Source organism: Theobroma cacao, chromosome 4 (genome assembly GCF_000208745.1).
Source record: "Theobroma cacao cultivar B97-61/B2 chromosome 4, Criollo_cocoa_genome_V2, whole genome shotgun sequence".
NCBI lineage: Eukaryota > Viridiplantae > Streptophyta > Magnoliopsida > Malvales > Malvaceae > Theobroma > Theobroma cacao.
In genome coordinates, this window is record NC_030853.1 from 18,547,397 (window position 1) to 18,610,663 (window position 63,267).

The window sequence follows — 63,267 nt, forward strand, 5'->3', positions numbered from 1 at the left end:
GTTTGTTACTGTTCTTTCTTGTGAATGCCTTGTGCTTTTTGCCTTGCAATCATTCAGAAAGGACTTCTTGATTCAACCATGCAGGAATCTCTTTTCCCACTTGCGTAATGTCCTTAAAGATGGTTTTTTTATAGGAATCCTTATCTTGAGATAGTGGTCATTTAACTTAAAATCTCGCTTGTCCTCTCTGTTTTCTGCACTCTGCTTTTCCAACTAAAGTCCATTTTGGGCAGAGTTTATGAAACTCAATGTGAAAAATTGGACTTGGCCGAGAGTTTGAGACCAAAAGTGATCTGTCATTTATGTTTTTTTTTTTTAACTTATTGTACTCAATTGGCAGGGTTTAGACGGTGAAGCCACTGAGCCTATGATAAAAGAATTAGAGGAAGACAGAGAGGAATCACAAGATCCAGAGGTCGAGTTTGCAATAGCTGGTGCAGTACGTGAGTATGATGGGTTGGAAATCTTGTTGCACATGATTCAGGTGTGTGGGTTATTTCTTTAATATCTGAAAAAGGACCTTAGACTTTTAATCTAGGTTATGATCCAACTACAGTTCTTGTTTATTTGTCATGCATAAAATTTTGAAATAGGTTCATAATGGGACAAATGGTTTTAAAATGAATTAATGTTTATCCTTACTTCGAATGTACAGCGTTTGCGTGATGACTTCAAGTCCAACCAGGAGCAGTTGGTTGCTGTTCTCAATCTCCTCATGCATTGCTGCAAGATAAGAGAGAACAGAAGGGCCTTATTAAGGCTAGGAGCTTTAGGTCTACTTCTTGAAACAGCAAGGCGTGCCTTCTCTGTGGATGCCATGGAACCGGCTGAAGGCATTCTTTTGATTGTGGAGAGTTTGACATTGGAAGCAAATGAGAGTGACAATATTAGTATTTCACAGAGTGTTCTTACTGTCACCAGTGAGGAAACTGGCACTGGAGAGCAAGCAAAGAAAATAGTTCTTATGTTCCTGGAGAGGCTGTGTCATCCTTCAGGGCTTAAGAAATCAAACAAACAACAGAGGAACACTGAGATGGTTGCAAGAATATTGCCCTACTTGACTTATGGTGAACCTGCTGCCATGGAAGCACTTATCCAGCATTTTAGTCCGTACTTGCAGGACTGGGGTGAATTTGACCGGTTGCAGAAACAGCATGAAGACAACCCTAAAGATGAAAGCATTGCTCAGCAAGCAGCCAAGCAAAGGTTCACCGTAGAAAATTTTGTTAGGGTTTCAGAATCACTGAAAACAAGTTCCTGTGGGGAGAGGTTGAAGGATATAATCCTCGAGAAGGGCATTACAGGTGTAGCTGTTAGACATTTGAGTGAGAGCTTTGCGGTTGCAGGGCAGGCTGGCTTTAAATCTAGAGCAGAATGGGCATCAGCTTTGAAACTGCCATCTGTCCCACATATATTATCAATGCTCAGGGGCTTATCAATGGGACACTTTGCCACTCAAGGATGCATTGATGAGGGTGGGATCTTACCCTTGCTCCACGCTTTGGAAGGTGTAGCTGGAGAAAATGAGATCGGGGCAAAGGCAGAAAATTTGTTAGACACACTATCTAATAAGGAGGGTAAAGGAGATGGATTCTTGGAGGAGAAGGTGCGAAGGTTGCGGCATGCAACTAAGGATGAAATGAGACGTCGTGCTCTCAGGAAGAGGGAAGAGATGCTTCAGGTACTCTTCATTGAGTTTAGTACCTCTGCTTATACATGTTGTTGCATGCTTCTTGCAGGAAAGAGGAACTTGCCATTCTAGCTGATTATTTCTGTTTGTATATCCATATGAACATTGCCTTCTACTTCCATTTCTTTTGCTTTGGAAATTGTAATTGTGAATGGTTTTCAATTATATAGTTGTCTTTCTTTTGTATCGGACTCATAGCTTCAAGTGTACTGTTGCTGTTGTAAGTGTACATATTTTTAGGGATGAAGCTTATGACAGTTGTTTAATGAAGCTTGTAGAAACAGATTACACATTTCAAACGCTGCTTTTTCTTAGTTTTTCTTTTATTTATTTGTGTATTTTGGCAAGAAAAGCTGAAGCAATTCCTTTCATTGTGTTTTCTTTTGGCAACTGTACAGGGACTTGGAATGCGACAAGAAGATGGTGGTGAGCGAATTGTTGTTGCTAGGCCTTTTCTGGAAGGTTTGGAAGATGTGGAGGAGGAAGAAGATGGGCTGGCATGCATGGTTTGTCGAGAAGGCTACAGTTTGAGGCCTACTGACTTGCTGGGTGTTTACTCTTACAGCAAGCGAGTGAACCTGGGTGTTGGCACTTCAGGAAGTGCCCGTGGAGAGTGTGTTTATACTACTGTTAGTTACTTCAATATTATTCATTTCCAGTGCCATCAGGAAGCCAAAAGAGCAGATGCTGCTTTGAAGAATCCGAAGAAAGAGTGGGAGGGGGCTACTCTCAGAAACAATGAATCACTTTGCAATTCTTTATTTCCTGTAAGAGGTCCATCAATTCCATTAGCGCAGTATGTTCGCTATGTCGATCAATACTGGGATAACCTCAATGCCCTTGGTCGTGCTGATGGAAGTCGGCTCCGGCTGTTAACTTATGATATTGTTCTGGTATGCTCTTCCATTTAGCTTGTTATTAACTTTCCTGCACGTTTCATTTTTAGAGATCATGCCTTGTATATCTAATATTTTCTGCATATTTTCTGTATAGATGCTAGCTCGATTTGCCACAGGGGCATCCTTCAGTGCAGAGAGTAGGGGTGGTGGAAGAGAAAGCAACTCCCGCTTTTTACCCTTCATGATCCAAATGGCTCGTCACCTTCTTGAACAGGGAGGCCCCTCTCAGAGACGTAACATGGCCAAGGCAGTGGCAACATACATAGACTCCTCAACATTAGATTCCAAGCCCATCAGTGTTGGAACTCAAACTGAAGAAACTGTTCAATTCATGATGGTAAACTCAATGCTTTCGGAGTCGTATGAGTCATGGCTGCAACATAGACGTGACTTTTTGCAACGTGGAATATACCATGCGTACATGCAGCATACTCATGGTCGGTCAACCGCTAAGATAGAATCATCAAGTAGCAGCAGAAGTCCTGCAACAGAATCTGGTGGTGATGAGCTACTGTGTATTGTTCGACCAATGCTGGTGTACACTGGATTGATTGAGCAGTTGCAGCAATATTTTAAGGTTAAGAAAACATCATCAAGTTTGGCATCTAGCAAAGGGGAAGGAAGTTCCACAGGAGGTGAAGGGGAAGGGGAAGGGCTGGAAGGTTGGGAGGTGGTGATGAAAGAGCGGCTATTGAATGTGAAGGAAATGCTAGGGTTCTCCAAGGAGCTGGTGTCATGGCTGGATGAGATGACATCAGCTAGTGATTTGCAGGAGGGATTTGACATCATTGGTGCATTGGGCGATGTCTTATCCGGTGGATATTCAAAGTGCGAGGATTTTGTGCAAGCTGCTATCGCTGCAGGAAAAATGTGAGGCTTAAGATGGAAAGAGATGGGTGTTGTATGTATGTATGTATGTATGTATTTTGGTTGGTTGAGCCTAATTTTGTTATTTTCATTACATAAGCAAATTAGGGGTCTAAATCCGACATAGAGAAAAATATGTTGGAACACACGTATTTCTTTCCTTTGATAATAAAAATCATTGTTCCTCTACTCTGTCTTGCCGACCGTAGTAGTGGTGTCTCTGTTTGACAGTCATTTCAAGTTTTACCCGTATTATATATTGTTTTGTATTGGATCTTTCATTGACAGAAAAATTGAAAACAAAGCATCTAAAGAGAAGCTTTAATCAAATCATGTCCTAATCTTGACAGAATCACCTAATCTTTCGATACATACAACAAGTACAGGAGAGATTGTGAGCTAATCTACCTACTCCCTTCCAGCAGCTAATCTTGTCTTTTCCATTCCAAGACATTTCTCATCAAACACAAAGGAAAAAGCGTGAAGCCCTGTTGGACAAATGGGCTGCACGACTCTCGTGGCCCATGGGTTTTGCTGGGTCAGGATCGTCCAATTTTTTTAATGAATGCAAAGCCCACCCTAAATTTTCTTTTCCTTATTTATTTTTAATATGGTAGAGAGAAAGAACCAATATCTTTAAAGTGATTTGAAAAGAAGCAAAAAGTTTGTATTGGTGAGGGATATTAAATTCCAACACATAAGTATTTATTTCATGAATATTTTAATAACAATTTGAAAATAGTTATATATGCTACAATTTTGGTTTGTTTTGACAGAATTATTTTTTTAATAAAATTTTTCAAAATTTTGTGATGACACGAGTAAAAGATGTTAATTTTCCAACCTCACATTTGTTCTTGTACAGAAAATAAAAGAAATAAAAATGTCAAACACGATTAACACTCAAACATTTGTCTCAATGAATGTAACTATTTTCCATTCAACAATAAATTCTTATTTTCGTCCAATAATTCTTAAAAGGAAAGAAGAAAAACATTGTATAATGTAGATAGCAAATTAATGCCTTGAGTTTCACCTTGAAAGGCACTCAAGGTTTCATGACCCAAAATCCCACTAATGATCACTCTCATTACAAGGAAGTTTTTGATTCCAACCCCTTACAGAGCTAATCACATTCTAAATATGTTTATGTACAAAAATGACTCAAACCAAATTGCTTCTGCTTCATTTAGATTTCCACCATAAAATTGGTGCAAATATCCCTTCAATACAACCTCTCTTGTATTAGTCTTATCAAATCTTAAAGAGAAATCAATACAAATTTGAGCCCTCCAAATCAATGTTAACCCAAAGTCCAACCATTTCAAGTTTCTGGCATTCTTTGTTGGTTGAAGATGGGACCATGATCATTTATCAATCTCTCTTTGGTAGGCGTGACATATTCTGAATTGACCATTAAAGATGACAGCTGTGACTGTGTCTGTGAGTACCCCTCAATGCTTCATGGACAGATTTTGCGTGGAAACAAATACGAAAAAGACCCATCTGTGAAACTTAAAAAAGTTCACCACTTCTGCAACATTGCCTCTCTCTCTCTCTTTTTAATTTTTTACAATCAGATCTAAGGTTCCAACCCAATGCCAAGGACCGACACATGGCTATTTTTCCCTTCAACTAAAAGTGAAGCTAATTTAAGGAAATGGCATGTCCCATAATTTTTCTTCTCCTTCGTTGGAGTGAAGGAATCGTGTATGTACTTGCATGATTCAACAGGCCCTTTTTATGATTATGTAATAAGGTCCATACATTCTCTGTTTGGTCTCCGTCTCTAGAGTTGAGAGCTTTAATGGATGATGGCCCTCCTCTCCCCCATGACTGTCCCACGCTAAGCTGACTATCATATTTTTTGAGATGATATCATCCACTGTCCTTCCCAGTTCTAGTACATTGCTTTGAAGAGTTTAAATTCGATATGTATGTGTCTGATATAGATATTTTATAAAAAGAAATTGAAAAGTGTGGGAGCAACATACATAACTTCTACAGATGTATTGATTGAATTCTAATCATTTACATTAATAAATACATGCCTGCACATAAGTACATACATATGTGTCCTCATTGCATGCAATTCAAGGTATAATTGGTAAGGAAGAGAGGGGCCAAATTTTACATGTATTTGTATAACGAAAACAATTAATATATGTAGCTTTCAAAAAAGATGTTTAAACGTCTTTATATTTGTATAATACGATCACACGTTAGTAAGTATACGTTGATAAAATGTGAAACATGTTCATATATTCAAATATAATTATCCTATGTAAAAGCAAAATCATATATTTCTCCCCACGATGATTTTTTTTTGAATAATTACGTAATTTTATTACTGAATGTCATAATTTAAATTACCATGGACTTTATAATTACATAAAAATACAAGCATAAAGAAGAAACCCCAAAATGCTATTTCCCGGATTTAGTTCTTATGTACTCAAAAATATTTGTTTACTCTTGCATCGTTACATATCCTTTGCAATGCAAACTATAGTTGAGAATCAAGTTCTATTTTGTCATGAATTGACTAGCTGTGTCTATAATACAATTTTATGATGACCATGAACTTTGTAGTAACTTTCGCACAAAAAAAAAAAGTATAATAATGATACAAGCAATTCTAATATATAGCAGTACAATATGCTCCTAAAATTAATCACCAGTTAAACTATTAAATATGTATAATAAATGGATTAAAATTTTGAGTTGTTATATCTTAAAAGTCTCATCTTATCTAATTTAAGATTTAAATTTGAATTTTTGGTAATGGAATCTAAAATTCTAGCCCTTTTTAATTCAAAGTGTTTTAACCCAAGCCCACTTCATTAAATCAAGTAGGTAAGTTTCCATTTTGGTTTGAATAAAGAAATAAATTAAAGCATTGTAAAAAAGACAAAGTGGCTGCTCTGGTAAGAGTAGTGCATATAGCTTTGAAAGCATTGATCCCCAGCTTTAGCAAATGATGAAACAACCCAAGACCCATCAATTATTTTATGTTTTTGTAAGAAATGTGTGCTTTGAAACAAAGCTTCGCAAGCAACATAATCATTTGCCTTCTTAAGAAAACTACCATCTACCTAACTTTTCATTATATATATATATATATATATATATATTATTNCTATATATATATATATATATATATATATATAGTTATTAAAAAATTATTTCTCATTTCAGAGTATTTCAATAATATTCAATTAGTGTGACTAAAAATAGTGATAGGATTTCTTCTTGATTTAGCATTGCTATTTCGTCCCAACTTTATTAGTCTGAATTTGATGTCTACTATTCACAAGGACGATGATGTAAGAACCATAAACTTTTTAAGGGTGTTTACTTTTCTGTTTCTAGTCAAATCCCTCAGTGGAGGGAGTGTGAAGACGGTCGGTTCGGTCGATAGGGTGTTAAAATTCTAAACATTGAACTTACCTTATGCAAAAATCGAATTGAATTGAATAATTATACTTAATTGAATCGATAAAAATTTGAACTACTTCAATTTGTTCGGACAGTTTCAAAAAACCAAACTGAAACAAACATTTTATAATATTTTATCAAAATTTAATGTAATATATATAAATATAAATTTTAACATACTCGAGTAAATTTAATATATATTGTTGGTGTATTTTTAAAATAAAAAAATTATCTCTTCATATGAAAAGTTATCTTTTCATATTGTGTTTTATGAATAAATGATTATAATTTCAAAAAGTAATTATTGAAACATACATTTATTGAAAGATTGTGTCTTATAAATGCAAAAATATCTTTTAGATAAAGAGATGCCTTGAAGAAAGAGTTGTGTCCTTGATAAGAGACACTTGTAAGCTTATGTAAAGGACTTGCTGCTAATCATTCAATACATTAAAAACAAAATAAGAGTAAGAAAATCAAGAGCAAGAGAAGTGTTGTATTCTGAAATTTAATATAAATACTTAAGTTCCTATCAACTACAATAAAGGTCCAAATTCCTTATAATCTATTTTTTGCAGAAAATAAGCTTTAATGACAAACAACTTTGCAAACCCTCAAGTGTGTTTAGTGGTCTACTCTCGTAAAGTGTAAAATGAAATTAGACGTTGGCATCATTGTATCCCTAAGGTTATTCGTATTATTCCCCTTTGCATACCGAGTGGTGACAGGCAAAATAAGTTTTAAAGATAACATCTACTTAAAAGCTTGCCTTGAAGTCAATTTTGCCGATTCCTTAAATTTTATCTAAACCCCATTGAAAGGCTCGCCTTGAAGTCAATTTTGCATATTCTTGAATACCGTATAAACCCCACTTGCACCAACAATTTTAAAACTTATCTTTGTGGTATTCAAAATGGCTTCACTTAAGGATATGGCTACCAACTTTGTCAAGTTAGATCGCTTTTAAGGAGGAAACTTTATTCGATGGTAGAAAAAGATGCGTTTCTTCTTCACAACTCTCAAAGTCGCATATGTTCTAGATACACCACGGCCAAGTGAAGAAGATGGTGAAGAATTTGTGGATAGAACTCGTTCGAGGCAAAAATGGTATAATGATGACTACATATGCATGGGACACATTCTTAATGGAATGTCGGATGCATTGTTCGATGCGTACCAAAATGAAGCTAGTGCAAAACAACTTTGGGACAAATTGGAAGCAAGGTACATGGCTGAAGATGCAAGCAGTAAAAAATTCTTGGTTAGTCGTTTCAATAATTACAAAATGGTTGATAATTGTTCTATTATAGAGCATTTGCATGAGTTTGAACGCATTCTAAATGGCTTTAAGCAATATGGTCTTAAAATAGATGAAGTTATTGTGGTATCTTCAATAATTGAAAAGCTTCTCCCTTCATGGAGAGATACTAAGAAAACTCTATAACATAAAAAAGGAAGATATGTCTCTTGAGGACCTTGGTAATCATCTTCGAATAGAAGAAGATTATTGCAAACAAGAAGAAGTCAAGCAAGATGAAAAAGATTCTAATGAAAAGAATCTTGAGACTTTGAAGGTCCATGTGATGGAACACAAACCATTAAACAAGCCGGTCTCATGCAACCAAAGAAAACATTCTGTGGGTATGAATGACAAAATTCATAAGTTCAAAAGGAACAAAAAATGACCATGTTTCCATTGTAACAAACATGGACACTTTAAGGTAGAATGTAAACTTTTGAAAAACAAGACACAAGGTGTGAACAGTAACAAATTTGTGGCTATGGTTTCTAAGGTCAATCTTTTCCAAGATAATGGAGCATGGTGGATTGACACTGGTGCAACTAATCATGTATGCAACGACAAGAGCTTTTTCAAGACTTTGGAAGAAGTTAATGATGGAAACGTGCTATACATGGGAAATTCCTCCACTACACAAGTGAAAGGAAAAGGCACCGTGGAACTCATGTTTACTTATGAAAAAGTACTTGTACTAAACAATGTATATTATATACCAGAAGTTCGAAAGAATCTTGTGTCAGGTGGCTTGTTGAATAAGTATGGCTTCAAATTAGTATTTGAAGCAGATAAGTTCATCTTTACAAAAGGTGGACAATATGTGGGAAGTGGATACTTTTGTGAAAACATGTTCAAGTTTAATACTAATAAGAATATTACTAGTTCTACTTATATTGATGCCTCGTTTAATGTTCATGATATTAAAACAATTCTGACTTATCTACGGCATAATAGATTAGGTCATGTTCATTATAGAAGAATGCATGATATGGCTTAATTAGAATTAATACCCAACATTGATGAAAATAATGATATGTGCAAGACATGCATGGTCACTAAAATCACAAGAAGTTCATTTCCTAAGGTAGAAAGAAACTCCAAATTACTTGCATTAATACATTATGAAGTTTGTGACATGCATAGTACTCCATCTACTAGTGGAAAGAAATACTTTGTAACATTTATTGATGACTTCTTTAGATATTGCTATGTTTACTTATTGCATACTAAAGATGAAACAATGGAGAAATTTAGAATTCATAAAAGAGAAGTTGAATTGTTTTGTGAATTGCTTATTAAATGTTTATGAAGTGATAGAGGAGGCGAATATTATGATCCCAAGTATTTTGAGTCCACTGGTATTATTCATGAGACTACCGCTCCATACACACCAGAATAAAATGGTGTAGCAGAACGTAAGAATCGAGTTTTTACAGAAATAATCAATGCTTTGCTTTGTAAATCAGGTTTGGGAAAAAGATTTTGGAGCAAAGCTTTATTAACAGCTTGCCGTATACTAAATAGAATCCCAAACAAAAAAAGCAAAACTACTCCTTATGAACTATGGAAAGGAAGAAAGCCAAACCTTAATTATTTAAAAGTTTGGGATGTCGAGCCATAGTAAGAGTTCTAGAGCCAAAGAAAAAGAAATTGGGTGAAAAAGGAATTGAATCTATATTTATAGGATATGCTAAACATAGTAAAGCATACCGTTTCATGGTGATAGAGCCCAATGATTCATATTCTATTAATACAGTCATAGAATTAAGGGATGTTATCTTTGATGAAATAAGGTTTAATTCAATTCCAAGACCTAAGGAACTAGTAACAGAAAGTGATAAACTTTCAGAAAATGATGAGAAAGCTATTGAGCTTCGGAGGAATAAAAGAATTAGAAAAACAAAGACATATGGATCCGATTTGGTCATGCACTTAGTAGAAGGTACAAGAGAGAAAACATGTGAATACTTACCTTACTACTTTAATGTAGAAGGTGGGGGTGATCCTCAAACTTATGAAGAGGCAATGAGGTCTCGAGATGCTTCATTTTGGAGAGAAGCAATACAAGATGAAATGAACTCAATAATGGGAAACAAAACATGAAAATTAGTAGACCTCCCACCAGGTTCCAAGTCAATAGGCTGTAAGTGGATTTTCAAAAAGAAAATGAAAGTTGATGGAACCGTAGAAAAGTTTAAAGCATAGTTAGTGGTAAAAGGCTTTAAACATAAGGAAGGTATTGATTATTTTGATACATATGCACCTGTAGCAAGAATAGCTACAATTAGAGTGCTTATAGCACTTGCATCTATACATAATATGGTAATTCACCAAATGGATGTTAAAACAGCATTCCTAAATGGTGAGTTAGATGAAGAGGTGTATATGGGGCAACTTGAAGGGTTTGTCCTTCCTGGTCAAGAAAGAAAAGTATGTAAGCTTGTAAAATCCTTGTATGGATTAAAACAAACGCCTAAACAATGGCATCAAAAGTTTGATGAAGTTGTGCTAGCTAACGGCTACAAGATCAATCAATTTGACAAATGTGTCTATAGTAAGTTCCATAATGGAAGAGGTGTCATCATTTGTTTATATGTAGATGACATGTTAATCTTTGGTACTCATTTAGACCAAGTGAAAGACACAAAAAGGTTATTGTCAAAGAATTTTGACATGAAAGATATGGGTATGGCGGATGTTATTCTTGGTATAAGAATAATAAGAGATAATAATGGCCTAACATTGTCTTAATCTCATTACATTGAAAAGATTGTAATGAAGTATGGTAAGTTAGATTGTATGCCAATGACTACGCCCTATGATTCTAATCTAAGGCTAGTACCCAACAAAGACAAGCCAATAGCACAAAATGAATATGCAAAGGTGATTGGATGCCTAATGTATGCCATGATTTGTACAAGGTCAGATATTGCTTTTGCGGTTGGGATGCTAAGTCGATTTACAAGTAATGCAAGTAAATAACATTGTTATGTTGTTCATAGAGTTCTAACGTACTTAAAGAGTACAAAGAATTATGGGATTTATTATTCAAGCTTTTCTTCAGTTTTAGAAAGGTATACAGATACTAGTTAGAACTCAAATAGAACAGATCATGCGTCAACGACTGGTTAGATTTTTACAATTGGTAGGGGTGTTGTTTCTTAGGATTCTAAGAAACAATCTTGTCAAGTAGACTCCACTATGGCGACTGAATTTATAGCTTTAGCATCTGCCACCTAAGAAGCGGAATGGTGAGAGATTTACTCTATGAAATTCCGTTATGGCCTAAACCAATGGCACCAATCTTGATACATTGTGACAATGAAGCAATTGTATCAAAGGCATATAATCAAGCATACAATGGAAAGAGTCGATATATTGGACTTTGACATAGCATTGTAAAACAAAGAATTAGTGATGGTATAGTCACTATAATTTATGTGAGGTCTGGTGAAAATTTAGCCGATCCATTTACCAAAGGTCTTAAAAAGGACTTGGTAGTAAAGACCTTAAGAGGGATGGGTTTCAAGCCTATCAACTAAATCTCCAATGGTGGGAGCTCATCTCGACACTTGCAGTCGACCTGCAAGTCTTGGGTATTGACCATTTTACCACATGGAGATTACAAGCACTAATTTATATTTTCCATCTCAAGGTGTATAGTGCTTGGTTTCCGTAATGTGTAAAGTAAGATTGAACAAAAGTTCTTAATAGACCCATAACATGTATATGTTGAAGTACTATAATTACGGGATACTTTTGATGGGGCCTACCTATGTGAGTGGAAATGTGGCTGCTTCTAGGAGTTAAAGGCTTGACTCTAACAGCACTCATGAATGGATGCAAAACACAAGGCCATAAAACGTATTGGCAAAACTAGATACAAAGTGAGTAAGGAAGCTTGTGTGTGTTTAGTGGCCCGACTAGTCAAATGAAGAATCGATGGTTCAATGATTGGTCAACCACTTGATTTAGACTAGAACCAACCATACTCACTAAGTGAAGGTTCAAATCTACGGGATACCTTCATTTATGCACAAGCTTCCCAAAGTTGCTGGTATTTGGAAATTTTGAAAATGGTGGGGGATTGTTGATGTATTTTCAAAATCAAAGGTTATGTCACATGATGAAAAGCTATCTTAACTCAAAAGTTATGTCACATAAAGTGACATGGTGTGTCTATTGGATAATAGGTAGATTTTCATGTGAATAGTTATGTCTCTTGAAAAATGACATCCAAAATTTATGAGACATATTGAAAAAACACCATTGCTCAAAAGTTAAATATGAAAAGTTATTGTTTCAAGGTATAATTCAAAGGTTATAATTTATGGTATGAAAAGTTATCTTTTCATAAGATGATTATTGAAACAATACCTTTATCCAAAAGTTGTGTCTGGCAAAATATGGAGATACTTTTTAGACAAAAGGTGCCTTTATAAAAAGGTTGTGTCCTTGAAGAAGAAGCACTTACGAGCCTATATAAAGGGTTTGTTGCTAACCATTTTGACACATCAAATCAGAGACAAAATAAGTGCAGAAATATCAAGAGTAAGAAAAGTGTTGTGTTATTTTAACATAAATGCTTAAGTTCCCATCATCTACAAAAGCTTCCAAATTCTTTATAATGTACTTGCTGTAGAAAGTAGGTTCTAAAGCCAAACAATTTTGCAAACTCTCGAGTGTATCTAGTGATCTACTATCGTAAAATGCAGTACGAAGTTAGACGTTGGCTTCATTGTATCCCTAAGGCTATTCGTATTATTCGCCTTTGCCTACTGAGCAGTGAGGGCGAAATAAGTCTTAAAGATAACGTATATTGAAAGGTTCACCTTGAAGTCAATTTTGCCTATTCTTGAATACCGTATAAACCCCACTTGCACCAACAAATCCCACTTGTACCAACATATATCCATTGAATAATATAAAAGCTAAAACATATATTAATATATATAATAATTTTTTAAAACACATATATATAATAATTTAAATTTTTATTAATTCGAGTTCGATTATTTGATCTATTAGGTTAGAAAATATAGTCATTAAAAATCGAATCCAATTGATCAAAATAACTAAACTTGCAAAACTGAACATACTAAAACCCATTTCAATCAAACAAAAAAATTAAACTCATTCCGATTGAATCGATTTTTTGAGTTGATAATGATTTTACTCAGCCCTACACTAATACACTGAGAGAAGAAGAGCTTATCCTAGTCAGATTTAGAACAACTTTTTGTATTTCATTTTTCTTCTTATCTTTTTGCTGTGTTCCTTACTATTTTTCACAAAGGCATAAAAGGAGTTTGTACCGGGAACCTCTGCATTATTAAACAATATCTTTTCTAGCGACAGCACAAAGCATATATATTAACTCTGTTTGATTCCACAAAAGCAACAAGTTATGTCCAAACACATAACAAACATTACAAAAGCAGCAGATTTCTCCTTTCTTCAGTATTAAATGGAGGAGGAAACCGCCAAAAGGTTTTAGCTATTATGCCTAAACCCTATAATAATAATAATAATAATAATAATAATAATAAAATTAATCTCATCTCAACATAGATCTTATATTAAATCCCTGGCATCTACCATAATTGATTCAAATGCTAACCAGTGTTTCTTAGGGGATATTTCAACTGCTGCTACATTTTTAGATTTAATGGATTCAATGGACTACTTTCAACAGCTTTTTTCTTTAAAAAAAATTTGTAAAACCTAAGCCATTTGTAAAAATTACTGGTTAAACATAATACTAACTTATAAAGTAAGTTGAAATTTTCAAATGTTGATATACTGAAAATCTAAAAAATTTATACAAAAAATTACATGTGGCTATCATCAAGTGATAATTAATAACAAAAAAAAAGAGTAAATTACCTTTTTAGTCACTTAAATTATCAAAATTTTCTATTTTTGTCACATAATTTTGCAAAAAAACATCTTACTCACCAAAGTTTATAAATGTTATTTTTTTTGTCACTCAACTTTTAAAAGGCACAATATCTAAAAAAAACTTTTAAATTATTTAAGAAAACTTAAATAAGTTTTTATACTTTTATTGTGTTTAATTAAATTTTCTTTTTTTTATTTTAAACCAAATAGATCCTTATGATTAACGATTGATTAATTATCATTAATCAAAATAACATTTATCTTTTTTTATGTCATATGGTATTGACGTGACATGTTGACATATTATCGTAGATGATGATGTGATATCATTTATGAACACATAGCATTTTCACTCTCCATGTTAGCGCCATTGTCAACATCACATGAATATAAAATGACAAGTGGAGTTTTGATTAATAGTAGTTAGTCAACTGTTAGTTATATGAGTTTATTTTATTCAAAATAAAAAGGCATAATGTTCAAATAAGCTCCTAAACTATTCAAGAAAATTCAAATAAGTCCTTATTCTTTTATCACATTCAATCAAGTCCCTTTACTTTTATTTTAGGTCAATTAACCTTTATGACAAATGACTAATTAATTACCATTAGTTAAAATGCCATTTGTTATTTTATATCCGTATGACATTAAAATGACATTGATGTGGAGAGTGAAAAATATCACATGATTATGTTATCATGTTAAATTAACATATCACATCATCATCAATTATGATATGTCAATATATCACATCATTATTAAGTATAATATCCTAGCATGTCACATCAACGTCATAAACGATAAATAACATTTTAATTTAAGTAAATCATTAATCATAAGAGCTTATTTGACTCAAAATAAAAGTACAAAAACGTATATAGCTTAAAATAAAAAAATAAAAATTTAATTGAATACAATAAAAATATAAAAATTTATTTAAATTTTTTAAAATAATTTAGAAACTTTTTAAAATATTATGTCAAATAAAAAATATAAAACCACCAACTGCTGCTATGATGTCTGCCATATACGAGGATAACAAAGATGAGGATGGTTTCCTTTACATGACTTACAGTGGTGAGAACACATTTGGAACTGGGATCATTGAGGCAATATGTTCAACCGATATCCATGTGAATATGACTTGCGAAAAATAAAAATAGTCTAAGATGTAAATTCTTTGTTGCTCTACTTGGTGGATATTGCCTACTTGTTCAATATTCTCTAGCAAATGGCCTCCTGACATTTTCTTTTGAAGTTGGTAACTAATTTATGTGAACTAAACAACATTGAACGTTTGCCTCGCAAAAGAAAATATAAGAGTTTTGAATAGAAGAATAAGGACTTTTTAAATATTATGTTAAAAGAATAATAGATCTCCACATGACATTTAATTTCATGTCACGATCACATCAGTTGCTCTTGCCACTTGGACAATATACACGTTAGTTGTTCTTACAACATGAATATGTTCACATGATAATAAAAAATTAAAAAACAATTATAAAATTTGAAAAATAAATTTTAATTTTCATATAGATATATCTATTTGACACGACATCTAATATGGATGGTGAAGTAGGATTCATGATTTCAACGAGAAGCTATGAATTTCACATTAAGAGAGGATGTCATGGTCTCAGAAAAAAATCATGAATATCACATTGGTTATGTATTAAATTGAGATTAAGCATTTAAGAGTTCATAACATCTTCAACTTATAAAATATCTTTTGTAAGACAAAATTGTAAAATCAACATTCCAAAACAGACAATACTTTATAGTCTGGTACAGACTGTAACAATTGGTCTCAGATGGTTAGTATGGAACGTGATAATTAGGTATTAGAGTAGGCTCTAAGAGTACAAATGATGTCTCACACAACTAGTAACAAAGCAAATTCTAGAATACTAACAATGTGTCACTGAGTGATTCTCATGAATATGTCATCTTCCCAAAGGAAAGCAATGAATCCGATAATATTTGAGTGAGATTGTGGGACAAAGTGCTTTAACGATTGAGTATAGAGATATTGAAACCCTTATGGATCACATTCAAGCCGATGCTCTGCCAAAGAAACGAAGATTGAAATTTCCTTAGATTATTTGCGTGTTTTTGGAGAATGATAAATTGATCATAACGCCACATTGATAGGTGCGAGATATACCCCATTGAACATTAAAGGTGACAGCTATACATGAGTCCCAAATCCATGAAATTTCCCCATCCAACACAAGCTAGAAGCTCCTCAGTAAATGCTGCAAAGAAAAACAAAAGAGGCCCCATGTGAATGCTAGTTAGCAACCATCAAAAACTTTTGCAACACAACATTAAATTTCACTTCATCATGGTCTTATTACAAAGATGTTTTCTATCATATTAGTCGCCCTAAATATGTAAAATTAAAAAATTATCACATTGCCATCAATCTAAGGTAATTGTGACCATGTGGCATTGTTGAGTTTATGACTCACGTGCTAATATATACATATATGTACATATATTGAATTTATAATTCTTCCATTCACACATGGGTCCCGGGGGGCATGAAATGAGACCTCTCAAGAAATATGCAGATTTGCTACCTTGCACTGTAGTGAAGGAAATTCTTTCATTATTGGGTATAATTTTTGGGAGGCTAAAAATCTACCCCATCATTATATAGGGTGAGGACCTTGGATGGAGGGGCATTCCACTGCTCTCACTTCAGTTTCTTTTTCTTTTTCTTTGTTTTTTTTTCCCCTTTGAACACTTTGAGTTGAAACACAATGTCGACAAAAAGGAAGGATTACAGTACAACGAGTGATGGTCCTCACCCTAGAAGAAGACGCTGTCATTATTTTGCCACTCAATGTTGTACCATCTTTGCTTCTTATTCATCCTTTTATGAATGGATTTAACGCTACATCTATGTATTCTTTTCTTCTTTGTACAATTCTTTCTAGGAAGTATACATACTTACTAAAGGTGTCCGCCCCACCGCCCTACCTTGACTCGGTCGAGTTTGGACATGGATTTTAAAGCTCAAGTCCTGATCTAGTCGCACTATATTATTTTATTTAAAAATGTTAAAATTTTAATATAAAATATCATATTGTTATTTTAATAATATAATAATAATTTAATGAGTGAGTTAAGTCGATGTCAAATTTAGTTTTAAAAATGATTTCCCATAAGTTTAGTCTTGCTCGACTCATGGACACTTTTAATATTTATATGTTGTAATATAATAACTTCTGTTTCTGATAAATTAAAAAACTTTTGTATTTTATTTCTAATATTAGAGGGGAGCACTTTTTTAAAAGTTGAACTGTAATGAATTGTATTTTACTTGTTTGGGCTAAGCCTTTCTTGATTTTGTTTCATTATTGTAAATAAAGTACTTTTTTGTTGCTTCAAGAAAATGTTGTCTATTGGTTCTAAGAATGTACAAACTACATTTGTGTATCTTTGTCAATGAAAAACTTCATAAAATACAAGGAATTTTATAACGCACCAAAGGCACATTTGACTACATATAAAAAATAATTATATAAAAGCCAAATTTCTCCTTTTTTTTTGCATAAATGAAAATTGTCTTACATATATAGTTTGGGTAAGTGTCATATGTCATCTAGTTAATTAATGAATTTGATTCGATTTGGTCTAAATATAAATAAAAAATATTCTAAACAATTAAATATATATTTATTTCTTTGAATATATTTTTAATTTTAAAAAATCAATTTATTCTTGCTTTTGAAACATAGTCTATTTTACAGATTTTTTGGTTTTCATATTTTTTTTAAAAAATGCAATATTATTTGATTTTAAAACAATAAATTTTTTAGTTGAAAAAGCATATTAAAATTTGCTCTGGTAATTTCCAAAGAAAATTTTTAAGGATCCCTTTCATCCATACTTTTGCTTTTTACTTTTTTTTGGGCAACAAAAAAAGAAAAAAATAGAAATTAAATCAATAAAAAAATAGAAAACTAAAAACAAATAACAAAAGAAAATTAAGATGGAAGGCCATTTGAAACCCTTAGAAGCTAAAATTTACAATGGTATCGAATGACTCAAAATTTTTTATGAGTAGTTTCATCAATCACATTCACATTTCCATCTATTTAGAAATAGATTATCACCAAAAAAAGAAAAAGAAAACAGCCTGTACATATGGACCAAAAAGAAAAAGAAAAATACATAAATAAATAAAATGTTGGTATTATTGTAAAAGATCCAAATCCATTGAGTACATAACAGTGTGTATGGATTAGTACAAAATTTAGTATTGTAGGCTGCCGAGGAAGAGTTGAATCTGGTAGACAAATAATCACGGGTAGGGGTTGATTTTAGTTTGAAACAGTTTGTCATTGCCATAATGCCAAAAAATTTAATACTTATAAATACAATAACACTACTGACACTCCACACTAGCAACTGAAGAAATAATAAAGAAACAAGGCCAATCTACAACTATACGTGTGCACTGGTCTGATACATAGGCAAATGCTGTCTTCTCCGTGGAGACAACACTGTTACTCTTTTCTACTGTGGTAGTGTTCAAAAAGTATCAGTTTCCACTAAGCATCTTGTAAATTGGTAACATGTACATTAAATAGTAATTTAATGATATATGTACCGGATTAGAGTGTCTCGAAGATAATTTCAGAAATTTTAAATTATCGTGTCTGTAAAATTTATATTTAAATTTTAGATTGATGAGATGAGAAGCAGTTGTCTTTAATTATTTAATTCAAAAAATTTTTATATCAAGAAAACATTTTGAAACATGCATGCAACCTATCATATGTTATACATAACAATAAAAACAGTAACATCAAATATCACTTAAAATGCAAATTATAAAGCTAAAACCATAAATGGTAACCTAGCCTTAATAATGATGCTGTCTACCCAATTTTATTTCAAAAGTAGTGAAGTTTTAATCTTGCTTTATTATTGTTGTTAACTTTTTTTTTTTCTTTCATTCTTTTCCTAAACAGTTTCATGAAGATATTATCTAAAGCAAGGTTCTCTCTGCCTATATGTGGTTAAACAAAAAAGAAAATAAATAAAAAGCCTAGATTTTAGACGTGATTAATTGCATTATGGAAGTAAGCTAATAATTAATTTAGTTGGGAGTTGGGAATAATTTATTTGGATGGCACACTGTCCATATCTATTAATACTTTGTCTGCACACAATGAAATTTTCGCAGGCAATTCATATAATTTCTCACTTATTGATACATAAGACCCACCAAAAAAAGGTCTCTCTTAATCTCTTTTACCACATGTATAGTAATAAAATTTATTTCTATCTACATATGATATGTAGAGGAAAGTAGAGATTTTAGGCACAAATGCAGCTTCTACAAATCTCATGATTGAACTTCTTATTAAGTAATTTACATGAAAATTAAATAGTGAAATTTCTCAAACATACCATGGCTTTTTTATGTCAATAATATTTTGAAAACCATTTATCAAATAATTTAATGGTAAAGCTTTTAGTGATGAAGCTATTTAATTAATTATACCTGAACATCCCTCGTGACACAAGCACCTCTGAATAATTTAAAAAGGAAAAAGAGAGAAATGTTTTATATTTGTATAAATTTGATTTGCCGCAATGACTTCTAATAAAATAAATGTAAAGAAAAACAACGTTGGATAAGAATTTAATTCATTTAAAAATTCTTGAGAAAAATAAAGACTCTAGATTGCATGTATTTATTTAAAACTTAATTCTTCAAAGTTTTGATGAATTTAACAAGCGCACACATTAGTTTTGTTTCCTTTTTTTCTCAAAAGGTTACTATCATTCTACATGATAATAATAAAACTTCAAAAATCCAATATTTGTGGACATTATTATGCAATGGGATCAGGCATATGAGGCCCAAAATTTGTAGCAAAAATTCATCATGGTAAAAGTATTTATCACATGTCTAATAAGAAGAGAATGACAAGACACTTATACATTGCCGTCGAGGCAAGGATAAGCTACTTCCATTGGATATTTTTGTCCCTCTCAACTCTTAATAGTTAGTGATCTTAACTTCAAATTTTATCCATAAGCTCATCATTGTCATTATCATTAATCTTAAACATTGGACACTTATAACATATTTTCTCTGACTCACGGACGATATAATTTATTTATTTTTGATTTTTACAGAAGAAAGTACATATATAATAAATAAATATATGAAAACGTTCTCTCTTTCTCTTTCAATGTTCTGGTGGCTTTTGTCCCATTAGACTACTATCAGCCTAGGCGGCTAATGCATTCTCTTTAAATAAATCCAAAGTTTGAATTATTAGAGAATGCATTCATCTGATGATTTATGATCCTTCTACCATTTCAGAAGAAAAAAACACAACGTTGAAAAGGAGGATTCTTTTAGCTCGGGGCCACTTTTGATGTTCATTTGTGGTCATTGATGTCAACAAAAATTGGATAAAATATTTCAAAGGCAAGTATGCTGCAAACTCAGGTGTATTTTAAGCATGCAATTTCTCAATTTGGGCCTTCTTTAAGGCAATATTATTTGTAGTTATTACCTTGATTAAGTGATCACAGGGTTCTTAGAGACCTTAGCTACTCTATTTCCAAAAATTTCGAAACAGATCTTACCTTTATTATTAAACCTTAAATTTGGTCAAGCTTCCCAAATTTATTCCAACCAAGGAAAAAAAACCCAGAAATCTAGCGTATAAAAAACTTTTGGATTAGTACATAGTTGCATTTAAGAGTGAAATTTGACATGGTAAACTATTCAAATCAATTTGATATATATATATCTATATATGGAAAATCTTTTATCTGATATCTATTTGGATCGGTTAGAGTTTATATTTCATACACAATTTTGACTACGAAAATAGTACTAGGATCCATCGGACTTGACTCAACCATAGTATATAATTACAGCAAATCAATAAATATTAAGTAAAACAATTTATGCTTGATCTCATCGATAGTGTGTTGAATTTGATTTTTTTTTTTTTTGTCAACGTTTTGAAGGATAAATTTTAAAGAAAAAAACTTTGTAATCAAATTCAATTCAAAATCATTATAAATTGAAATTAAACATCCTTATCACAAAGGTCAAATTAAGATAATATTCGGAAATTAACTTCTCAATTAAACATCTCTAAGTCAAAATCATTTAAGATATTCACTACAACTCAAATTCTATATTGAGTGTAATTCACTAATAATCTAACATCCTTATTACACAGTAGAGTTCAAAATTGCCTCGTCCCTCTCCAAGTATATATTACACAATGTTTATGTATATCCATTGTATAATTTGCACATTGAATCGATTTATATGTCTAGAATTTTTATTTGATAAAAGAGAAGAAATTGCTAAAATATTAGTGTGTTACCCAAATTTATTACTAGTAGTAGATTCTTGATTTGTCAACAGCAATAGTCAGAAGGTAAGGCTAAAATTGAAGAAGTAAATAACTATTCTTAGTAGCTAATTCAATGAGGATAAGAAAAGAGATTTTAACCCTCACGTCCCCCAGCTTCTTAACAGTAAAAATCCAACTCATCGACGCCTTGATTACAGGCTTTACTTTTCCCACTTCACCTGGCTTTCCTTTTATTTATATTATTTCTACTAATAAATCCCAACTCAAAGCTCACCTCCTCTCTCTCTCTATCTCTCTCCTTCCCCCCCCCCCGCCCTTCTCTTTCTCTCAAGCTCGAAACATTGGTTTCTTTCTCAGCTGTTCACCGGCGACGTCCTCGCCGGGATCTGGTCGGGAAATCTCACCGGAAAACCAAGAAGCCCATTTGAGCTTTCCCTTTTAGCATTCTCTCACAAGCTAAAGAAACACACTTTTTGGGTTATTTTAAAAGACCCTTTTTTTTTATAAGAGCTAGTGGAGATTTAGTTGAAACTGAATCATTTCAATTCCGGGTTTTGCTTATTTTGATAATGTATGTGGAGAGTTTATAATGTTTCTGCCAAAAAAGAGGTTTTTTTAATCTGGGTCTGTTTTGGTTTTGGTAAGCTTGGTGGAGCTGTTGTTGTTTCTCGGTGACGAAAAGTTTAGGTGTTTCTATGAAGCGGAGGCTTTGATTTTTTAAATGCAAAAGTTTTGGTCATCAAGGGAAGTTTAGAGTTTCAAGGAGCTGGTGATTAAGTTAATTAAAGTTTTCAGGAATCACCTTATCTTGTGTGGGAAATAACTTTTTTTTTTTGGCCTTGTTTTGTGCTGGGAGAATAAACCAAGTTTCAGAGTTTTTGCATTATATTAATTAAAAGCTTGAACTTTTGGATCAAGTGGGGAACTTTTAACTAAATTGTTTTTTGTGGAGTTGAGATTGAGGTGAACGGAGGGGAATGGTAAGTTACAATGTGTAGGGTAGAAGAGACAAGTGGAAAGTGTGATTACAGGAAGCAGTGGGAAATCAAAATGAAGATTTTTGGAGAAGGGAAAGTGGAGAAGTTGAAGAATTCAATGGTTTCAAGGTCTAGAATGAAGCTATGGATGATCAGGGCGATGACTACAATATTGTTGTGGACTTGTTTTGCTCAGTTGATGACACTGGAGGAGATGTTTGGTCCAAGATTGTTGAAAGGTTGGCCTTCTTGTTTCAGCCATTCTGAGTTGCCTTTGGTTGCTGAATTGTCTTCTATTCCCCCAAAAGTCATTCTCCCACCAAAAAGTAAGTACTTAGCTTCTCGTTTCAATGTTAATTCCTAATGTTTTTAAGGCATCGATGTAAATGAAGAAATCCCATCTTATCTGATTTTAGTTTTCAATTTCTTAAATATGCCACAATTTATTTCAATAATTTTCATTTATTCCATAATTGGTGTTTCTTTATAAGATTCCCTTTCTCGTGAACAGGCAATTTTCTGTCACTGATGCCTTTAAGTCCTTAACAAAGACTTTACTTTTTTATTTTTAGTATTCATCTTTTTCCCCCTTTCCTATATTAATTTAGCTGTGATTCTTTTGCTTGGCTTTTCAGCCATTGAAACTTTTTCGAATTATGGGGACGTTCTGCTTTTTCTTTTGATAAAAGGTAGAATATCCAAAACTAAGTTGTTAATTATTACTCTTCTAATTTTTGCTTACTGTTTTCTTGCAGGGGTATATAAGAATAATGGTTATCTAATGGTTTCCTGCAATGGAGGACTTAACCAAATGCGAGCAGCGGTGAGTAGATAGCCGGTTTTGTCTTTGGCATCAATTCATGACTTTTCCGTTATCCTTTTCACTCTTTTATTTATGTTTTGCTCATGACTTTCCTGTTCAGTTGCTAACTTTTCTTTTTACTCCTGCTTCGGTTTTGCAGATATGTGACATGGTTGCCATTGCCAGATATTTGAATGTCACTCTCATTGTCCCAGAACTAGATAAAACCTCATTCTGGAATGATCCTAGGTACATATTTTTTAATTTTTTTGGGTAATTAAAAATTATTAGAATTCTCCCCTGCAATTCAAAATGGTCCTCTAATTAATTGATTGTTCATGAGCAGTGAGTTTCAGGACATTTTTGATGTTGATTACTTCATCACTTCCTTGAGAGATGAGGTTCGCATATTGAAGGAATTACCTCCTCGAGTTCAGCAAAGAGTTGAGCAAGGACTGTTCCTCTCTATGCAACCCATTAGTTGGTCTGATATTTCTTATTATGCTCATCAGGTTAGTTCCCTATGGATTAAAGCTGGAATAGCCTTTTTGTTTCTGTATTTCTTCTATTTGTTGTAATGCAACTAATCTCTGGAGTATTTGCTGGCAGATTCTTCCTCTAGTGCTAAAGCACAAAGTTGTAGAGTTGAATAAAACCGATGCTCGGCTTGCTAATAATGAACTACCGCTTGAGATTCAGAAGTTGCGTTGTCGTGTAAATTTTAATGCACTGAGATTTACTTCCCAAATAGAGGAATTGGGTAGAAGGGTTGTCAAGATTTTAAGGGAAAAAGGCCCTTTTCTTGTCCTTCACCTCAGATATGAAATGGACATGTTGGCTTTTTCTGGATGCACTCATGGTTGCAACAGCGAGGAAGAGGAAGAACTTACAAGAATGAGGTAAGCCTGTTTGTTGCTTCAATAGGTATAATTAAGGAAAAACTGAATTTTTGTCATCCTTTCACTAATTATGGCAAATCAAATGCTATAGGTATGCTTATCCCTGGTGGAAGGAAAAGGTTATAAATTCAGAAATGAAAAGGAAAGAAGGTTTGTGCCCTTTGACACCTGAAGAAACTGCTCTTGTATTAAAAGCACTTGGTATTGATCGGAATGTTCAAATCTACACTGCTGCCGGAGAAATTTATGGTGGTGAGAGAAGAATGGCTCCTATGGCAGAAGCTTTCCCTAATTTGGTCAGTAAAGAGTAGAAATAACCTTTTCACTTCTATATGTGTGTGTGCTCTAACAATTTTGCTCCACTTTATGCAACAGGTCAGAAAGGAGACTCTGCTAGGACCATCAGACTTGAAATTCTTCCAAAACCACTCATCCCAAATGGCTGCATTGGATTATCTAGTCTCCTTAGAAAGCGACATATTTGTTCCTACATATGATGGAAACATGGCCAAAGTCGTTGAAGGCCATCGGAGGTAATACATCCACACTTGTAGCCTAATATTGTACTTAAAATTCTCTTCTTTAACTATATTCTTAACCTTTCTCCTTAGACTTAATTGCTTAAAAATGAGAAGCTAGATACTTCAGAGAGCATTACATTTCTATGCTAGCACATATTTTAGCTATTGGCATGTTCAACTGATCTGATTTATATTGGTATTGTCTTTTTATCGCATGCCAGATTCTTGGGATTCAAGAAAACTATCTTACTAGAGAGAAAGCTTTTGGTCAATTTAATAGATCAATACCAGAATGGATCATTAAGCTGGGATGAGTTCTCCTCAACCGTGAAGGAAGCTCATGCTGATAGAATGGGAAGCCCTAAGAAAAGGAATGTCCTTCCAGATAGACCGAAAGAAGAAGATAACTTTTATTCTAATCCACACGAATGTCTACAACTGTTAGATGAACCTTTGAGAAGTACATGATCCAAATCATGCCAGTTAGATGATTATCTTCAATCACACTCTGTACTTAATACGTATTTATCAGACATCCGTCTACTTGTGCTCACATAACTGGCTTTTGGGGACCAATTTAGGCCTTGAGCCTGGATTTCTTCAGAACCACCCGTAGAATATTTATAATTATTACATTCTTGAATAACAACATTCATGTATAGAGTGAAAAAAGAAAATTACCCTTTGCAATTTGCAGGCCTAAGATCAGTTTGCAGCACTTCAAAGAGTTCTTCTTTTTCCCTTCTTGGTGTCAGCATCAGACTTGTAGCGGGAAATTCAAACATTTCTATCCCTACTTAACTCGTGAATATACATTGTTTAAGATTTTCTAGACCACCTGAGATGATGGATATTAATGTCTAACAAATACATACCCAATTCCATCTGCTCCAAGGAATAAACAAAAGGGCTCCTGTCATTTTATTAAGCTTTCCTTGTTTTCAAAGAAACATTATTGTTGGCATCCATGAAGGAGTGATGGCTGTTCCTTTGGGGGACAAAAGGGAAAGAGTAAAGAAACCTTCCTCTCCATTTGATTCTAACAGCTGTTGATTTAGACCAAAACAAATAATTCCCATCAGTTCACTTGCCATATCGAAGTTTGTTACAAGCCCGAATCATGTCTTTCCATCATTATTAGTTAGTTGTCAATACATGATTATATGTATTTCTATATTGTTCAATACATGCACAAACCCCAATTCAGCAAGATGTAAGTAAGAAATCGGCAAAAGATATGCTGAATGATTCGGAAAATGATCCAAGTATAGCCATGCCATTTCAGGAGTTGTTAGGAGTACTCAGATAAACCATGTCATTCCCTCATTGTTTTAAATAATCAAATACATTTTTTTAAAAATTCTTTTATATATATATATTAAATTACTAAAGATGTACTCGATAAATTAAAAAAATGATGGAAAATATGCACATGCCAAATGCGAGTTTGAATTGTTGGGGGTCAACTCAAACTCATGTCTCTACCATACTATTTAGTTGCCAAAAACATAATTATAGGGATTTTAATTCAATGAATACATTGTTGTGCTCCAATCTTCCACGATGCAAATAAAAAAAATATACACCATAATGCCAAATGATTGCCCACTATGCACTCATACACCAAGAAATTCCACATTTTTTAATTCAACCCATCATTCAAACCCCCTAGGGCATCCTTTAACATAAACTTTGGGTGGTAAAGAGAGAGTTAAGGAAGCAAATAAGAAAATGGGTGAGTTGAGGAAATAGAGGGGCAGTGAGTGATCCAAGAGAGAACTTGACACTGATCCAAGAAAAATTGGCATTGTGGGGTGATCCAAGAAATCACCCACTTCCCCACTAAGGACCTAGCAGTTTTTGGTCATAGATGGATAGCTACTAAGTCTCTTAAAATTGCACCCACTCAAAGATGTGCGGCCGTTCTGGCCGCTCAAAGTTGCTTTCGCACCACGCACACAACACAACCCATGCCTAAAAAGTGGCCCTTACTTAATGAAAGTTTCAAAGTTTTCATGAATATCCAACAACCCAAATATATTTAAATGCTGTTTTCTTGCGTATGATATAGTTCCCATCCTGGGTTTAAAAGCCTCTTGTAAGTCCTCATTTTCTTTTCCGAGGGTACATGATGGAAAAGATAAGATGAAGACGATGATGAAAATGATGATGATGATGATGATAAGTGCCATAGTTCAAATTGTCTATTTAGTTTTTAAATTAATGTCGACCTATCAGATGCGATGGCCATTTAATTATCTTTTTATTTTTTTGTTTGAAATAAGGGGTAATCCTGTTTTATCCCTTCATCCTATTCTACTTGTCAAGTATGAGCAACTTTGGTAAAATTAAGTGAATGTAACATGGAAATGTGCACAACTTAGGGATCGTCAACGGCTTTTACTCATCTTTCTCGATAAATTTTTATCATGGAAAACCATTTTCAAGCAAAAACCATTCTTAAACCATTATTACCAGAGCTTCATCTCTTCATTTTGAGGAGGTAATTTGCTTGATAAATGAGCCAAGTTGACTTGTGGTAATAAAGGGTAATGGTTTTTTAACCAAGTGGCAGACCGGCAGCCCTCCGGTTCTATTGCATCCAATCCCCGGGAATCTATTTTTCCAGTTCATCCAAACAATACTATACTTGTCTAACTTAAAATGCAACAGCAGGATTTCAAAGACATTATTCCCCTATACAATCCAAGTTACTAAATCGTGATTCATGCAATTACAAAATGGAAATCATTATTACATCTACACGAGACACTTGGCGATGAGAACACAAAAATCATTCAAAAAACAAAAAAAAAAAAAAGGGGGGGGGGGGGGGGTGTGGAGGGGAAGGGCAGCGGACAAGAAAATGTTGCCAAAAGCTTTCACATGGGATACGGAAGACACTGTGATTAAATAATAATAGCAGCAATAATAAAGCAGCTTCTCATATATGCATGGAAGCCTCTGTCTCAAACGAGTACAAATAAAAGAATATGTAACAATTTTCTCCCTAGGAGAATAGATGCGACCTGGCAAAACCAAGAAGCACAAACATTTACATTTGGTCTTTAAGACCTAATAATCTGTGGCCAATGGCATGGCAAAAATGAGCACCCCAATCAGACCATAAAGGAACCTGAATGAAGAAGAAAAGCGGGGAAAAAGAAAGTGACTAGGATTAACCTAGCTTTTTCCTGTTCTGCGCCTCTTATAAGCCTGATCAGACTCCTCCGTGTAGCTATGAGCTCCAGTTTGTGCCATCATTTGATTGCTTCTATATTGGATTTCTTTCTCCTAGATGAAAAGGAAAACAAAAAGAATGGTAATAAACACAAAGGAAGCAAATGGTTACATGCCTAGTTTCTAAGCATTGCTCAAGAGGAATAGGGAAAATTGAAGATAGAGGAACAGGAAAACAAAAATCTTAGATATACTTAATCTAGAAGAAACGTTTTCAAAGAAGTGGGAGGGATTATAACTAAACCTTAGAACTGGATGCCATAGAAGTCACTCCACTAGCTACTCGTTTACCAACATCAATTTGCACAGAGATGCTTGCCTGTGACATATCCACACCTGAAGACTGCAGTGCTTGAGTCAGAGAGTTCAATATCCTGTTTAACCCAAAAAAAACCAGCTCTTTAATAGCATGTATAAAACCTAAACGGACATGCCACAGAAATGCCATGATTAAACAGAATAACATCATTAACTCTAAAATCTGAGAAATAAATTGTCAGAATACCATTATTTTGTGCATCATGTCAGGTCAAAATCCAAAGAATTACAAGCCAAGACTTTGACTACGAAGGTTTCTTATTAAAAAAAATAAAGATTAGTCACCACAATTTATGGACATTGACTAAATATGAGCAGTAAGTAAACCTCCGAAACACCAGCCCCTAATCTCAGTGGAGACATGAGCATCCAAGATCAATGCTGTTAATTAACAGATGGTATTCTATGAAAAGCCTGCATCCTATATGACTCACTGTCCAGCATACTCATCAATATTAGAAGACTATAATGGCCAGATGGGCATTAATTTTCAATGACTTTAGAGCTGGAAATCTTTGATTGCAACTGTTTCCACATGTGATATAATAGGTCAGGCAAAGTTATTAAAGCTAGAAAAGTAATACACATTATTACCCATGAGAAATTCTGACAATTAAAGCAACAGACTTGTAAGAAATACATGACAGTTGCTCACCCTTGAGAGTAGGCACTTGACAAGCCTACTGAATCATCTCTGATGGTCAAGTCCTCTTGTCCATTTGCTGAATTGTTTGGAACGGCACTCTCAGTTAGACACTCTCTACTTTGCCATGACTGAAATTGGGGTCGATACACCACATTCTCAGAATCAGAAGCAGACTCATGGAAAGATTGTGTAGGGATGCTACCTCTTCCATGAGTAGCAAAAGTGTTCGGTTGTGTCTGCATGTTAACCACAGAAGTAGCTGACCCAGGGGGATGATCCAGTGCTTTGAAAACTGCAGCATTACCCAGGTCAGATTCAATTGAGTTCTGCGTATTTGCAAGTATTGATGGAATGATGACATTATTCTCACAACTAGATCCATTCTTCATAACTTGAGAATTATCAATAAAACTTTCTGGAAGCCCATGATTTCTCTGTTCAAATAACAACAAAAAAAAAGTAAGCTTCCTCTCAAATTATGAAAAGTAATGTGATAGAAAATTATTATTTTTAGAAAGTTCCAGTTGCAACTCATGAACACAAGTTCTAACCAAGGAGAAACAACATCCACCCTCTTGCTATTTATTTTCCTCTTGCCCTAAACACAGGGTGCATTCATCTATTGTCTATTGGACACAACTACTAGATGTATGATTAGCAACCTGTGTCCCCAATAAAGATTCAATAATATGCACTAGATTTTCAACACCCATGCTTTTAGCATTTTAAATCTCCAATAATGCAGCATTAGAGACATCAATCTCAAACATTAACAGATATCAACAGATCAAGGTAAAAGTAGTAAAAATTCATGGAAAATATCCACATCAGCATGCACATAAAGAGGACCAAACATCAAGCATTAAGAATATTACCCATGGAATCAGTTTTGTCGGCTCCTGGCTCCACCCTTGGTAAGATCCCTCATACATTTGCAACTTTTCCTGTAAAAACTGAATGTACTCGATGACCTACAGATAAAAGTAGGTGATATTCAAAATCCATTCAAGAGGAACCAATAATATTATATTATATTTCTGCATGTATATACATATGTAATGTAGCATGTAGTACAGAAAAGAACATCATAGAGTGGTGACCTCTAACAGAAAAGAAGCCTTGTCTCTTTTTTGATCATTTTGAGGTATAAGATCTCTCAAAGTCTGGAACCTGCCACATAAAAATAATCAATTTCAAATATGAGAGCAACCTTGGCTTCTATTTGTAACAAACACGAGAAATACTAATAGGTGGAAAAAGCTTATCCAACCAACAAAACCTGCTCAACCCATCCAAAACCCAACCAGAATTTATTTGAAACATCAACAACCCAAACTCAAAAGGACCAAATGTGAAATAGCCCAGGCCGGCGAGACCAAACTGCCATCCTAACTCAAAATCAATTGTGACAAAAGCTGACCTGAACCTAAAAACCTGCTGAAACCCAACATGAATTTACTCAAAAGGTTAATATTCGAACTTGGCAAAAATCAATCCTAAAACGACCAGAAAAGTGAAAACCAGAAATGACCTAAACCTGATCCGACTTGCTGAATTGTCACCTCTAAAATTTACTCAAAACCTCACTTATCAGATTCCATTGTGGAAGACATTTTTTTTTCTTTTGTTAAACTTGCTATGATCTGTCGGATCAAATTTCTGCAGCTTGGCCTAATACATACAGTTTCTGGCTCTTTTCCTTTTTCAACTTGAAGAAATCATTTTTCCTATGACTAGTGATTCAATTTGTTGTAGCCAAAAAATTTCCCACTAAGTGGATTGAAACAACAATAAGAAGCATAATTCTTTCCATTTCTATCATAGAATTCAACTATCATTTCTACTAGTATCAAAAGTTTAAAGGCGGCCAAATGATAATGAAAAACAAAGACCTTAGCTATTGCAACAATTTACAAAGTCACCTAAGTTGAAAGAGGATTCAAATAGAAAACTATAGCTGAAGTGGAAAACTTACACAAGGTTCAAAACTAGGTCAAAACATTAATAAGAATGCTTTAAACATGTCAAAGAATTCAAACTGATTATTGGCACAATATTGTCATTAAAACACAGCAGAACTAACTTCAAACAAACTTTTAGCTCTGTTTTCTGATAATACCAAGCTGCCTCGAAAAAATGGTTCATTGTGCTTACTTTAGTTAACAATGTTATCACTAAAAGGTTCCGTATTTGTTAAGCAATCCAACCTAAAACAAATGGCCTATAAGCAAAGCGGCCAAACATGAATAAAAAGCCACAGCAACTCCAAACTTAACCAAACATGAGATAACACCACTCAACAAAACATAGAAATATTGCACAATTAACCCTTTTGTCCACCTTAATTCTTCACCGCTTCATTTTATTAACCATATTATCACAAACAATCCGTCTAATTTATATAGCTCTAACCATTTCTCCTCATTAATAACTAATTCATCCAAACATTTCATTTCTGGCGTTCAATTTAAACTTATATACAAAATTAAACAAAGAAAAGCAAAATATTATATAAATAATTACACATAATAGTAAAAAAAATGAAAAATTGAAGGCTATACCTTTCATTAATCTTGCTTCTTCTACGCTGCTCAGTCTCAGAATGTTTAGACCGATTCGTATTCGCCTTTGGCTCGCTTCCTTTGCCTTCTTTCACTGTTTCCCCTATTTTTACCCCCAAAAAAATCCCATTTTAATTAAAAACAAAATTATAAAAAATAATAACAACAATTGCTCCAATTCTTAAAAAAAAAAAAAGAACCTTTATCTTCGTAATCATCTTCGTCTTCTTCTTCTTGATGAAGCTGAGCCGTTGCCACAGGTTTCACCATTTTTAAAATTTTTTTTAAAAAATATCTATAAAAATTCTCAGCAAGGAAAAAAAGAGAGGGAGCGGCGGGGCGGGAAATGGAGCTCCGGGAGAGAGGTTCGAATGAGTCAGGCGGGTCAGGTTTTGCAGAGAGAAGGAACGGAGAAATAGTAGGATATATATATATATATATATNGCAGAGAGAAGGAACGGAGAAATAGTAGATATATATATATATATATATATTTTTTTTTTTTTCTTTTTTAGCCCTAAGAAAAATGGGAGGAAAAAGGGGATATTTAAAAATGTCGGATTGATTGATCGAGTTTTTATTGTTTTAAATATTGTTGGTTTGATTTTTTTGTCGTGCTACTTTTTTTATTAATTAATTCTATAAATTTATGATGGTAGTGGTGGGTGCTAATGTGCGCGTGCTTGGTGACGTTTAAGAAGAGGCGCACTTGGGAGAAAGAATATTTTAATAATTATATATGCATTTTAGTATTTTTATTTTTTTTAATGGAGATTCTATTATTCTTTTTACTATTTTTTTTTCTTCCCAAATGATCGGCTTTCTTGGTTTATCTTATAAGAAATAAAAATAGAATTAGTTGAGTTTACGAGCTTAAAATTTACTCATTTAATAAAATAAAGAAGTAAAGTCCATGTAGTGTTTATGCTTTCATGGTACTTTGAATATAGCTCAATCATTTTAAATATAATTTTTTTAAGGCATTTGATAAGAAGAAAAACTTATCCTTATTCCTAACTTCAATTCAAATGCATTGTGGTTATTAACTAATTATTATTTCTTAAAACTGTTTTACATCAATGTAATAACATACAAAGAGTAATGACAATAACTAGAATAATTAGACTAATTAATTCCCGTGAATAACAATAAAATTAACTCAAAATAAATGACATTATTAACGGATTATTTCAGATATTTTAAAAAGTTTGATGATTTAGGTATAAAGATGATCAAAAGTTCTTCTTAACCTTTTCTTACCATTACAAATTCCAACTCTTCTTTACCTTTATTATTATTATTATTGTCTTACCAATTGGAACACATAAATAAAACATGGTTTGGGTTCGGCCCCCGAAATCTTAAAAAGGGTGAAACCGAAGAATGTTTATAATAAAATGTTGAGACTTTTGAGCTTTGTGGCTTTGTCCTTTTTTAACTAGTATTATATTCACCTCAGGGAAACAAGTAGCGAAGGGGAGTTGCTTTAGTTGATTTATAATTAAAGTCAATATATAGTTTTTTTTTTTTTTTTATCTTTGTCTAATTCCAAGACCAAGTCGGTCATTAATTTACGAAACAAGGCCCCCAAAGATATATTCGGCGCACAGAGACTGTTAGATTGTGTTCTATTTCTTGGTTGATTGATGCTCTTCCATGCTACCTTTTTGGGTTTGAAGTGTTTTAGGCTAAAGTAAGCTATGTCACGTATCTTATTGTAGAGGGTTCTTTATTTTGTGATAGGGAGAGACGTAAAATCAAATGTGCTGAAACTTGAGAGGTGGTAAAGAGAAAGATTAGAACAAGTGTTATTACAAACTCGTTATATATTGATCAAATAAGAAAAGTTATTCAAATGTGATTACTAAAAAGAGCTCATGATGCAGATAGTGGGGAGACAAACATTATCTCATTATGTGTAACCGGTAATAGACTTTTTTCATCGATTTGGTGATATTTAAAAGTGTAGTCACTTATTCTTCAAAAAAATTAAAAAAAAATTACTTGTAATTGGAATAAAGATTAGTAAAAAAAACCTCTTAATTACATTTATATATAAATTACTAAATCAAATTTTTAAAACATCTCAAAAGTGCAACTATATTCCTTGAATTCTATCACTCATTTTGGATTACTTTTACTATTTTTCAATGTAATATATGTTGAAAAATAGTGTATTTCATAAGGTTCAAACATCTCACGTTACCAAAACATATACAAGATGAATGTCTTATATATGAAAACCAACTATAAATTTGTTGCAAGTAAGGAAAACGAAGTGGGTTTACGCATACACAAGATTGAATCAAACCTTGGCTTTAATTTTTTTTTTTTAAGCTTTTCCAACCTTTGATTTGTTGATTTGCAAAAGCTTTTCCAACCTTTGATTTGTTGATTTGCAATGCCTCCAACGTTTATCAACGTTTACTTAGTATAAATGCGCCTTATACCTTCACTCACAACACATACCACAGCTTTTTTTCTCTCAAGTTTTTTTGCTAATTTCCTGTGCCTCTTTTTTTCTCTTAAGCTTTTCACAGCTTATTAAGTTTTTTTTTTTTTATCTCTTTTCAAGTTTTATACTTTAAAGAGATAAAAATTATCTTTAAAAACAGTGATATCACGCCTCAAATCAATTACTGTTTTTACTTGTTTTATATTTTTTTTATTTCTAACAATTTTTTTCTAACAATATAACTCTTTTATTCATTCAAGTTACTCATTGTTACTTTTTTATATAATAATTGTGAAATAATTTTATAATATTAAAAAATAATATATTAATAACCAAAATGGAGCATTTATACTTAAATAAAAATAGTGCAATCAACGTCAACAAAAGGAGACTGGTAAAATAATTTATGGGCTACGTAGAGACAAAGGAGGCAACCCTTTTAATGGTATCACTGGTTTTTCCTTTAAATTTTGAAAACGGCACGTTGCAGACGGACAGTGGTCTCGTCCATGATACTTGAGGTTAAAAGAAGCTGAAGCTTTATGTTCCAGGATGAATTGTATGCTCTATGCTGAATTTCAGCATGCGCATAAAGTTGGGTGGACTTTTTTGTTTATATTTTTGTGTGTTTAAACTTTAAATCATAAGTCCTTTTGTTTTACTTCTTATTCTTTTTTTTTTTTATGTATTTTCTTTGTTTCGCTTTGAAGTTTTCTACCAAAGATACATATAACACTAGTTACCTTTATTTCATTTTATTCAATTTGATAATTGTGTTTAACTGACTCCAACTGTAAAATGTATTGTACATTTATTTATTTATTTATTTAATGTTTCTATATGGCACATAATAATATGAAAGTTGCTGATCTCTTACACTTACTCGGTGGCTTCTTGAACATAAAATACAAATCTTCAAAAATAAATCTTTACCCACCAAAGTGATCATTTGTTGTAAATGTTTTTCGTTATCCTTTTAACAAATACACTCCAAAGTTCTAGAGATGGGAATAGAAAAAGCAACCCTGTGCTGCAGCCAAGAGGCCCTGTTTAGTGTTTAAGACTTGGTATTGATTGCTAGTTTGCAACAGCCATGAGCTATACATGAGTAGTGATGTTCGCTAGAGGATTACCCGAAGTGTACTTTATGACTGAAATGCTTAACTACAGCAGAAATTGCAGCCTCAGGGCCACTTGATTTCGCATTTTTGATGCTGTCAAATTCAGCAGTTTTTGGGTAGGCATGGCAGCGGAAAGACAGCAACAACTTTAAAAATGAGGCACACGAGCTCCCCTTCTTATCTTTGCTCATCTTGGTCTAGCCTGTTTAACCCCTCTTTAAGCAAAACAAAAGAAAACCCAACAAAGAAAATCAATAAAGGGAGAAAATTTAAGTGGCGCTTTGTTTGGTTGATTGATAGTTTCTTCCATGAGATGTTGGGGGATTATAAAGGAAACATTTTCTTGGGGATCAATCTAATTTTGTATGGACCGTGGAATTCCATTATTGAAGACAGATTTTGACTAGAGGTTGAAATCCACTCGGCTTTTTTGACCAGTGGTACTTTGCTGACCCCGGGCTGTTCCAGGGTTTTCAGGTTGTAGTTGCTTGGAACCTGTGTTTACAAGGGTGGTAAAAAGAGTAGCATGCTTAGCCTTCAAGGCTGCTGAAACGTCAATTCTCCTGCCAATCTGAATTTTAGCATGTGGATAAAGTTGTGTGAAGCTCTTCGTTTGTACTACTGATAAAGCAACTCCAAGGAAACTTCAACATGACAGCAACTTTGATATTTTGGCTGTTCTTTTTATTCAGATTGGAAAATCTGTGGGGGACATTGGATCAAATGATAAAACAGTATCTGAATACATTTGAGGCCACTGGGTATTTTGGATTCGGGTTAACTTTGGTTGGTTCTTTTATCAGAATTTGGGAGTAAAGCTTTTGAACATTGAAAAATCAAGATTGCACTCTCAGGTGACTGCAACAGCAATCAGGCACAAGCAACACTGAGAGCACGATAATAGATAGTGCATGATTTTCTTTGTTTCAAAAGGGTGATTGCCTATTCAGAATTTCAGAATCATGATTTTCTAGACACAAAAATATGTTCGTTGCCTTTTAGAACTAATACTACGAAAAAGGTTCAGAACTTGGCTTCCCTGTTAATAGGATTATCACATATATACCAAATGAACTCAGTAATAGGACAGCATATTTGACTGAGTTGGAAGTGAAGGGTAAACCAAAATCCAAGCATTAATATATTCAATAACCAATATCCATCTCAAAAGGGTAAAGAATAGTATATTTAATAATGGACTAAACAGAGACGCCTGCCTAATTTTGTTCTTAATCCTGTTACATAAATTTCAAGCATGAAAATCCCTTAAAAATTTTGAGAATTTCCTGAGATAGATAAACAAAATTTATGTTTTTCCATTACGAAAACAAGCTAAGACTAGTCAAAATTGGTTGCAGGCTTACATAAAGAGAGGCACTATAGCTTTTTCTGACGAGGCTAGAATTATATGATCCACTACTGCGTGAATAAGTTAAATATCACATCCGATGGATCTGAGAAAGGGTGAGCTAAACTTACAGGCTTAAGTCAATGAGTTTGAGAATTTGCTGTTAGGAACCTTGCTTCTCCATCTTGAATCAGACTTCAAGATTTCTTGCTTACTGCAAGTTAGCAGTAGAGGCTATATCTATGTACATTGACACTGCAACACGCTGCAATTTAGGAACTTGACCAAAAGTTATAAGCTCCTATCGTCAATCCCCACCATCTTCTTCTTGATCTTCAAATTGTGATTCTTCTTTGAGGTTTATATCTTCACCTCCAACATCCTGACTTCCACTGTGCTGAAAAAACAATCCAGATGATGATGGATCATTTTCATCAATATCCTCTTCATTTTCCTTTTCTTTTGAGCTTGAACTTCTTTCACCATCCATCCAAACAGGGCAACGATGTACGACTCCAAGAGCAGTCTGAACTTGCAAGTGCGCTGTATTACTTGAAGAATTAGATGATGTTTCACCAGAATCAAGTCTCAAGCAAGAACATTCGGGGACCGGATGTGAAAGAAAAGTTGAAGACTTTGACTTATTTGATGCTTCGATCAGTCCATCAATTAAAGAGCTCCGCAAATGCCTGCGTATTGTTGTTAACCAGGTATGGTTTGCATGATATATGTGGCCACGGATTTCTTCCAAAAGCCTAACAACTTCTTTCCTATGTTCAAAGAGCATACGATCAGAACATGTTGAGAGCACAAAGAAAGGTTAAAAGGAGAGAACACCTTTCAGTTGGCCACTGAGAAGACTTCCAAACATAAAGGAAAAAGAGATATAGTTGAGAAGCAATTCTATTATTACTACAGAATATGCAAGTGCCAATTACGCTACTACACACAGTCACAAATTAGTTCAAACTCCATACGAAGTGAGCTTTTGTCTTTATATCAGGATGATCAACAAGTATTTATAAATGGTTATGCAACCCATATGTTGCTTAATTTTCAAATAATCAGGATATAAGTTATGGAATAGAAACATTCCCCTGAGACAGATGGAGTTATATATGCCATCCAACTAACAATGGAAACCATTGAATTAAGAAAAAGATTAGCATAAGGAGTGGATGAAAGGATAGAATAGAAGAACTTTAGAGAGCTTTAGAGAATCAAAAACTGTATTATCAGAATAAAAAACCATTTATTGAGCCCTTGCTTATTCAATTTAAGCTTCTAGGCTAAATAGTTCTCCTTCTGTGGTATAGGAGATATGAGATAAACCACAAACCAAAAATATGGTATGCAGACGGATATAATTTTGTGGCATCAAGTAATTAATCATTCAACTAGCATAACATGTAACCTCCCATGACCTATCTCATTGACTAATCAGTATATCCAACAGATTGTGGTAGAACATGAGCCTGATTACTAATAGAAGTTAAAAAGCAAATTTGACTCCAAGACCATCATTATCTTTTATGAAAATAACATACAACTAAATTATACATCTGTGATTGGCCAAAAAATATAAAATATAGATCTGTAACACTAATTTGCAAGCATGTCTAGTCAAAGATGTTTACCTGTCTGGCCTGTATGTTTTAGATGCAGCTGATTGATACAATCTGTGTCCCATAACCAGACTGGCAAAATTTGGATGTCCCTTACCATCACGATCAAATCCAGGGATGAAAACATCAGCTTCAACAGAAACAATATAATCTATTGCTTCCCATAGTAATTTATGGGCATTAGTCCTCAACTCTACAACTGTACTTTCAGGCTCATTATCACTCTCAGCCACCCAACCCCACCACCCTTCAATATTGTAAGTCTTTGGTTTGGCAGGAGGAGGTGGAAGAGGACGAGGACGAGGACCAGAGTTTTTCCACGCATCAAGCTTCATTTCAACCTGAGCAGATGGTGGGGCCTTTGGGTAATTTTCCTCAAGGTTAACCTCACGGCCATAAATTCTACTGAGCTCCCAAACTGTGCTGAGGGAAGTCCTATCAACAACATTTTCAAACATTCCATGAAGAGGGATCAATGTCCTTTGGCCTCCAAAAACTTCTCCTCCAGACACATATATGATTGTGTCCCATGAGTATCCATAAGCACGAAGAAGAATACCAACCTGTAGAAAGACAAGTGATTTTTCAACCTCAAGCCATTTTTTATCAAATGGAATGGCTACAATAATTAGCCAGTTAGGAACCGTAGAACCAATTACCACAGGCTGTTTTTAACCCAGTCACAATGACAAACCTACTTTAAAATTTGTCCTGCCTTTATAAAATCTCTACCAGTTAAAAATCATAACCTAACTCCTCTCCACACCATAAATTAAGTGCAAGAGGCAACTTCTAAGGTCAGATGGTAAATTGGCATTTCTGATCTCAAACAATAAGAAAAAGCATCAAACTGAAGCTTCATAAACAAATGAAGTTCACCAATTGAAAATTACTATACTCATAGTTCCGTACCTCTTCTGGCGTTAATGGACATGAACCCTTGAGGCGTTGTTTTGCAGAATTTACAGATATCTGCCCCTTTATTATCCCACGTTTTCTCATCCAAGATCTTCTGTGCTGAATGAGCTCAGTATGCACATCCTTGGGGGAAGCTCCAAAAGAGAAAAAATGTGTCAAATGATGGACAAGATATGCAATAACAGGTTCAGAGAGTAAAAGCACCAATGGTGCCTTTCAGAGTTTAAAGCAGGTACCTGGAAGAGTTCAGAACAACCATGATAGGCTAAAGCATCTCTTGTCATCCCAGGATCAAAGGCAATAAATGGTCGTCCAGGAGCACGTAACCTTAATTGATAAAACAAAATTAGCAAAAAAAGCCAGAGGAAATGATAGTACAATTTATAACCATGGCCAGTTATTTACCTATGCAAAATCTTAGTTGCCAGTTCCTGAACATCCTCTCGGAACCTAAGGGCGTGAAAAGCAACCCTACATCTGAGTCTTTGATACTCTTCAAGATGTGGTGGAAGAATGGCCTGGATCAGATACAGAAGACATTGGCAACAATTATAAATGCATAAAGAAATTAAAATTTTTATATGATAGAATAACTATGTGTAATGAAGGGTATTTTAACTTCAAGGCTGCAAGATTCCCATTAGTCTTAACTCTTCATCATAAGATCTCAGAAGCACAAAAGAATATTCGTGTAAGAGACTTTCAAAAACAGTCATACAATAGGATGAGCATTAAAAAGTGGGGCAAATGGGGTTGTTAAAATCTAACATGCAAAGCAACATCAGCCATTCTTCACTACACACAAATCTAAGCAACAACTTGCTACAATTCTTTAGGAATTTCTTCTGGCATTATAAAGAGAAAGTTTATGGTCTTGATATGGACTTGACACATAACATAAACACAGGCCTAACATTTCTAAGAATGCAAGTACCCAAGATTCAAACTCCAGAATTCGATATCAAACATATTAGAGAAACACCAAACAATAATGATAAGTTGATAGATATCAATCCAAATTAAGAAACCAAGAACCAATTTGGTGCCAAAAAAAATGTATGCATCATTTAGCAATAAGAAACATGAGTCTAACTATAATTTTTGGACATACAAAGTTCGAAAAGTTAATCTAACAAAAAAGAAAAAAGTTTAAAATTCAAGTCACAGGGTCCACAGAAAATTGGCAAGTCTCATCACCTGCAAGCATCCACCATCAGAAACAACTATTTCAACTACAGAATGCTTGATCAAAACAGGGAGCACATTGTGCAAATAATAATATGGTGAAGCTGAGTATGGCACTCTAAACACTGGGATCTCCTTATTTCTCCTTGCTGATTTAAGACTTTTAGGAAGGGTTTTCACAATGTTAACATCTTTTGCTAGAGCTGCCATAAATTGATCCTCATTATAGAGGTATGCAAAACTCTTGAACTGTGAGCTGCATTGAACATATCACAGAAATTAGTTGACATAGAATAATTATTGATACACTGAATAGTCATGATTTAACTCCAAATAAAAATTGAAAATTGTAACAATTATACAAAACTAAAAGGACCTGATTCCCTTCTTGCTTGTTGTTTGTTGAATCTCTGGAGTAACTAAAGTAGCATTAAGAAACCGAGAAACCGCAACCACATCACATATCTAAAAGATTATGAAAAATATTACAACCCCATTTACGTATAATGGAAAATTGCATCTGCAATTAGGCAATTTGAACACAGCATCCTTACCGAGCTCCTAATCTCATGGAAACCACCTTGAATTCTGACAAAAATGTACCCATTTGTCTGAGCACTAGGACCTGCTATAAGCATGTTGCGTATAGAAATGCGTTAATCCTCAACATATGTATATACATTTCTGGCAGAAAAAGGATAAGAAAAACAACTATTGGAGCCTTACAAGTAAAACAACTGAGGAACCAATAATTCTATGTTTTTGAAAAGGGGAATTAAAAAATGCAACTCCAAATAGATACAAAGACATGATTAATCAGAGATTTTGTTTGCATAGAGATGTACCAACAAATTCATCAATATGATGCTAACTTAAGCAAGAAAGTCCCAATAGGAAACAAATATTAAGAACTATTAGTCATGACGCATCAAATAGCACAGTTCTAATGACCACTTTTAAAGTTACATGATGCTCAATAAAACTCCAAGTTCATAGGTTGCAACTATAAAGCAGTTTACAAGTCAGGGGGTCGAATTAAAAGACAAGGCAAACTCTAAGGAACGTGAAGGGCCAGTCATCCACAACTTTCTATTTAATCTGCCCGCATATTCTAGCACACTAATTTTAATTAATTTATGCTATTTTTAGTCCTTCAAATCCCACTAATGTCAAGAAGTTTCAAATCTTTCATCATTGCAATTGCCTAAAGAAAATGGTTAGCAGTCACTGAAAAATTTAAGGAAGAAACAGGGACCACGCATTTAAAGGATCCTGATAAAAGAATGATAATAACAGGTTCCAAATCCTAATCACTCAATGTTAGAAACTTTAACTTAAACCTCTATTAACTAGATTTTACGGATGGAAAATATGCAAATTTTCATGAATTTCACCTTCTGACTCAAGTTCTTGGAAAAAACAAATGAGAGCTAACCTTTGTTTTTTTTTCAAAATAAACTGGTATCCTCTAGGATTTGCTCTAGGATATGCAAATGAGGACTAACCTGCATAGTATCCTCTAGGATTTGCATCTGGGTGTAGAGATTCCAATTGCCCCACTGGACGCCATAGTCTTCTATACAATGGGCTCTGCATCAACAGATAAAAAGAAAAACATAAGAAGCCATAATTGTTAAATAAAATCTAACAGAAAGAATTGGCTTTAAAATTACCAAAACAAATTTAAAACCAAATCAAACTGGATCCAAAATACAAATTCCAGCTTATCTTCATGAAACAAACAAATAACATTAATATGGGCATCCTCAGGAACCGAAATGGATCCAAACAAAACTCCCAAAGAACACTAAAACCAAATCCACATGTCCTAAAACAGGAAACCAAAAGCAAAAAGCTTTAAGAAAAACAACCAATGAGCAGAAAGCAAAACGTGTAAAATAAAAAAGAAGCAAAATTTAAAACCAAGAAAATGAGATATTGAAAGCCTAAAACTGTGCACATTACCGTTCTTGAAAGGTCTGAAGTTTCAAAAATAGGTCTCCAAGAGAAGACTGTTATTGATGACTGGTATTCTGAGAAGCCATCTTCAGTGAATCTAGCTAGCAAAAAGTGTACAAAGAGTGAAAAAGCAGATAAAACTAAACCAACTAAGCCAACCCATTTCATTCTAGACTTCAGAAAGGCTTTCCCTTCTTTCATTTCTCTCTCTTTCCAAAGCCCAATGGTATGTCTTCTCTCTCTACAAATGAAAGCTTCAAGAAAAGGAAACAGAAGGGAATGGAGGAGTCAGTAGAAGAAAGTCAAGAGACAGAGCAAGAGAGAGAGAAAGAGAAAGAGCGTGTGTGAACACGTGTAAGAACATGTTTTGTAGTAAAAAAAATTAAAAAAAAAAACTGAAGTAACAGGGGGTGTTGAGTTGTAACTTATGAGAGGTCAGACATGCTAATACATGGAAAGATTTTCTTACAGTTACCGGTCCACTCTCTTCTTCCGCGCGTGCACTGAATTATTATGAAGATTTTGTCCTTCGTTCCTTATCTCAAATGGAACGGTAATACTGAATTATCGTGGAGATTAAACGATTTCCCTCAATCTTGTTAGTGGATAATTTTGGTTAAATCGATTTTGGCATTCAATAATCATTCTTCCTTGTGTCTCACTGGTAAACAATTTTAGATTGAATCCTTATTAATCCTAACATCCAACATGCAATTCTTGCACAATAAATGGCTTTAGTCACGTGATGGTGAAAATGCCCTTTAAGGGGTGGTTAGTGGCTGAAGGAGGAGGGTGGGACTGTGTCCTTTTACTGGTCCACTTGTAGGATCTGCCAAGAGAAAAAAGAAAAATATGAAGAGACTGGAGAAATCCTTGGGTGATTGATTCTTTTGCCAATGGACTCTAGTAAAAAGGGCAGTGAATGCAGGTTTGAACAAGAAGAAGAAAGAGACTGGTGAGCGAGAGAGAGTGGTGCTTATAGGCAGAAGGACTGAAGGAGGGGTGTCCTAATGAGCAGTAAATGCATTTGGGTTGGGGATTTTATTGCCTGATTCTCAAGGTGAAGGTGGACGGCTTGCTCAAAAGTTACATGTTGTTGTCCTTTTCTGCCATTGGGTGACCCATCATCACCCAACGGGTTTGTCATCAAACACAGGCTCTGACTAAAGTCAAGGGTAACCAATTTTGAGTTCAGAAATTCACCCAATCAAAGGAATTGGAAAACCAGAAGCATCGAGATACCAAAAAACAATAGGAGCAACAGTTTCTGAATTGAAATGTACAAACTTTCAGACATGATGTGCAAGGTGACTGGATTGAACTTTATTAATCTTCATCATATACCAACTAAGCTTCTACTCTTATTACACCAATTCAACTTAAGAATCACAATTAATCAACAACATTTAACAACAATGAACATACATAACTTTTATCCAATCCCCAATGCAAGTTGTGTTCCAACACAACCTTTTCGTATATCAGGGGACAGGGGACCATTCACAATATTATCTCCTTAATTCCAACTCAATAAAAGAGATGAACTTTTTAGCCTTTGGGGTAGTTTGTGCCACCCATCATGACTTAACTCAACCACTCCCTTTGACATTATGAAGACAAAGATTAAAAAAGGGAGAGATTCCAAGTTGCAATTTTCTAATAATGGAAAAGGAGACGACAAATTAAGAAGAAAACCTCCCAAAAAGCATGTGAACCCCCTACAATCGCTACGTACCTCCAACGTTTTCTTTTAGCAAAAACGTGGTTTCCAATTTTATGTTACTATTTTTAGCTTTTAGATCCAAAAGTAAGAAATTATTCCATGATTAAAAGGTTGGGGGCAGATACTATTTATATGTTTTAAACCGACATTTGGTAGGAAAGAGTGAAAACCTTCCAAATTTAGGCAGCATTACAACTAATTAACGACACCAACTTTCTTCAACCATGCATTACCCTTCACCATGTAAATGCAAAAGGTCGAATATAATATATGGGGTAATGACTAATGACTCTTAATATTGCCATGCAAACTTGGATTATCTATCTTTGGATTTGATATATTAAGTATGTAATTTTTTTTTTTTGAATTTGGAAAAAAGGAGATTTGAATTTACTTTTTAAGTAAGGGACCAATGAACTTAATGCTCAAATGCATATTAAATATATAATTTAAGTAAATATAAATTAAAAAAAAAATTCATAACTACCATATTTACTCAACAGCAACATTTTTTGTCTCTTTTACTTTTTTTTACTTTCTGTTGTACTAATATAAATATATATATATATATATATATAGAAAAAAGAAAGATANGAAGAAAAAGATATAGTTTTCTACCCCTTTTGTTTAAAAAAATATATAATTTTTTTTATGGATTTAGAGAAATTTATAAAAATTTGACCACTTATTGTTTTTCACCATTTTATTCCATGATAGGGTATGAACGAATTTATTGTTTTTTTTTCTTAGAAATAATGGGGAAAGTGTATTTTACATTTGGAAAAAAGGAGAAAACAACATTAATGATTTGATGTTTGTGGATTCCTTAAATTAAAAAAGAAAAAAGAGGCTTGGGAAGATGAAAAGGAAAATAACGGATAAAGGTGGAAAACAAGATTGAAAATGATATGCACTAATGTTTTGTTGCATCAAAATATTGTCAGTTTGTCACCTTTTGAATTTACTATGCTCGAAGCATATACTTCATGATTTTCATTTATGAGTTATTGAATATAAGTTTTATATATTTTTTATAATTATATTAAAAAATTTATATATATATATCAAACGATATAATATTATTTTCTCAACAATCATATTTTTTACAATCACATTATATTATAACTTACCCAACGTCTTTTAAATATTTTTACATTGCAAAAGATCAAAATAAAAAAAATAAAAAAAATTAAACCACTTGTTTTAATAATGTAATTTTCTAACCTTCAACTTCGCAACTTGACTAATTTTTTTTTTTTATTAAATTGCCATCATCAACCTTGCTTTAGCCATTGCAAAAAGCTTAATAGGGACAAATAAAGGAGGGGCCTGTTTGCCACCCCTCATGCCCGATCCGAAGGTCCTACATTTGTTAGATATTTTCATCTCACTTTCATATTCACGTCCTTTTTTTTATCACTACTTGTTCATTGTCCAGATGTCCTACTCTTTGCCCCTGCCTGCCTGCCTGCCTGCCTTCAAAATTGAATGTAAGAAAACCATGAGATTACATTTATATCCAGCAATACCTATTTTTGTATCATGTTTTGCTCCTACCTACATGTATAAATTGTATACTTTATACTTGGACATTTATACAAGTATAAATCATTTACAATTTTAATATATTACAAATCTTGAATTAGAATTTGATATGTGAAAATGCAGACGAAACAAAACCATTTTCATTTATTATAAGTTTATAATGACGGACAACATAAAAGTACTATGTGCATGTTTACGAATAAAACATAAGGTTTATTTGTGTAATTTCCAAATCTTCCGGATCTTTCTAATCAGTAATATTATTAATAAAATAATGAAATTTTTTTTATCTCTCTCCAATCTAAGATATTCCCCATCACTCTGGAGATCAACAGATTAACTGCTCCACGCACTTATGATCTCGCCACGTTACCCTCCTCTTACATGGCTCCATCTCCAGCCACCACGTGTTCCTCCTCATCCAATGATAAATTTAATAATTCTTACTCTTTTCTTTTTCTTATTTAACCGTTAAAACTCCTTCCCCGCTTCTCTTGAAAAGAAGTTAAAGGACATATCTCAAAAAGCGGGAGAGAGAGAACCAGAAAACCAAAAAAAAAAAATCATCGAATCGTGGTCGTTGATTTAACTTCTCATCGCTGAATCGACACCGTTAAATCTCATCAGCGGCGGTAGTTCTCTCTCTCGTTCGTTGCTCCGCCGTCCATTTCCTCATCTCCGGTGAGTCTCTTCGTCCTCACGTTCCGTATTATTTATTTATTATTATTTTGTGAATTTTGAAGAATGAAATCGAACTGTCTCTTCCTTCATTTTTCTTTTTAATGGAAATTATTGGTGCTCGTTAGAGTATTGAAGAAGGCGACAATAAATGAGAGAATATCATTATTTCTGTTATTTTTCAATATTATGTTTTAGTAAATCATATTGCCTCTTTGGAAAAAGGAATAAATCCAATTGATTAGTTGATGGAATTTTGATATTATCTTTTTCTTGAATTTTATTTTGTCAATTTGATAAGATGAATGTTTATAGTTTCTTAATCAAGAATAATCGTTGACAAAAACGGAAAGCACGTCGGTCACGTTGGATAAGCAAACAATATTTATGAAGAATTATGAGAAACTATATAATTTGTTTAGATAATCAAAATGAATAATGTTACTTCTATACAGACTAATTATGTTATAATTGTGCTTTATGCTTTAATGAGTTGTCTGTTGTTTATCAATTTTTCTTTTGCTTTTTACCTTTTACTTTTTCTTTGTAGTAAATTTTCGGGAAGAAAAAGCAAATTGAAAAAGGTAAGTACGAGTTAACAATTTAAAAGAGCCTTAACAATATTTAACCTTTTGGCATAAATTAAGGTGGCCGGCTTTTGAGATTTGATTTTTTTTTTTTGGGTATTACAAAGCCATATCAATGTTGCGCTAATATTTTAAGGTGGCATTTAAACTCCATCATGGCAAAGGTAACAAGGAAAGTAGAGTCTAAATTATGGTCTACGATGTAAGCCATGTTTGAAGAGGAAACCTTTGGCACCTTCCCTTGGCTGGAATGGATATGTGGTCTATTGTTTTATTTTTCATTTTTCACATTTAGGATAGATGAGCACATTTAAAGTTGATGGTAATATTTTGATATCCTGACAAAGAGGTTTTCCTTTGAATGATTATTATTATTATTTGAAGTATGGATGATTTTTTTTTTGTTCCATCTCTTTTGTGAATCAAGTTATAGGAGGTACATAATAAGTGGCTAAGTTTACTTTGACTTTGGTTCTTTTGGTGTCTTTGCTGGATAGCTGTTAATTTAGATGTAGAATTTACAGGCCAATAACTGTACTTCGACTTTAGTTCTTTACATTTATCTTTGAAAATGAAATTTAATTAATTTTACTACCCTTTTTCTACTTTTACTATGAATCAGTTATTCTTGTTGATTTTTCTGATGATACTTTAATTTATCAATTAGACAACAGTATCAGGCCTCAATGTAGCAGTTTCACTACATTTTGTATCTGCTTTTTCTTTTGCCTTACAGAATCTGTCCCGATGTGAAAATTAAGAGTTACCAATTGAATTCTACTGGGTTGATTATGATCGTTTACAACACCAGCTTTTCCATTCAAGTTTTGCCAGCGTTTGAGTTTGGCGTCTGCTTGAGAGAAAAGCTCTCTGCTGTCGCCATCTCCACTGCTGGCACTGAATTCTATCGATTCTCCTCTTCCTTTCACGTGTCTTGATCCAAATTGTCTGTTTATAACTGGATGGCTGTTGCAGCATTTAAAGGACTCTTTAATGGTGAATGTCGTGGAAATAAGAGAATGGAAAGAAAATCTTCTGGAAAAAGACGTGTATTTGTTCAGACCGAAACTGGCTGTGTTCTGGGTATAGAGTTAGATAGGAGTGACAATGCCCATACAGTGAAACGGAAACTACAGCTTGCTCTTAATGTCCCAACAGAGGAGAGGTCTCTCATATATGGGGATGCGGTGCTGAAGAATGATCTAAGTACTGTTAGAAATGATTCTCCACTTCTTCTCCAGAGGAACTTCATGCACAGAAGCTCATCTACGCCATGTCTCTCACCTACTGGGAAGGATCTTCAGCAGAGAGATCATAGTGGTCCGATTGAGATATTAGTATGCTCAAATCACTTTTCCAGGACAAAAAAACTGGTAAAGGAAATCGTGAAGGCAATGAAAATTGGGATTGATCCCATTCCTGTATGTGGGGGGCTTGGAGGTGCCTACTATTTTCGAAATTGCCAGGGTGAAAATTGTGCAATTGTGAAACCAACTGATGAAGAACCTTATGCTCCAAACAACCCAAAAGGTTTTGTTGGCAAAGCCCTTGGGCAGCCAGGATTGAAACGCTCAGTACGTGTTGGGGAGACTGGCTTTAGGGAGGTAGCAGCTTATCTTCTTGACTATGATAATTTTGCCAATGTGCCCTCTACTGCTCTTGTGAAGGTCACACACTCTATTTTTAATGTCAATGACGGAGTGAACAGAAACAAGCAGCAAGAGCGGAAGGAGGTTAGCAAGATTGCTTCTATGCAGCAGTTCATACCTCATGATTTTGATGCCAGTGATCATGGGACTTCAAGCTTTCCAGTTGCTGCTGTACATAGGATAGGGATATTAGATATTCGGATCTTGAACACTGATAGGCATGCTGGAAACCTTCTGGTCAGGAAAATTGATGGAGATGGAGGACTCGGTCAAGTGGAGCTTTTTCCAATTGATCATGGCCTATGCCTGCCTGAAAACCTGGAGGACCCTTACTTTGAGTGGATCCATTGGCCGCAGGCATCAATTCCTTTCACAGATGATGAGCTTGAATATATATCTCATCTTGATCCATTTCGAGATTCTGAAATGCTTAGAATGGAGCTTCCTATGATTCGAGAGGCATGCCTTCGTGTCTTGATTGTTTGTACAGTTTTCCTCAAGGAAGCAGCAACTTTCGGTCTGTGTTTAGCTGAGATTGGTGAGATGATGAGCAGGGAATTTCGAGGTCTGGAGGAGGAGCCAAGTGAGCTTGAGTTCATATGTATTGAAGCGAGGAGATTGTTAGAAGAGAGGAATATGCTTTTTGATAATGTGAAAGCTGGAGAAAATGACTTTCAGTTTGAAATTGACTGTAAGGAAGAGAAGGTGGATTTAACTTCTAATGTAGAAAACAATTTGGCATCCCATGCTTACTGCAGGCCTCTAAGTGGAAATATCCGGAATCCACTTTCCAAGCTAGATGAGAATATAGAGGAATGGACAGAGGATGAGGAGAATACTGTACCTCCAAGGTTAGATGACTATGCTTTTGCTGCTCATGACTGGACTCCAACTGTTCCAAGACTGTCAATGTCAATGAAAAATGTGAGTATTGGAGAAAAGAGTTGGAGGCATGAGGGTGCAATGCAGAAAAGTGGCTATTTGGCTGGCACATCATCTGGAAACAGAAGTGTGAATGAACAGCTGCCTGGAAGCACCAGTTTTGTGAAATTGGCTGATATGAGTGAAGAGGAGTGGGTACAGTATCTTGAGAATTTTCGGAGGTTGCTTTACCCAGCATTTTCTAATCGTAAATCAGTGAGTGTGGGTCAGAGGCAGAGACAGAGGCTTGGAACTTCATGCCAGTTTTGAGTAATTAATATTTTCAAATTGTAGAAATTGGAAAGCCAAAGTTTTAGGGCTAGAGGGTTGTTGGAAGCAGAAAGCAGTATCATGTGGGTAACTTGAAGGTTTTTCCTGGTAAGGATGGACTTCATTGATGAGTTGGAGTTATTCTCATTGGATTTATAATTTTACTTTTAGATCATGAAAACTGTGGTCATTAGCTGCTACAGGTTAGGACTCCGCTTATTTTTCTTCCCCTCTTCTAACTATTTTTCCTTCAACTTTCACTCTTTCCACTTGGGTTTTTTCCCCTCCTCTTGTTTTTATATATAAATAATTTGGTTGCGCCCCTTTGCATGTAAAAGTTTAGAGAATGCTGAATGCTGAATACAATAAGGAGTTTGCAAGAAATAACATGAATGTATATAATGCTATGATATTGTGGATTTGGATTATGTGAAGCTGTTTTTGTTTGTCCATCGCCTGTGCTTTAGATCTTGAATGCCTAGCACTTTCTAGATGGTTGTTATAGTTTTGAACAGTGTAGACACTGTTGCATACAAGATTATGTGATGTAGCTGAACTACTTTATTTCGATGTTTTAACTTACAGTTGGATTAGTTGTATCACCCCTGTTTTTAGAATTTTAGACTTTTCCATAAAGTAGATTAATGGGAATCAGGAGATGTCATATTGTCATTATTTAGTAGGCTAATTATTGCTCTCTTGCTTGTTACGGCAAAATAAATAAATAAATAAAACCCCGGTATTTGCTTTCTTCTCATGGAAATTAATTGTTGCAAAGTAATAATAATAAATAAATAAATAAATAAAAATGAGTGGATAGGTTTCTTGTGTTATTGGATATTGTTGGTTGAAGTTCCATAGAGCTTATAATACTAATTTAATCTTTTAGAAATATTATCATTTTGCAGGGTCTTGATTTTTGAGTATCATTAAAGTAAGGGTTGTTATATTTGGCAATTTGTAATGGAACTCTTGCCTCAGTGCATGTAAACATATTCACATTTACATTAGCAAAAACAAAAAATTCTCATACACATGTATGTAGGCTTGTGCAATTCCTAGTATATATGGAGAACAAAACACATTAAGGATTCAGCTGCATCTTAATTTGGGTGACAGTGCATTTTAAGGATGTCAAGCGTGTAGAAAGTGATTGTGAAGATTGTAAGAGGAAAAATTTGATGTTGTGCATTCTGTAACATCTTGATAACACTGTGTAGAGGGTATTTTAGAGAGGAAACGTTTCAGCTAATAAACTTTTTCAGTTAGTCGTCTGGGTTGGTATATGTATATTCTTGCTTTTTTGCTGATTAATATTAGTGGTGGTCTTTATCGATGACGGGGTCAGTTTGTTTTGGCATGTGAATGACATTCTTATCTCTTTATGATTTGATTGATTGATTTGGAAAGAACAGAAGAATGGCTTACTGTCAATTTTTATATTAACTCAGGCAATTGTTTAAATGTTCCATCCTGGAGTTTATGTTGCTGAATCTGTGCCATCCAATGATACGAAATAATAGCTCCTTTGGGGGTTGAGCATGCAAAAGAAGACACTTGCAGAAATTACTGACTGCCTTCCTAGCCATGATTCTTTTTACATACAAAAAACATATGGTAGTAAGCCTAGACGATGGCATCATTTCATTCTTATTTTACATTTTGGATAGATGAGGGCGTCACTACCCAACCCATCCTTGATAGCATTTGACACGGTTTGAAAAGGCAGTTTCGATGCTTTAACTAGTCAATCCCTTTTTTCCAGGCATAATCTATCCTTTGGAAAATAGCCCAATCACCCATTAGGCAGCCGAAGCCCACTATCTACTTTTTTTTTTTGGTCAGAATTCATTGATATTGGCAATCAAAGTCCATGGCAGTGCGAAGTGGAGATTAAAAATTTTTTACAGCTACTGTACTAGATCATGAGGGTTTGTAATCCTAAAACACTGATTTAGTGGACACCACCTCTCTGTACTTACTCTGTTGTATGCTATCAACAGTATCACTCGCCATACGCTTGATTGTGGGGCAAAAAACAAAAAGGAAGGAAAAAGAAACAAAAAATAGGTGAAAAGGCAGTTATGCTCATTCAACTAGTCTCCTTCAAGCTAGCCAGCTTGGTCAGTTCTATATGTTGATCCTGTATCCGACTCATAATTCGTGAAAAATCTCCTTCAGCCAAAGACATTGTGTCTTCTTTAGCAAGGCGCCTCTGTTTTATCTTGAGTATAGCCTGTGTTACTTCACCTATTGAAGGCCGCTTTCTTGGTGAGTTGTGCAGGCATTTATGGGCAATTTTGGCTAGCTCCCTCACTTCTTCAATCTTGCATTTTCCAACCAGTTGGTTATCAAGTATTTCATCAACACCATCTGGACTCATAGTGGCCTTACAAAGGAAGATCATGTCAGAAAGATATCAATATATGAATACTGGCAAGCAGGACTTAACCACATAAGGGGAAGAAACTCACAAGATTAACATATTCCATTAAGTTTTGGTGTGGGTGGATGGCTGTAATTAGCTCAAATATGATAACTCCGAAACTGTATATGTCACTCTTCATTGTGAACTTGTTTGTGGATATGTACTCCGGGTCTATGTAGCCATATGTACCTTTAAGACCGGAGTTTCGGCCGTCATAAACCTCTTCTTTTGACAGCCCAAAATCAGCAACCTACACAAGAAGCCAGTAGTAAAGCTATGCCATCAGTCCATCATTATTGTCTTGAATTTTTGGTAAACTATAGAAGAAGAGGATTTCCAAAAAGATGACCCTTGGCATACTTGCTCACCTTGGCTCGCATTGACTGGTCCAATAATATATTAGCAGACTTTAAATCACGGTGTATTACTGGAGGGACTGCCTGTTTCAAGAATTCAGTCAATGATTAGATTGTTTAACTACAGAGAACATCAACTTTATACCATTTCACTATACCCCTTCATGAAGATATTCTATGCCGTGTGAAATATCAAGACCAATTTGAAGTCTTTCTTCCCAACTCAAACTCCGTCCTTCACCTGAGTACATGTACAACAAGTCAATTCCTGTTAAGGAATCAGGATTCACATAATAGTACAACAGTGTGAATTGAGGTCCAAACAACACCCAAATCTGGATGAGATTTCAAAAACATGGTTGCAGAAAATATTTGACAGTGTCTGACTTACTGCGACAAAAGTATAAAGAATGTAATAGCAGTAGTACTTTAACTACTTCATTCAAGTGACCTTGTTATTAATAAATGTGTGGATGAAACAGGTTACTTGTCCTTCAATTTACATAATTTGACATGCAACTGGCACTGCTCAGAGCCCTCTAACAAGCCTTACTTGCAGAATATTTGATGTTCAACATGCATGAGCACATCATCAGAGAATTAAGTCTATGTTGACAGTTAAAATGAAAATGATAACCAACTACAGGTTAGATGTGTCTGTCCATGGGTCAGGCCGTCAGGCCAAGCCCGGTTGACACCTTTAAAAGTGAGGTCCAGGTCTGCATCCAACCCGCATTGGCCCGCCCATTAAACTTCATTTAATTAAATTAGTTCGAATTATTTAAAAATATTTTCATATTAATTTTTATTATTACTAAATATATACTAGAATACAAAATTAAATAGAAGATAAATTTCTATTTTATATAATAATATGCCTGGCTGGCCCATGCTATCCAAAGGCCTGATGGGCTGCCCGACCTGTGGACAAGTCTACTGCAGGTCAGACCAGTGGCAGTGACAGAGATCCTAGATTAACAACCACCGTGGAGTGACTGTGAGCTTTTCAAAGCATAAAATGAGGTTTTCAACAACATGAAAAAGCATTTACTTTGGAAAATATCAACTGATAAATTCCAATAAAAAGTGGTTTCTGAGCTTACTATATAGAATGTTTGCCAAGCTCCCATTACTCATGAACTCATAAATTAACATGCGCTGCCCTTTATCGACGCAATATCCTACCAAGTTCACCAGATTTCTATGATGCAGCCTTCCTAGTAAACAAACCTGAAAAAAACTAGGCTTAATGATGAAAAAAGATAACATGATATGTAGGTTTTTTTTTTTTATATGTAGATTATTAAAAGTAAATAATATAAAATATTTGCAAAAGAAAATTCATTCCACCCAACAGCAGAATAGCTATATGTGCAACCCTTGCAGCTGTCTAGATAGAATTATTGATGAATAGTAAAGATAAATATGATATCAAACTGCAGGTTGCAGCATTATGTTATGAGATATCCTCCATTTACTGTACTTGTATGGGCTACTCAGATATTCCATCTTTAATGAATCTTTGCTCAAAATACTACAAATTTCTACTGTTGTAAAGACAAATCAGATGTTAAGTTGTTTAATAATTGAGATGGACTGAGATAGACCAGTCCCCCATATAGTCAGATCAATTAAGGCAAGAACCATTAATATACAAAACTTACCTCTGTGTGGAACTCTTTCTCCCCCTGATGAGAATTGGAAGCAAGCACCTTTACAGCCACCACTCCACCAGTAGGCATTGTGGCTTTATAGACTGGGCCAAATGATCCTTCTCCTAAAATAGTTGTAAAAGTTTGTGTAGCTTTCTGGACATCCCTGAAGAGCATAACAAACAAGAACACATATCAGAGTAAATCACTTAAATGCTCATTTTGATACTAATCATCAAACATTAATCATTTAGCTTAATTAGGAATGGACTATTGGTTTTATATTTACACAAACAGATTAACTCCACTCTGAGGATTAGATAGCTCCTTTATATAAGTGTAGGGGGAAGTCATTAATAGCACAAGTTATTTTCACTACTAAAGTAGGAAAATACAATTTAGGAAGTGAGCGAGGCTAAAATTCATACATTGCTTCTGTCATAATACGAAATGTGAACTTGGTAAGCCTCTAGACTTGATCTGGATCTGATATTCCTATACTTTAGTAGCATGCTTGTGCTCAGTTTAAAAATGAACTTACTTATAAGAATACTTTGGCAAGCCTGATGCAGAAGCAAAGCGATCTTTACTATGAAGACTCCACCAAGAATTTGGAGAACTTTTCTGATGATATTCTGGTCCCTGAACGGCTATAGGATTCGAGAGAGATGCACTGAAGTCAGTGCTTGTACCCAAGCCATTTGTTCTTATAGGGAGAACTGTAACACTACGCTCATTTGAACACCGTCTGAGGTTTGCACGCTTTTTGTACCACCTTAATCCAAAAAATACCAGTGAAGCTAACAAGATACCAAGGGCCAAGCCAACAGAGATGCCGATGGCAACTAAATCACCTTTATGAACCATGCTTTGGTTTCTTTAGGTATTCAGGCAATGAGAACATCTTGCAGTGGAAAAATTCTGCAGGTTCACTGTCATAAGATGAATACATTATTATATCCATTGCAAAGAAATCAAACAATAAGATGAATATATTATTATATCCATTTCAAAGAAATCAAACAACAAAAAGGTTTTTAAGGGAACTGAAAAAGAAGCCATTTCAAATTAGAACGCTCAATGATAGCTCTTATTCTCTTTAAGGCACGCAGGTTAGCAGAGAGGGAAGCTTACAGCAAATAAGAACAAGGAAAAATGCTGTAGGAAGATATGCCATCACCAGAGAAAACCTTAGAAACTACATTCTTAGACCATAATCAGAGACCAAAAAGTAAGAACCCGACTGATAAATTTTGTTGTTTGACTAGAAGTTTTACCAGTTCTCCAGAAAAGGGAATCCGGGAACAATAAAACTTGCAGCAACAAAGCATAAAATCAAGCAAGTTTCCAATTTTACCTCCAAAAACCAAAATTTTGAGGTATTAGAAAGACTAGAAATGAAATATCATAAGTTGCAATAAATTCGAAAGGATCCCGGGCTCAGCTCTGTTTTTCATTGTTAAAAATCTAACCTAATCTTTCTGTTTATAAAAGTTTCTTGACACAATCAGTCAAACCATTTTCAACTATCAGCAACTGCAAATCTGCCTATGCAAAAAGAACATCCAAAGAGAAATCTTTATTTCAAAGCCTCATTTATGCTTAACAAGCTTTGCTTTTTTCATATATGACACTGTTAAATCTTTCTTCCTAGTTTCAATAACAGACTAATCCTTCTGAACCAAAATTCATAGTTTAGAATATATACACATAGATCATCATAACCTTCGTTCTATCAAATTTCCAATATAAAACACCCGAAAACCAATCAATGATAAAAAAAAAAAATCAAAACAAAAGAACCCAAGAGCCATAACCAACCAAAGAAGAGAAAAAGAGAAGATTTTTAGGCAAAAGGTATGAAAACCAGCAAACTGGCCATGAACCCATACCTTATGAAAAGATGATCAGCAAGTGAACAGCCAAGACATGACGATTTTTTCCTATGATTTCGATGTTTTGATGATCCTTTGAAGAGTCACGACTCCAGAGCTGACAAAAGTCATAAACCACTTCAAAAAAATAAAAAATTAAAAAGACAAAAGGAGAAAAAGAGAGTCTTTGTTGGAGGCTTTAAAATTAAAAACGAAGAATGCGAAAACGAACAATAGAGGCAATAGCGGGGTGTTAGGCCAATAAAAGCAGAGACACCCGTTGAGCCGGTAAAAGGAAACTATGTTTAATTGGCTGCTTAGTGATAAAAATGGACATTACTTAGAGTTATCCGCCTTGTGCAATGTTATCATTTTTTAATTTGATTGGGGTTCTATTTATAAAGAAAGGATGATTGATTGGGATTCTTTCTTTCTATTTGTTATTCTTGATCTTGTTTATTTGCTATTATTTTTATTATTATTGAAAGATCATAGATATTGCAATTCTATATGCTTATACATCAATAGTAAGCAAGGAATAATAAGATTAACTAGAGATTGACTGAATTGTTAACTTTGTTTAATGAGTAGTATTTTATTTAAATTCTACTATTAGTTCATCATTGACATTAATCCTCGATGGGTGACTTTTACAAGATATACATAGCACATTTTATCTTGTTTTGAAAAGTTAAATAATTTATTTAATTTTTTATTTTTAGATAAAAAAGTAAAAGAAAAATAATAAATGATAAAATTTACGAACAAAGAAAGCTAAATTATATTGATAATATTAATATTGATAGAGATTGACAAAAAATATATAATGCAAAATAATGACTTAAATTAATATCCTGAAAAGAACACTAGGATGATTAAGATTCAAAGTCTAATATAGATTTTTATTAAGCTTGAAAGAAATTATAAAATGAAGGAAAATAAATTTAAAGAAAAGCTTCTATAACTCCTCGAAATTAACATAGATTTATTATTCTTTTTTGGATTAAGAAAATTTTGTAGGTAAATTATTATTTTTTATAAAAAGTTTCTAGCATAGCTTCGTCCAATTATACTCCTAATCTTTAACTGTCAAATGTTTACTAAAAAAATGGAAAAGCTTTCTTGGTCATTGCTAATGACTTTGAGATCTTTTTTTTTTTAAATTTATAGTTTTTCCTAACTAAATAAAATTCTAGAGTATATTTGATAAACCATTGACATTGAAAATTTTCAATAGTTTAATTTTTTAGTGTAATTGAATAATTCATTTCAGAAACTATTTACATAGAAGATTTTCAATGAAAAAGTATTCAAAATCTTAAGTAGTTAGAGACTACTTAATGTATTAAATCATTTTATTAAGGAAAATTTGTTATTTAATTAATTTTATATTTTTATCTTTTTAACTTTTATTAATGTAAAATAATTAAAAAAATCAACAAAACATCTATATAGTTTTTCGGTTTCAATAAAATATCAAACAAATTTTAGAATAACATTTCAGCCCTTAAAATTTTTCAATTTATCAAACAACACTTTACTCTCTAGCTCTCTCAACATTCAAAATTTAAACCTCAAAGCTATCCTTCTCTCTTTCTTTTTTTTTTTTATTATCATTATTGTCGCATTTACTATGTTATCAAAGTGAAGTACCCAATTTTGTATTCATCTTAAGTTTTTGATTAAAAAAAACTTATTGATTTATAATATCGTTTATGTGATGGTCTTTGAAATTGAGTAGTATGATTGAAATGACATTTCTTTTTTCCATCAAATTTTTTAATAAGAAATTTTGTAATTTGTCATTCACTTTCCATGAATTTATTGTTGGTGCAAATGGGGTTTAGATGGAATTCAAGGAACCGGCAAAATTGACTTTAAGACGAGTCTTTCAATAGACGTTATCTTTAAAACTTATTTCACCTCCACTATTTGATATGCAAAGAGAAATAATGTGAATAGCTTTAGGAATACAATGAAGTCAATGTCTAACTTTGTCTTGCACTTTATGAGAGTCGACCACTAGATACACTTGAGGATTTGCAAAATTATTCGGCCTTAGAGCCTACTTTTTACAGCAAGTAGATTATAAGAAATTTAGATGCTTTTATAGTTGATGGGAACTTAAGTATTTATATTAACAGAACACAAAACTTTTGTTGTTCTTGATTTTATTGCTCTTATTTTATTTTTGATTTGATGTGTCAAAATGGTTGGCAATAAGCTCTTTATACAAGCTTTTAAGTGTCTCTTCTTTAAGGACACAACCTTTTCATTAAAGTACCATTTTGTCTAAAAGGCATCTTTACATTTTACTAGGCACAACTTTTGGATAAAAGTATTGTTTCAATAATTATCTTATGAAAAGGTAACTATTCATTCCATAAAATATAATTTTTGAGCTATAATTTGAAACAATAACTTTTCATATTTAAACTTTTGAGCTATGGTGTTTTTTCAATTTGTCTCTTAACTTTTAGATGTCATTTTATCAAGAGACATAACCATTCATATGCAAACCTGCCTATAATCCAATAGACACATTGTGTCACTTTATGTGACATAACCTTTGAGCTAAGATAGCTTTTCATTATGTAACATAACCTTTGATTTTGAAAATACACCAACAATCCTCCACCATTTTCAAAATTTTCAAATACCAACAACTTTGGGAACCTTCACTTAGTGAGTGTGGTTGGTTCTAGTCTGAATTAAGTGGTTGACCAAACATTGAACTATTGATTCTTCATTTGACTAGTCGGGCCACTAAAGACACACAAGTTTCCTTGCTCACTTTGTATCTAGTTTTGCCAACATGTTTTATAGCCTTGGATTTTGCATCCATTCATGAGTGCTGTTAAAGTCAAGCCTTTAGCTCCTAGAAGCGGCCATACTTCCACTCACATAGGTAGCTCCCATCGGAAGTACTTAGTAATGATAGTACTTCAACATATACATGTTATGGGTTTATTAAGAACTTTTGTTCAACCTTCCCTTACACATTACGGGAACTAAGCACTATACACCTTGGGATGAAAATATAAATTGGTGCTTGCAATCATCCATATAGTAGAATGGTCAGTATCCAAGACTTGCAAGTCGGCGATAAACGTTCAGGTGAGCTCTCACCATTGGAGATTTAATTGATAGGCTTGAGACCCATCTCTCTTGAGGTCTTTATTACTAAGTCTTTGTTTAGACTTTTGGTAAATGGATCCACTATATTTTCATCAGACTTCACATAACTTATAGTGATTATACCATCAATAATTCCTTGTCTTACAATGCTATGTCGAAGTCCAATATATCGACTCTTTCCATTGTATGCTTGATTATATGTCTTTGATACAGTTGCTTTATTGTTACAATGTATTAAGATTGGCGCCATTGGTTTAAGCCACAACGGAATTTCATAGAGTAAATCTCTCAACCATTTTGCTTCTTGAGTGGCAGATGCTAAAGCTATAAATTTAGCTACACTATAGTGGAGTCTGCTTAACAAAATTGTTTCTTACAACCTTAAAAAGCAGCACCCCCACTAATTGTAAAAATCCAACTAGTTATAGAAGTATCATCTGTTTTATTTGAGTTCCAACTAGAATTTGTATACTCTTCAAAAATCGAAGGAAAACTTGAACAACAAATGCCATCATTCATTGTACTCTTTAAGTACTTTAGAACTCAATGAACAACTTTCAAATGTGCTTTATTTGGATTACTTGTAAACCAGCTGAGCATTCCAACCATAAAAGCAATGTTCGGCCTTTTTACACATCATAACATGCATTAAGCATCCCATCACCATTGTATATTCATTTTATGCTATTGGCTTGTCTTTTTTGGATGCTATTCAATCTGATGTACCATACTTCATTACAATCTTTTCAATGTAATAAGATTAAAATAATGTTAGATCATTATTGTCTCTTATTATTCTTATACTATGAATAACATCTGCCACATCCATATCTTTCATGTCAAAATTTTTTGACTTTGATCAAAACCTTTTTTTGTTTTCCAGCTGTTCCAAATTGGTACCAAAGATTAACATGTTATTTACATATAGACAAATGATACTACCTTCACCATTCTAGAACTTACTATAGACACATTTGTCAGATTAATTGATCTTATAGCCATTAGCTAGTATAGCCTCATCAAACTTTGATACCATTATTAAAGTGCTTGTTATAATCCATACAAGGACTTTACAAGCTTACGCGCATTCTTTTTTTTCTCAATTGACACCATTATACCTTAATATATAATCGGAATGTCAAATTAACACATCAATGTACATATTCATACAAGCACCGTTGTACCTTTATTGCATAATAGGAATGTCATGTTAAAGATGTTAAATATTTATGTTGCACCATTATGCCTTCGATGATAAATTTACATATTGACACCATTCTACCTTCATGTATAATAAAATGTCACATGCCCACTTATCACATGGATCTTGATGGTATTTATATATTGGCATCATTATGCTTTAATGTATAATAGGAATGCCACATGCCTATGTCTTGTGTCTTCCATCACGTGGACCTTCATCAACTTAAGATGGTTTGCTTTAGGATCTTTATTCTTTTCATCTTGTTTATGACTTCATTTTGGTTGTAACAACCTTCTTTTATTCACAGATGATTACCAAGGTCTTCGAGAGACATCTTCTCTTTCTTATACTTTAGAGTTTTCTTAATGTTTCTCAATAACGGAAGAAGTATGTTAATTATAGAAGACATAACAACAACCTCATCCATATCAAGATCATAGATGAATATAACAAAATCTTTCTTTCCAACCAATATATGTTTTCTATACATATCAAATACAATATCATACAAATCAAGTAAAGAAAGAAAATTTATCTTGTGACCTGATGAGAAACCATTTTGTCATTATCCTTGTCACCATCAAATTGGTCCAACTTTTGCTAACGAATAAAGTTTCCTCCTTCAAAATGGTCTAACTTGATGATGTTGGTATATCTCTTTTAGAGAAGCCATTGAATTCCAACACCACGAAAAATAAATTTTAAAACTGTTAGTACAAATGGGGTTTAGATAGAATTAAAAAAATCGACAAAATTGTCTTCAAGGCGAGCTTTTTAATAGACTCTATCTTTAAGACTTATTCCACCTCCAATACTCGGTATGCAAAGGGGAATAATGCAAATAGCCTTAATGAAACCAACGTCTAATTTTATCTTGCACTTTATAAGAGTAGACCGTTACATACATACAAGGGTTTATAAAGCTGTTTAGCCTTAGAGCTTATTTCTTGCAGCAAATAGATTATAAGGAATTTGGATTCCTTTGATAGATAATGAGAACTTAAGTGTTTATAATTATTTTTAGAACATAACACTTCTATTGCTTTTAATTTTTTTGCTTTTGTCTTATTTGTTTTTAGGTGTGTCAAAATAGTTGATAGCAAGTTCTTTATATAAACTTACAAGTGACTTTTTTTAAAGACACAACCCTTTCATCAAGGCACTTCTTTGTCTTAAAGACACTTTTGCATTTTACTAGATATAACTAAAGATATTGTTTCAATAATTACCTTATGAAAGAATAACTATTTGTTTCATAAGATATGACATTTGACCTACAATATGAAAAGATAACTTTTCATGTCTAAATTTTTAAATTGTGGTGTTTTTTTAATTGTCTCAAAACCTTTTGGATTTAAAAGTGTTTTTTCAACATATCACTTTATCGAGAGATATAACTATTCACTTGAGAAACCATATATAATTCAATAGTCACATTATGTCATATTATGTGATATAACCGTTAAGCTAAGATAATTTTTATATGAAAAGACAATATTTTATTTTAAAAATATACCAATATATTCTAATTTAATTTATATACTGACCTAAAGCCGTAGGCTACCAAACTAACATATATTCATCGTTGGCATTCATCAAAGTAATGTCTTGGATCAAGTAATTACACTTCCTACTACCCTTCAAATTTGACTAATAACATTTTGTGCCTAACTTAATTAAGAATAATTAAGTTGATTAAATATAAATAAATTTTGATTGATTTTTTTTAGGCTAAGATATGGTGTATATATCTAATAAAGATTTTTAAAAATGATATAAAAGCTTTCAGTCAATACTATGTAGGGGTACTACAACAAATGTTAAAAGATTGATATTTTTATAAGTCAAAGTTTTGTATTAATAATTGGGGGTTATCAAAACCGTAACCCACCAACAGGGAGTTAACAACTCTACATAGTCAGAAATGAAGTCCCCTTGTACAAAATATGTCTCACAAAACATCACATCCCCTTTCTTTACAGCATCAAAAGACAGACAGCCCTCAAACACCATAGAGGGAAATGCCCTCATACAACAGATACCCATTCTGTACAACTCGGGAAAGAAAGCTCTGAGCTCATTACAATCTTTCCCATTATCTCCTCTTAGCCGCCTCTACATACAGACCATAACATACCCATCAAGCCACTTTCCGGTTCACATAACCAATCCATCGCATCAACAGTATACCATCAGCACATAATCCTCATGAAACATCAAATTTAACCGCAGGCAGCATCACACAAAACATCATCCAGGCATTAGTAAAGGGAAAAGAAACCTTCGATATCTCCATCACCTTGCCAATGCCATTGCCACTCATGCATTTTCATAGCCATGCTAGCAGCATTTCTTGTCTTTCAATTCCAGGTTTTACCAAGTGATCAGCACACCCATTTGCCTTCTTGAGAATGTTTCTCACTGTGATAGTGCCAATTAGCTCCCTCCACTCACTCGTCCAGCTATTGGAAATCCCTTCAGTACCTCTACAGTTGTACCTGCGGGCTGCCAATTAACAAATCAAGACGCAACAACTTTGGAGTCAGTCTGAATGAGCAAGGATTTATGGCCAAACCATTCAGATTGACAAAAAAGACCTCCAATGCTGTATATACAACTCTAAGATCGGCATAATTTGAATCAACCACCTCTATAGGACTTGAGAAAATTATCAACCTATTCTTACTCTTTGGGACGACTCATTAATTTTGAAGGTTAAAGTTAAATATTTAAATCGGATCTTTTTATAAAAATTAAAAAAAAATCATTGAAAGGCTTTAGGCTTCAAATTATAAATTAAAAAAATAATTGATTTTAAATATAAAATATTAATTGTTAAAAATCATTAAATATATATTATTATTAATTGATTAAAAAAATAAATAAATAAAATAACGATCGAGATTAAACACATATAAATAAATATTTTATTAATTATTTTAATTTTTATCTATTTTTAATAAAATTAATTATATTATTGTTATAAAATTATAAGAGATTCTCAAATTTAGGACCTAAAAGTCAACGTCACTCACTCGCTATCTCTCTGTACTCTTCCTACATCTCAGGATCTGGTTTCCCTCTGGCTGCCCTATTGGCATTAAATTTGAGAAAGTTTCCGGTTGGTGGTACCCGCACCTCGATCCTTCCGTCTCCTTCCCGTGGATTGGACCACCACCCTACATACATGGTCCCCTAGGCC

General features: G+C 33.7%; 6 protein-coding genes across 11 annotated transcripts in view; 3 read left to right on the forward strand and 3 right to left on the reverse strand.

The window, feature by feature from the left end:
• The window catches only part of LOC18601776 (auxin transport protein BIG), a 21,208-nt gene extending 17,471 nt beyond the window's left edge, over nt 1-3,737 (forward strand). Inside the window, exons 11-14 of the mRNA XM_018119438.1 lie at nt 341-484; nt 656-1,681; nt 2,089-2,583; nt 2,684-3,737. Of these exons, the coding sequence (XP_017974927.1) occupies nt 341-484; nt 656-1,681; nt 2,089-2,583; nt 2,684-3,463 (2,445 nt within the window). The 3' untranslated portion in view covers nt 3,464-3,737. The remainder of the gene's footprint in view (nt 1-340; nt 485-655; nt 1,682-2,088; nt 2,584-2,683) is intronic.
• On the forward strand, nt 21,753-25,465 carry LOC18601777 (uncharacterized protein At1g04910). The gene is made up of 8 exons (XM_007032832.2): nt 21,753-22,768; nt 23,198-23,265; nt 23,405-23,493; nt 23,591-23,756; nt 23,854-24,143; nt 24,235-24,439; nt 24,519-24,676; nt 24,886-25,465. The coding sequence occupies exons 1-8, from the start codon at nt 22,456-22,458 to the stop codon at nt 25,130-25,132; spliced, it is 1,536 nt and encodes a 511-aa protein (XP_007032894.2). The 5' UTR covers nt 21,753-22,455; the 3' UTR covers nt 25,133-25,465.
• Nucleotides 27,532-31,866, reverse strand: LOC18601778 (transcription factor BIM2). Of its 3 annotated transcripts, XM_007032835.2 has the most exons (8): nt 31,630-31,866; nt 31,430-31,532; nt 29,969-30,038; nt 29,744-29,839; nt 29,239-29,302; nt 28,878-29,160; nt 28,149-28,278; nt 27,532-27,958 (listed from the first exon to the last, which is right to left on the reverse strand). In XM_007032835.2, the coding sequence occupies exons 1-8, from the start codon at nt 31,697-31,699 to the stop codon at nt 27,848-27,850; spliced, it is 927 nt and encodes a 308-aa protein (XP_007032897.1). In that variant the 5' UTR covers nt 31,700-31,866; the 3' UTR covers nt 27,532-27,847. The 3 variants fall into 3 exon arrangements, with proteins under 3 accessions (XP_007032897.1, XP_017975865.1, XP_017975866.1); XM_018120376.1 differs by having other exon boundaries at nt 28,878-29,302; XM_018120377.1 differs by lacking the exon at nt 31,630-31,866 and adding an exon at nt 30,148-30,302 and having other exon boundaries at nt 28,878-29,302; nt 31,430-31,515.
• Nucleotides 36,148-42,419, reverse strand: LOC18601779 (uncharacterized protein At1g04910). Of its 2 annotated transcripts, none has more exons than XM_018120265.1 (10): nt 42,047-42,419; nt 41,587-41,671; nt 40,636-40,706; nt 40,458-40,546; nt 40,094-40,337; nt 39,302-39,414; nt 39,133-39,223; nt 38,891-39,019; nt 37,991-38,541; nt 36,148-37,123 (listed from the first exon to the last, which is right to left on the reverse strand). In XM_018120265.1, the coding sequence occupies exons 1-10, from the start codon at nt 42,239-42,241 to the stop codon at nt 36,661-36,663; spliced, it is 2,031 nt and encodes a 676-aa protein (XP_017975754.1). In that variant the 5' UTR covers nt 42,242-42,419; the 3' UTR covers nt 36,148-36,660. The 2 variants fall into 2 exon arrangements, with proteins under 2 accessions (XP_017975754.1, XP_007032900.2); XM_007032838.2 differs by having other exon boundaries at nt 40,636-40,709; nt 42,047-42,418.
• LOC18601780 (phosphatidylinositol 4-kinase gamma 7) lies at nt 45,792-49,847 on the forward strand. 2 transcript variants are annotated; one of them, XM_007032839.2, is made up of 3 exons: nt 45,792-45,989; nt 46,537-46,570; nt 47,310-49,847. In XM_007032839.2, the coding sequence occupies exon 3, from the start codon at nt 47,536-47,538 to the stop codon at nt 49,411-49,413; it is 1,878 nt and encodes a 625-aa protein (XP_007032901.2). In that variant the 5' UTR covers nt 45,792-45,989; nt 46,537-46,570; nt 47,310-47,535; the 3' UTR covers nt 49,414-49,847. The 2 variants fall into 2 exon arrangements, with proteins under 2 accessions (XP_007032901.2, XP_007032902.2); XM_007032840.2 differs by lacking the exon at nt 46,537-46,570.
• Nucleotides 51,029-55,897, reverse strand: LOC18601781 (calcium/calmodulin-regulated receptor-like kinase 2). 2 transcript variants are annotated; one of them, XM_007032841.2, is made up of 8 exons: nt 55,742-55,897; nt 54,391-54,781; nt 53,862-54,015; nt 53,301-53,427; nt 52,356-52,438; nt 52,210-52,281; nt 51,888-52,091; nt 51,029-51,802 (listed from the first exon to the last, which is right to left on the reverse strand). In XM_007032841.2, exons 2-8 carry the CDS (start codon nt 54,714-54,716, stop codon nt 51,506-51,508), a joined length of 1,263 nt encoding a protein of 420 aa, XP_007032903.2. In that variant the 5' UTR covers nt 54,717-54,781; nt 55,742-55,897; the 3' UTR covers nt 51,029-51,505. The 2 variants fall into 2 exon arrangements, with proteins under 2 accessions (XP_007032903.2, XP_007032904.2); XM_007032842.2 differs by having other exon boundaries at nt 51,321-51,802; nt 54,391-54,770.

Coding starts and splice junctions, on each gene's coding strand:
- LOC18601778 (XM_018120376.1), bottom strand. CDS start 31,699: ATGGTGAAACCTGTGGCAACGGCTCAGCTTCATCAAGAAGAAGAAGAC. Junction 31,533..31,629: donor AGATGATTACGAAGATAAAG/GTTCTTTTTTTT, acceptor GGGTAAAAATAG/GGGAAACAGTGAAAGAAGGC. Junction 29,840..29,968: donor AGGCTTCTTTTCTGTTAGAG/GTCACCACTCTA, acceptor TTTTATCTGTAG/GTCATCGAGTACATTCAGTT.
- LOC18601781 (XM_007032841.2), bottom strand. CDS start 54,716: ATGGTTCATAAAGGTGATTTAGTTGCCATCGGCATCTCTGTTGGCTTG. Junction 52,439..53,300: donor CTTGGCAAACATTCTATATA/GTAAGCTCAGAA, acceptor ACATGTACTCAG/GTGAAGGACGGAGTTTGAGT. Junction 52,092..52,209: donor ACCAGTCAATGCGAGCCAAG/GTGAGCAAGTAT, acceptor CTTCTTGTGTAG/GTTGCTGATTTTGGGCTGTC.
- LOC18601780 (XM_007032839.2), top strand. CDS start 47,536: ATGGCTGTTGCAGCATTTAAAGGACTCTTTAATGGTGAATGTCGTGGA.
- LOC18601777 (XM_007032832.2), top strand. CDS start 22,456: ATGTGTAGGGTAGAAGAGACAAGTGGAAAGTGTGATTACAGGAAGCAG. Junction 22,769..23,197: donor AGTCATTCTCCCACCAAAAA/GTAAGTACTTAG, acceptor GTTTTCTTGCAG/GGGTATATAAGAATAATGGT. Junction 23,494..23,590: donor TCATTCTGGAATGATCCTAG/GTACATATTTTT, acceptor GTTCATGAGCAG/TGAGTTTCAGGACATTTTTG.
- LOC18601779 (XM_007032838.2), bottom strand. CDS start 42,241: ATGAAAGAAGGGAAAGCCTTTCTGAAGTCTAGAATGAAATGGGTTGGC. Junction 39,020..39,132: donor GTTGTTCTGAACTCTTCCAG/GTACCTGCTTTA, acceptor GCTTCCCCCAAG/GATGTGCATACTGAGCTCAT. Junction 37,124..37,990: donor AAAACATACAGGCCAGACAG/GTAAACATCTTT, acceptor CTTTGAACATAG/GAAAGAAGTTGTTAGGCTTT.